The sequence below is a fragment of the Mytilus galloprovincialis genome, chromosome 14, assembly GCF_965363235.1.
Source record: "Mytilus galloprovincialis chromosome 14, xbMytGall1.hap1.1, whole genome shotgun sequence".
NCBI lineage: Eukaryota > Metazoa > Mollusca > Bivalvia > Mytilida > Mytilidae > Mytilus > Mytilus galloprovincialis.
In genome coordinates, this window is record NC_134851.1 from 58,358,092 (window position 1) to 58,430,180 (window position 72,089).

At 31.5% G+C, this 72,089-nt stretch overlaps 2 long non-coding RNA genes across 2 annotated transcripts; both read left to right on the forward strand.

Annotated features, from left to right (window-relative positions):
- Positions 1–4,019: 4,019 nt before the first annotated feature.
- Positions 4,020–48,576, forward strand: LOC143058902 (uncharacterized). The gene is made up of 5 exons (XR_012973281.1): positions 4,020–4,080; positions 7,013–7,150; positions 19,050–19,102; positions 23,010–23,183; positions 43,426–48,576. It is a non-coding gene; the product is annotated as an uncharacterized LOC143058902 (long non-coding RNA).
- Positions 48,577–61,755: 13,179 nt separating this feature from the next.
- Positions 61,756–68,136, forward strand: LOC143058551 (uncharacterized). Its single transcript, XR_012973111.1, has 2 exons — positions 61,756–61,817; positions 67,847–68,136. It is a non-coding gene; the product is annotated as an uncharacterized LOC143058551 (long non-coding RNA).
- Positions 68,137–72,089: the final 3,953 nt, after the last annotated feature.

Genomic DNA, 72,089 nt, shown 5'->3' on the forward strand with positions numbered 1-72,089 from the left:
AGTTTTGGTAATGCGTTCAAATAATTTTGTTGTACAAGTCAGCTGGAGGTATCAAAACTACTGAAATTTTGTTACGTATCAATATTTTGAATAAAATGAGGACATGCTGGTATCTTAAATTTATGCGAACCAAAATTTTTTGTTATTATATTGCAATTTTGCTGTCCATTGTCATTATTGTATTATACATTGAATCCTGACATAAAAAATATGGCTGATTTACTATGCGGGTATATAGATTTACAAATTAAAGTGCATATATGGTCAGTTTTGGTAATGCGGTCAAATAATTTTGTTGTACAAGTCAGCTGGAGGTATCAAAACTACTGAAATTTTGTTACGTATCAATATTTTGAATAAAATGAGGACATGCTGGTATCTTAAATTTATGCGAACCAAAATTTTTTGTGATTATATTGCAATATTGCTGTCCATTGTCATGATTGTATTATACATTGATTCTGGCATAAAAAAATGTGGCTGATTAACTATGCGAGTATATAGATTTACAAATTAAAGTGCACATATGGTCAGTTTTGGTGGATGCGGTCAAATAATTTTGTTGTACAAGTCAACTGGAGGTATCAAATCTACTGAAATTTTGTTACATATCAATATTTTGAATAAAATGAGGACATGCTGGTATCCTAAATTGATGTGAACAAAAATTTGTTGTTATTATATTGCAATATTGCTGTCCATTGTCATGATTGTATTATACATTGATTCTGGCATAAAAAATATGGCTGATTAACTATGCGAGTATATAGATTTACAAATTAAAGTGCACATATGGTCAGTTTTGGTGGATGCGGTCAAATAATTTTGTTGTACAAGTCAACTGGAGGTATCAAAACTACTGAAATTTTGTTACGTATCAATATTTTGAATAAAATGAGGACATGCTGGTATCTTAAACTTATGCGAACCAAAATTTTTTGTTATTATATTGCAATTTTGCTGTCCATTGTCATGATTGTATTATACATTGAATCCTGACATAAAAAATATGGCTGATTTACTTTGCGGGTATATAGATTTACAAATTAAAGTGCATATATGGTCAGTTTTGGTAATGCGGTCAAATAGTTTTGTTGTACAAGTCAGCTGGAGGTATCAAAACTACTGAAATTTTGTTACGTATCAATATTTTGAATAAAATGAGGACATGCTGGTATCTTAAATTTATGCGAACCAAAATTTTTTGTTATTATATTGCAATTTTGCTGTCCATTGTCATGATTGTATTATACATTGAATCCTGACATAAAAAATATGGCTGATTTACTTTGCGGGTATATAGATTTACAAATTAAAGTGCACATATGGTCAGTTTTGGTAATGCGGTCAAATAATTTTGTTGTACAAGTCAGCTGGAGGTATCAAAACTACTGAAATTTTGTTATGTATCAATATTTTGAATAAAATGAGGACATGCTGGTATCTTAAATTTATGCGAACCAAAATTTTTTGTTATTATATTGCAATTTTGCTGTCCATTGTCATGATTGTATTATACATTGAATCCTGACATAAAAAATATGGCTGATTTACTATGCGGGTATATAGATTTACAAATTAAAGTGCATATATGGTCAGTTTTGGTAATGCGTTCAAATAATTTTGTTGTACAAGTCAGCTGGAGGTATCAAAACCACTGAAATTTTGTTACGTATCAATATTTTGAATAAAATGAGGACATGCTGGTATCTTAAATTTATGCGAACCAAAATTTTTTGTTATTATAATTGCAATTTTGCTGTCCATTGTCATGATTGTATTATACATTGAATCCTGACATAAAAAATATGGCGGATTTACTATGCGGGTATATAGATTTACAAATTAAAGTGCATATATGGTCAGTTTTGGTAATGCGGTCAAATAATTTTGTTGTACAAGTCAGCTGGAGGTATCAAAACTACTGAAATTTTGTTACGTATCAATATTTTGAATAAAATGAGGACATGCTGGTATCTTAAATTTATGCGAACCAAAATGTTTTGTTATTATATTGCAATTTTGCTGTCCATTGTCATGATTGTATTATACATTGAATCCTTACATAAAAAATATGGCTGATTTACTATGCGGGTATATAGATTTACAAATTAAAGTGCATATATGGTCAGTTTTGGTGGATGCGGTCAAATAATTGTGTTATACAAGTCAACTGGAGGCATCAAAACTAGTGAAATTTTGTAACCTGTCAGTATTTTGAGTAAAAAGAAGACATGCTTGCACCCTTAATTTAGGCGAACAAAAATTTGTAGTCATTATTTAAATGAATTAAACTATTGCTGATTGTGGCTGCATAGTTCAAGGATGTATAACTAACAAGGACGTATACACCTAACATCAAATATACTTCTTTTCAAAAATATACATAATATGATTGAATTTGATCTCGGAATATATATATATATTCAGTGCCTGTTATCATTGTAACCGAGATCGTTTTTATAATAGATAGATTGTCAGATCACAGATAAATTTGTGTTACGTTCTGTGCGTACTAATTTTCAAAAAATTGTATTTAATCCTGTTCATAAAACGGAAGTATTAATTTTCAAATTACTTTATTTTCGATGTTTATACTACGAAACAAAGATATTAAAAATATTTTTTGTTAAATCAACGAAGAGCGGTCCTGGTTACAAGTTAACTTAGTGTTGAGCAGACCAGTCAAAAGTTAACTTGGGAACAGGTCTGGTTTTGATCGGATTTGTCCAAGCAGAAGTTAACTTTGTGGCAGGACCGGTTTACAAGTTAACTTATGTTAACTTTATGACAGGACTGGTTCCGAAGTTAACTTATGTTAACTTTATGACAGGACTGGTTCGAAGTTAACTTATATCAATAGCGGACCTGTTTCCAAGTTAACTTTTTGGCAGACAAAAAAACAGTCCTAGGACCAAGTCCGCTTTTCAAGTTAACTAGATTTTGGTCCTAGGACTGGTCAGAGCAGTCCTATATTCGGTCACAGGTTAACTTTGACCAGTCCAAATGACTGGTTATCAAGTTAACTTGCTGTACAGGTTAGGAGTGCACCCATCTGTATACAAAAGTACCTTTACGCGTCCTTACATATTTAATGTCTTACAAACAACAAACACACAATAAGAAAGAATAAACTATGTTTACCCATTTTACCGAATCAAACCTTTTGTTTATATAAGAATTATGTCTTTGTCGTTAGAAGTCATGGTTACAAGGTTACAATTGCAAGAACTTTAGATGTTACAGGTTAAGTTTCAGCTTGAGATAAAATTGATAAAAAAAGTAAGATCACAAAAATACTGAACTCAGAGGAAAATCAATTCGGAAAGTCCATAATCAAATGGCAAAATCAAATAACAAAACACATAAAAAACCAATGGACAAGAACTGTCATATTCCTGACTTGGTACAGGCATTTTCAAATGTAGAAAATGGTTTATTAAACCTGGTTTTATAGCACTTACCCTCTCACTTTGGTGACAGCCTAATCAAAATCCGTTATATTTACAATGAACAGATACAATAAATAAAATAGTCAAAATATGGGTACAGCAGTAATCATCGTGTAACAATTTTAAAAGGAACAATTTAACAGAACATAAAACATCTATCTACAAACACATTCATTGATTTGCGTGTCTGACGTCAAATTTTTTTATACGTCACATATATTTGTCGTTCAATGTAGCATACAGGGTTAAACAAATCAAGAACAAATGTACGTTTTGATCCCTTAAGGGACAACGAGATATCATTTAAAAAAATTAAATGTAAACACTTAGTTCATTAAAAAACGGGAAAATGGTTCAAAATATTAAAAAGATATTTGAATAAATCTTAAATACATTTTGTGTAATTCCTTATTTTTAAAAATCACATTTCGTTTGCTTGACATACTTATCGTATTGATAAATTAATTTAAGCACAATCACAATGGGACCTGATACGTCATAATCGATTTACTGTACCTTGTAACAGACACATTCAAATTAAGATAACAGATAACCTGTTGTGTAAATAGTAAACGGTTTGTATGTATGAGTCAGACATGATGTTTGCAGCAGACAAACATAATACAATGTAAGTATTATGTTTTTATAAGTAATCATGGTAATACAAGCAAAATATACACAATATTGTACAATAGTTGCATGTTACTATGAATTGTTTAAATTACCATGAATAAAATTGAGATATTGATTCAAACCTCTGAAATATAAGAATATAAGAATGAAAGGTGTGATCTTTAATAAGACAACTATTCATAGTGAAAGTATCTTAAACAGTGAAAGGTCGCAAGAGGCTATCAACAGTGCACAAAGTCCATTACAAAAGGTACTTCTGATTCACTCAGTTTTCCCATTTTCAGCATAGAAAAAATGCACAACTCTTTTGTCAAAACACTAAACATGTATCACTAAATTTAAACTCAAATTGAACTTGAAGTAACATATGCATTATACAAAGAAAAAAACATATGGCTTATAATAGCGACTGATTTTACACAATATAGTATTTGTCGAGCTTTTCCCCCGTTTCAGGCCGGATCCTTATATCGTTGATATTTCAAGTCAATGTACAATTATTGTTTTTATACTGCAATCTAAAAAAAGTATTTCAACACAATGAAATACATTACCTGATGAGACCAACAATCGATGGCGAACAGATTTGTTTGAGAATGAAATAAAATATAAACAATAAGCATAAAACATAATTATAAATAGTTTGCAAACCAAACACATTAACATGTGAAATATGTTTGTTTTCTAAAAATTGCAAAAGAAATACGTTTGAGTCGTTGTACACATTTGAAACAAAAACAGATTGAAGAGATCGTATGAATAATTAATTATATTTTTGACAATTTCTAATGTTCTATTAAAATATTCATAAAAAAATGTGATATCAGGACAGTGACTGACATATGACAGAGAAATATACGGTCAACGCATTTTGGTTGCTCAAATATAACGAGTGCAGTATAAAAATCAATAACATTACCTTGGAGCCTCTTTTTACTAAGAATGTTCAATATATTTAAACATATATAGTGGTCCAAACATATCGATAATTATAACTCTCTTGTCTCCACAGGTTGAAAAAGGAGCGTGTTTTGTTAAAAATATTTTTGTTCACATTTTGTTAAAATGGTTAAAAATTGCATTTGGTATGAAATAATTTCAAAATGTCTCTATACAAAAAAGTATGTTCACGCTTCCTTACATTTTTAATGTCTTACAAACATCACATACAATACAAGAGGAGTAAACTATGTTCACATGAATGAATTTTATAGACATATAAGTACCTACGTCTTTCGGCTCTGGAATGACGTCATCAAAGAGGGACGAAAGATAACAGACGGACATGCACACTCATAATTCAATAATAAACTGAAAATGCAATGGCTAAAAAGAAAAAGACAACCAGACAAAAAGTATTAAAAAAGACACAAAAGAGAAAATTTAAGACTTAGCAACACGTACTGCACCCTAAAATACTGGAATTATCTCATGTGTTCCTGATGGGTGAGCATATCGTGCTCCACATGTGGCACCAGTAATGTTGCTCAAGTAACACATCCGAATCCAGAAAAGACTCATACTTAAGACGTTAAATGTACTGAAAAATCCATCAGTCTGTAACGCAACACTCAAATGCCAGACAAAAATCAGAAAGTTCTTCAGAGAACAATATAGTTTACTCATTGCTATAATCAGTACAAATGGTATGATCGCCAATGAGAACACACTCCACATGAAACCAAATGGAATAAATTTAACAACTTAAGGCCACTATACGGGTAATCATTACTCATCACCTCAACCTCAACATTATTTAAGTTCTTTTCCATTTAGTTTAATATATGTTAAACCTGATGGCGCTATTTCATTGGGTATGCCCTATATAATGGATCATGTCTTTTGTTTTTTCTTTCTTTGTCATGGCGTTTTTATAAATGCTGAAGTGGAAAGTTTTGTATATTAAAATACATTATATCATCTTACTTCCTATACATGTCTTTGAATATGATTGTTTAAAGGCAACCGCGTAGAGACCGTGTTTATTCCATATTAGGTTAGTAGGCAGGGCTTATTTCAAAGAACGGTAAGTAGTTTTTAAAGTCCATTTAAATGAAACAAAACGATATTGATTGAAAGTCGTAAAGACGAAGAAATAAATGATGAAAGATTGAATATCATTCATAAAACACATTCAAAGCTACTTAGTTATTTATATTGGCATTTGTTTTTGTATGCCCAATGGAAGTAGTTTCTAAATGCTAACGGTATTGAGAACTTGCTCATTGTGAGATGTCACTAGTCTGAATACGACATGTAAAAATAGTCGGTAAGATAAATTCGTTACGTAGTGGTTAGTTACGTATTACGGTATATATCAGGTCAGTAAATTCCATATGGGGATTCGAGATTTGCTCTCACCTCATATGGAATTGACTGACCCCATACATCACAAGCACACTATGTAACTTATTAGATATCATTTGTAACGTTTTAGATGATATATTGCCACTGCTTTTATAACTTTCAAAGAAGAAATTTCAAGCAGTAATGTTGTCAAATGAGTGGTTTATAAACCCTTTAATCGTGTATAGAATACCATAAGCATACTTTAGTAACCTTTTACTTTTTGTCTGAATGAGACTCGCCAGGGGTGGTCGTATAAAATCATTTTGAACAATTTTTGAAGCTAAATCAAAAGTTTAAGTAGAGCATTGAAATTTTAAAGATACGTCAAATCTGTCATAGGCTATTAGTGAGAGAAGATAGTAAAATGAACGTTTTGATCCTTTAAGGGACAATGAGATATCATTTGAAAAAAATTAAATGTAAACACTTGAGAATAGTTTATTAAAAAAACGGGAAAATGGTTCCGAAATTTAAAACTTAAATAAATCGCAAATACCTTTTGTGTAATTCCTTATTTTGTAAAATCACATTTATTTTGCTTGACATAATGAGTTATTGTATTCATAAATTTATTTAAGCACAATCCCAATTGGACCTCATACGGCGATTTACTTAGCCTGGCGACAGACACATTCAAATTAAGATAACAGATAACCTGCGTAAACAGTAAACGCTTTTCATTATGAGTCAGACATGATGTTTGCGGAAGACAAAATGTAAGTATTATATGTTATAAGTAATACGAGCCAAATATACACAATATTATTGGTTTTATCTGTTTATTGTGTAATAGTTGCATGTTAAAATGAATTGTTTGAAATACTAAGGATATTCATTTGATAGTGAGTCTAACTTTTTAAATATAAAAATATATATATTTTTAATCGAACAACTATTTATAAATATAGTAAAATATCTTAAAGAATGAAAGTTCGCAATATACCATCGACAGTGCGCAAAGACCGTTACAAAAAGTAACTAAGAATGCTCATTTATGACAAATTTCGAAAAATTACAAAATAGGTTAGACAAAGGGATGCCAGTGTCTTTGCAGAAAGTTCCTGAACCGGGGATATGTCAAAGAACGTTTCGTCCTTTTTATAAAACAAAGTTTATCGGAAGGTGATGCCAGTGTCTGAGCAGAAGGTTGATAAATCAAGGGTATGTCAAAGAACGTCTCGTCTTTTTTATAAAATAAAAGTTCACGGAAGATGATGCCAGTGTCTAAGCAGAAAGTTGATGAACCAGGAGTATGTTAAAGAACGTATCGCCCTTTTTCTAAATTAAAGTTTATCGTAAAGGTACCAAGACTTGTTGATAAATATTCCGTACCAACTTCACAAATACAACACGATGGTGTTGAGGTATTAATTCTGCGTACTGACGTTGTTTATCATCTTAATAACGTGTTAAAGTGTTAATCTTTTAGTCTTTATTACTATAACGTTTACTGATTGGTCTGGTTTTTGTTCTGATATCCATTTGACGTGGCTCTGTATTTATTCATTTCTCGATTGAATTATTGTTCTATCATTTTTGTATTAACTTTCATTTTTGCTAATGTGCTTTGTTTGTGTTTCTTTGATATATATGACGTGTTTCTGTAAATACGTAATGTACATCCTTCCATTGTGTTATTGCTCTATGATAATTTTTGTATTCTTGTCTTTCATATTTGCTAATGCTTTGCATTTATGCCCTTTTGTCTTCTTTTGATACGTAACGACTTGACTTGTTTTAGAAGAAGGTCACAATAAGCATATAGACAAGCGGTAACAAGAACAGGGACATATTAATTATAGATTATGCAGAGGATAAGCCTAAAAGAACTATAGACTATATTCTGTTTATACTTTGAACGACACAATTATTCTATATTTCTACTTCGAAGTTGTTTAAATTGGTTGGGTTTTTTTGTGCTTCTTTGTAAATTTTTTGTTTATTTTTTATAGCGATTAAGATTATAACACAATGTTTACTGCTGTGCCCCCTTTTTTTTTTACTAATTTACCTATTTTGTTTTGTTTACGCATCGTTGTCAATATAATAAAATTTGATGCGACTGTCATGCAAGGGAGATGTTAAGCTACCTATAAAACTAGCTTCAATCAATTGTTTTCTACGAAAATATCTGTACCAAGTCAGGAATATGACAGTTATTATCCATTCGTTTCATGTGTTTGAACTTTTAATTTTGCCATTTGATTAAGAACTTTCCGTATTGAAATTTTCTCTGATTTTAGTATTTTTTTTGGATTCTACTATGTACTGTACTCTGTAGTATCAAATATGTCATGACTGCATGACTGCATGTTCAGGACGAATGTCCTAGGCTACATTAACATATAAATAATTTATGTCTAAAATAAAATTATAAGTTCAAATGGGAAATGGTTAGGGAACCTTCATTAAACTTCAAAAGGCAGGAGGGTGTATGTTTTTTTTCTTTTTTGTCAAAACAATATTCAATTCCCAAATCGATGGGGAAAAAATCTGTTCAAGCAGACTGTAGGGACCGCGCTGTGCGTCGCCAATGTCGCAATTTGCGATTTTTTATTTCATCTGGCGACAAAATACGGCTGCTGGCGATATTTCTGGCGCCAATATTTTCTTGTGTAAAAAATATCTTGACAATATCGATCTTCATTTTAATTGGTAAAAGTTAAAAAAAAAATGTACACAATTTTACCTGGCGACAAGTTTATGACTTCGTTTACGACCCCAATCTAATCCACAGTTACAACAGGTGTCATAATCTGTTGTTACAGGTAATCCATTTATAGGATGGGTCATTAAGGATCATCCACATTAATTAATTCAAATGGAAATGGTCAGTGGGCATTTTGTCTATTTCATTTGTTTAAATTGTTTTAATGATAACATTATAGCCTGACACAGCTTCCAAATATCCTTCTGTAAAAAATAAAAAGTAAACCTTTGGAAGTATATATTTTACCTTTTGAAATAGTATGTTTGACATCGTTAATGTATTGAAATATTTATATCATACGTAGTTGATAAGTTGTAACAGAGAACACACATCATTGGTTTGATTAGCAGAGTTCAAAAAATTAATGGTCACATTATAATTCAGATTGTCTGTTGTTTTGATGACAAAGATTATTTTATCTTTTTAAATTGATCTTTAAAACTAGTTTTATTCAGAAGAAAGTAAAAACATTGCTTGGCTGTACCTTAATTTAACTATCTATATCCAAATTAAATTAATGCAAGCTGTAATCGATGATCACAAATTGAATGTTTTGTTTACAAAGGTTGAAAGCCATGTGCTTTTTGGCGGAAAAATTCGAGAAACCCCCTTAACCATGTTAACAAGAAACAGTTACATTTCATAATTATTTATAGACAGTAAGAATTTCATTTTGATTGACTGCTAAGAATCATTCTTGAAAAATCATAATTTCTTGGAGTGAAACTGATAATACCCTAATATTCTACATCTAGGGGGGGGGGGGGGGGGGTGTTCTTTTTTTTATATAGTTTGGTTAAATGGATTTGAATTCTGAAACACTCAATGTGGTTAATAATTCCTTTATTATTTCCATCATAATCAGAAACAAGCTACATGTACAAGACTTAGGTATTATATATATAGAATTGCCTTTATAAAAACATTCTAGACTTTTTGTCAGTATGTACCTGTAGTAGAAAAAAATATGGTAGAGCCTAAAATATTTCTACTGGGCCTTGGGAAAAACTTTAAGGATATAGGCTGGCTTCTTATTTTTTTTTCTTCATTCAATTACCCATTTTTTCCTATTCTTTACATTTTAATTCAAAGACATTTTCTCTATTCTGTAGCATATACAGACCATAAGTTAATTTATATTCTTATACATATGAAATACTGACAAAAGAAAATAAAGTACACATGTTGTTTTGTTGTATGCATATAAACCCTATGCTATAACTTACTTAGTAGTACATGTTTAACAAAAAAGATGATGTAAAGTGCAGGCTGAGTGCATAAAAAAATAAAATTAAACATAGTTTAAATTATTTTTTTTGTAGAAAAAATTAAGACTCTAGCTGGTTCTAATGTTTGCTTAAAGTTTTCAAAACTGACGACAAAATATAGAAGCTGGCGATTTTTCTGGCTCCAACTTTTTGGGAGCCAGAGCAGCCCCTGCAGAGGACAAACAAAAATATGTTGAATCCAGATCTTCACCAAAAATTATTTTTATATTTCAGATAAGCAAAATAAATTTAACTTTTATATATCTAAAAACATTTAAAACTTCCAAAACCGCACAAGTAAGTCTGTACACAGTAGTTTTTAGGTGAAAATACAGCCGTATTTGCTAATTTGTTATGAGGAACCTTAATACTAGTGTTGAATTTTGACTAAATAATTTTAATTGATAGTGCTGAAGGGCTTCGCTGAAACAAATTTGACTCGTAAAAAAAACCCACTCGTATTCCTGATCATCGTCAGTTTGTGGGTTCTATATCAATTTCAGTTTTATGTCATTTCTTGCATATATTTTTTTGTAAGCTTACTTTTCACGTTTTATGTGACAATAACTTTAGTATAAGTAAAATTTAGAATGGAATTTAGTATAAGTGAATGGATCTCTATGAAATTGTACTAGAAGGTTCAATACACAAAATGAAGATTAGAATTAATTTTGGGGTTACGGTACAACATTTTATGGGGTGTTTTTTTACAAAATTTTGTGTTTTTCTTCAAAAATTTACCCTATTTACATTGATTATTACTCATCTAGTATATATAGCTGTAACAAATACTGATTTGGCAGGAGATGCACACATAATAGGATGTTTTAATTATTTTATCTGTAATTTGTACATTTTTCCTATGATGTGTACTCCTTGATAATGACGACGTCAGTATCATGATAAAGAAGATATATTAAGTAAGTATATTCATAATTGGCATGCGCCAGTGCGCCACAAAAGGATCTTCTTTCCCTTAAAGGCCTTTAATTCCCAAAATTGCACATGATTTTTTTTCTCTCACAAAAACACATGAGTTATCTAGTAAAAAGAACTGTAATAAAAATTTAGTTCAGCCTTGTTGACTGTTTCACTGATTGTGTGAAAATTTTAACAGAAAATGTACAAAACACTTGATAAAATTGCATTATCTGCAGAATTATTAAATTTCTCACTTTATATTCACAAGGACATATATATAACATATTGTCCATGCTATTCTGATCTGAGTTTTTATTCATACATATACTGGCATGGCTAGTGCTGTTCCAAGTTGTCTTCTTTTTCGGTTTCCTGAGAAGTATTTGTTTAACCTTTTCAGTCACAATAAAGTGTTACAATTCTTATTTAGACGCAACACATAAATAGTGACCAAAAAGGTACTGCGTTCACAATGGAGAAGCTGGAAAAAAAAATTAAATGTAAATATTTTCAATATTTTTGTAGAACTATATATCATGTAAAATTAAAAATATATGTAGTAAGAGATTGCTGCTGAATAGAAATATTTGGGTTCACCTGATACCTGTTTTAAAATTAGTCCATTTTGAAGTTTGAGGGTCCAAAATTAAAATATGTTTGATTCCAACTGACATAAAAAATTTGATGTTTTTTATATGCTAAATATACATTTGTGGTCGAATCAGGCTGTACGTGGTAAAGCATTTTATTGCGTTAAGTGAAAGAAGACATGTAAGATTTCAACAGCTTTCTGTTTTTTTGTTGAATAATTTTGTTACTGAGTGCAACTTTAGTACTGTGATGTTATATAACCATAAGTGTGTATTGCTGAATAGGTCGAAATGTGAACCTGATATAGTAATAAAGTACTTGGTAGAATGAAAATGTTTTGATCAGGTTTAAACTGACGCATTAAATATATAGGCGACTGCTGCTGCTTGAATTTTAAAGGATGTAACCCACATTCTTCCAAGTAACATGCCCTGTATATATTTATCAAAGTCATGGTATTATCATGGGTTATCATATCATAGGCAGATCCATATGGGGACTGGGGGGGGGACTGGTCCCCCCTTTCGTGGGAAAAAAAGGTTGATTATATAGGGAATCACTGAAGCATGACTAGAGCGGCCCCCCTTTTATTTCAGTCGGCGCAACCCCCCCCCCCCCCCCCCCCCAATCTAATAACCGTGATCTCATTCAACAGTATAACCAACGTCATTATCACTGTTTCTTGATATGGAGAAGTCTGTGGCAGATGAACATAAGTAGGAATGGTCAACCAGTGCACCGGCGTTTACCCCGCATGCTGCATGGCCATTATAAAAAAAATCTCGAAATGTATCGTATTGCTTGCTGTGTTCCCATGACTGGACAGAACTTTACGCTAAATATGTTATCATTAATTATGATTTTGTGACTTTAAATGAAGTACCTGTGATTATTTTTGACCTCACTGATAATAGAAAGATGTAGCAGACGAAACATGGCGTCAGATGCTGTTATCCAAACTTCAGTAATTTCCGGGGTACAATAAGATTTCAATAAACTACACAAGTTACTAAAATTTCTGAATTCTTGTTTTTGTAACAAATGAAAATTCATGTCGTACTAAACATCGAAATTATTTCAATCTGTCTCGTTTTTTCAAGTTCGCGTTGAAACGTTAAATTCGGCAGCCATTAAAAAAAAATAATCGTACGAGATTTAACGAGATGGGTCGTGTAGAGAGAGTTATCGTTCTTTATTCCAAAACGATGCTTCTACCATAGGTGCCAGCTAAAGCTGGCATATTATAACAAAGTCAAAGTAGGACTTTCTTTGAGATATTTATAAGACACCATTGATTCCCTCCTAGATGAAAAGTGCTATTTTAGAATACCCAGGGTTGAGCAAAGTGGTACACTGGTATATGGTCACTGTAGGAGAACTGATCCCGAAACAACACCTCTACTGCAGGTACATACTTCAAAAATTGCAAAATTTAACTACCAATCAAAAGAGCAAATACTTATAAAACTCGAAACCCTGACCAGATGAACACCTTCAAATGTGTACAAACAGTCAGCTTAGTTAAACCTTTTTAGCATTTAAATGCAAACTGTAAGATGAATTATCCGGAATAACTATATACCTGGCATGGGCCGAACGGCCGCACGGACGGGCAGGGGTAACACGACATGCCCCAACTTTCAGTTGCGGGGACAAAATGAATACAGCTAATTGTTCTCTGCAATATGAACAAAAACACATTTGGCATTCAACAACCCATGCCAAGCCCTCTATCACAACTGCCTGTCGTGGACACGAATGTTGTTTGGTTAAAACTGCTTAATTGTTATCGTAATCTGCGATAGCGATGTAGGAAAACAACAACAAAACATACGTTCCATCTTTATTAAAAGGCCATAATACCTAAAATATAGAGAAATAATATCAATAGAATGTCCTATTTTCATGGATCATTTTTTTCTTCTGATCAAAGTTACCAGATCCCAGTATAAAGCCATTCTGTATGTTGCGTAATAATGTGACAGTTGTAATGCAAAATTTGTTTCCGTATGTATTCAAACTTTAAAGCAACATGCTCGCTGAGGATCTTAACGTAACGTAACTGGTACAGAACATTTCATTTGGCTTGCACAATTAGTTTTATATATCAAGTGAATTTGAGATAAGGGATGCTGCAGCCAGCTGATGTTAAGCTCCATATTTTGATCTTTTCTTAGATATTGAAACATATGAAAGTTGACAAACTGGTTCCCGCGGGTATCACCAGCCCAGCAGTCAACACTTTGGTGTTGACATGAATATCAATAATGTCGTCATTTTTATAAATTTCCTGTTGAGAATTGAGAATTTTTCGAAAAACTAAGGATTTTCTTATCCCAGACATAGATTACCATAGCAATATTCAGCACAACTTTTTGGAAATTTGGATCATCAATGCTCTTCCACTTTCTATTTGTTTGGCTTTATAAATATTTTGATATAACCGTCACTGATGAGTCTAATGTAGACGAAACGCGCGTCTGGCGTATTAAATTATAATCCTGGTACCTTTGATAAATATTTACACTACTGGGTCGATGCCACTGCTGGTGGACGTTTCGTCCCCGGGGGTATCACCAGCCCAGTAGTCAACACTTCGGTATTGACATTAATATCAATAATGTCGTCATTTTTTATAAATTTCCTGTTTGCAAAATTTTGAATTTTTCGAAAAACTAAGAATTTTCTTATCCCAGGCATAGATTACCTTAGCCGTATTTGGCACAACTTTTTGAAATTTTGCATCCTCAATGCTCTTCAACTTTCTATTTGTTTGGCTTTATAAATATTTTGATATGAGCGTCACTGAGGAGTTTTATGTAGACGAAACGCGCGTCTGGCGTACTAAATTATAATCCAGGCCACCATTTCACAAAGCCTTCCTAACTTACGATCATCGTATCAGTTTACGATTTGTTTACGTGTGGTTCTACGTTCCCGCTACGTGTGTTTCATAAAGGCATCGTAAAGGACCACCAAGTTGATCGCACGTTACGTCGTGTGTATCATCGTAAGTGTATCGATAACCTAGAAGAGTGCTTTCTTTCACGTCCGCACTTTTATCGAGTATGGCATGCCAAATAAACATTTTTGAAAATAATTATTATGGATGGCGAATTATGGCGATATTTTTATTTCAACATTAATACAACTAACGAATTTTATTCCGTTTTCAATATTAATTCAAGATATATGACGCTTACAGTCATAGGACAAAAGTGAGTTCCCACTCAAAAAATGTCCTATCATTTCAACTAAAATCGGTAATTTTCAAAAAAATATTACCAAGTAAGTCTATGAGTGATTTTTATATAACAGATACTATAACATGCAGAAATGTCTGAAGTTTAATTGTTTATTTGGCCATATTTTTAGGGGGGTTCTTTTTCATTATTTAACGGGTTAAACAAATGCATTTTTTTACGATTTTAATTTGGTTAGAATACATAGCAAACTTTGCCGTGAGTCAAGCAATAATTTTCTTCGTGTTCACCTCGTCAGTAATTTAAAATACATATATTAACAACATGGACTTTGTACCAATATTCGTTTTGGAGACAACAGTCAAATATATTAAACGAAACTATCCGACCCAGTAAGGGTCTAGATTAGTGGCAACGAGGGGGGTTGCATTTCTTTGTTCTGTAATTCTTTTAGCCATTCTTATCTTTTAGCATTAAAAAATATGCTTATACTTTAAGTTATGTGCCCCTTTAGAATTTGCACTACACAAATGAACATATTTATCAATTTTGTTAAATGTCTAATTGAAACGAAACACAGAAAAATATAAATATTTTAACTTAGCTTATTTGTAATAATTTGGATATATGGGATAACAATTTAAGCAGTAGATAAGATGAAATTAGTTATATTTGATCTTATCTAGTTTGTGATACATGTATATGAGGAAATAGTACCGAGAAGCTATCGCTGTGCATAAAGTTTTATAACATATATACAGCATCATTAATAGTTATCCGACATTAAGAGTAATCTAGAATCTGACAGAGTAAAAATGTTATCACCAGAACAGGTTATATTATATTATTAATGGCCCATTATATAGGAAAAAATGCTTATCAATAAAGTCGTTTTGGAGGATTTTAAAATGTATTTAACTTTTATTCGTAGTGAACGAAACATAGGTTTTCCCCAACCCCCAAAAAATCAAAAACAATGTCATCCGTCTTCGAGCATTCGTCTTCCAGATCTATAAAATATATTGATTTTTTTTATGTTTTTTTTTTAATTGGAATGAATTATGGATCTCTCAAATATGAAACTGAAGGCGTAGGAATCATTCCCGCGAAAGAGACGTTTGGATTCTGCAACTCCCTTAAAATTTTCCATAAATTTTGAAATTATAAAGAAACTAAGGAAACTTCATCAGACAAAGTTGATCTTCGTCTGCATGATTTGGCTATTTATTAGGTTCTATTTGGTCTGATAGCTCTTCAAATGTTTCTGTTCTTTGTGCATGCTTCGTTCCAAAAATAGAGAATTATAGCTCTTTGATTGTATGACTAGTTGTTGTATGGTTTTTTTTTCAGCTGTACAGAGCTTTTTGTTGTCAATAGTTATTTTCGTCGGAACTCTTTCACGAAATTTCATTGTTGTGATAATTATTGACACAATGTAGGAGAAGGATGTAAGGTTAACTAAGTCTGCAATATTGGACAAAAATACAGATGCTTATTAATGAACATAATTTGCATGGCTAAAATCATTGAACCAGTTCTGATAAGGACCAGGTAAACATTTCATTCCAAATGATATACGTATATCAATATTTAATTTGGTATGCAGAAAACGCAGAGTTTAGTTATTTTGTTTATCAACTTTACTTTATATTCTCTCTTTTTTTTGGTGGGGGGGGGATGGGCATTATTCTTTATTCTGTAAACCTCATTCACAACCTCATATATCTTGGGTTATTTCAAATAAATATCTGAATATGCAAAGCATAAAAAAAAAAAAAAAACGTGAATATTAAATAATATATACCGATTTGATTGGCCAATAACTGTTTTAACACACGACGCCATCAATTTACGTGAATATTTTGTAAATCTACAGACGATACTCCGCATTCCACGGCTCCTAGGAAAGTTTCTTGTATTGTAACAAAAAGCGGGAAATATGAGTTTATGTAGTTAAAATTGGTAACTTTAAATTATTAACTTTTTTACATTTAGGCTTCTTCCTTTTTTTCCTAAATTGTTACATTATTTAGAAAATTGCGATTTAATGTTATTGTTTTGTATTGTTTCTATCAATTTTTTTGTTTTATTAAAACTAGAAATTGACCTGTTGTCTCACAAGGAAACAGCTGTTTTGACGTTTTTTCTAGAAAAGTTCCTAAATATTCAAAAACGTTTCACCCAAATTATGTCTTCAATTCAGTGAGCAATATTGAATTTCATGCTAAATACAGGAGCTGACCAGATTAAATTAACGCGACCTATTAAAAAGTCAAAACAATAAGTTTTTATTCCAATTACAATTGAACTTTTATATCTAGTCGAGATTTATGTCATGTTGATCTGTAATATGTTTATTTGTATTAAAACTTGACCAACTTCTTTAAATCTGGCAGACCGTACGCGAACAGTCCGACGTATACGTATTTTGAAAAGTACGCATACAGTGTGGTCCGTACGCGTACGGTACAAATACTATATGGTCTGGAACATACGCATCTATCTATATTGTTGAAAACTATTCTATACTATGTTATCGTCTGGATGTTCTTAGTTTGTCTTTGTCATTTGATTGCTGTCTTATTAACGTATAACCTACATTTACAACAGTTTTGTATAGCTAAAACGGCTATTGTGTATATAATAATTGTCGTTCTTTCCCTAAATAATATGCTTAAAAGAAGATGGACCGAATAGAGATGTGCACAGGCACTTGTTTCGATCTATCAATGGGAAGGTCGACTATCCATATATATTACAAATTGAAAGTCGACCTTCCCATTGATAGAAACAGGTGCATTTGGCGATGTCCCTAAATAAAAAAAATAAACTAAACAGAAAAAAATCCTTCACTTATCAACTGTAAATTTCCCCTCCTCCTTCCATTTCTTTTTTCTACTGTATTAATTTTTGAAGACATGTCGCATCTACACAAAGTCTTATTTATCTGCAGCTTACCCCTCCCCTATTAGTTTTGGTATATATGATCTACATTAAATTCGATCCAAAAATAGTCACTAGAAAGGCATATATATATATATATATATATCTAAATAGTTGCAATAAATTCCATAAACCAAGAAACTATTTACAGTCAGATATTTATTTCGATATTCTAATTAAGATACATATCTTTTTTGGCCGAAATTACAAAAAAAATAATTATTATTTGGTTTGACTGTGAAGCACGGATTTAAGATTTATAATGTACACATAACTTTAAAAATGGGAATAAAACATCCTTCTTTAAACGTTTTATGGATTACCACTGTGCCTGTAGTGATATAATTATAAATAGATTTCAGAACGCGGACGTGATAGAAAGCCTATTTATCAAATTGTTGTAAGACGAACGCCGGTAGGAAATAAGATGAGTAAACAATGATTAATACCTTAGATTTGCATTATGTAAGGTGCTTGCATATACAAATAAACAAACGAAGAAAGACTTTAAGTGTAGTTGTATAATATTGAAGATTCTTCTTCGTCTTCTAACATTTTAGGCATCTTGACTAAGAATAAAGAACGCTACAGCCATGTTAGATGAATTGATTCATTTTCGTAGAAAAACTACGATGGAGTTACACCTGGGTATAGCTGTAGTAAGTTACGCCAGGATTTATCCATTATTTACGATCATCTTAACTTACGACGGCTTTGTGAGACGGCTGTAAATCCTACGATTTATTTACGATGGACTTACGATGACACGTAGACTTACGAAGGCTTTATGGAACGGTACCCTGGTACCTTTGATAAAAAAAACCGTGTTATTTTATTTTTAAATTACAAATTGTCAAGTTTTCGTTTCTTTGCAGTAACTTTTTGTCTTCGTCGTGTTACATTGATTATGTTTATGTGACGCTCGTGCAAGATCATACGTGACAACAGTAGACAATATTTGTATATCTTTATATTTCAGAAAGATAGAGGGTCAGGACTCTTCACACCTTAGATATTAATACATGGACACAAGTAACGTAGAACCATATATATATGAAATAAAAGTTCCCCAAAAATAATTTGTTATCTAAAAATATAATTTTATATGGATATTATCTTCTTTTGAGAATATCATGCCTGATTCACATCAATAGATGTGTATCTTAAAGACCATAACTTATAATCACAAATAGGAGAAAACTCACTAGTGTTACCACTTTTCAATTTCAAATTTGCTATAACTTATACAGTGACGAAATTAATGTCATTGGTCCAACATTACTCTTAAATTAGAAAATATGGCAATTAGTTAGGATGAAAAATGCTGGTATGACATATTGCGAGATAAAATGGGTAATCTATGTGTCAGTCTTGTACAGCATTGTTAAATGTAGAGTTAATATATATATTTTATAATTATGCTATCGTTCCGATATGCATTTTGTATGCGTCTGTCACATATTCATTGATATTAAAGTATAACAAAAAATATATATCATAGTAGATTTCAAGTTGTTTTAAAACTACTTCAGATTATCTAAAATTAGTTAAAGTGTTTTGAATGGAAATAAATAATTCATTACATGTAATACAAATACATTCTTTATTTAAAGAAGGTAACTCATTTAACATACAATTGTTAATCTCACACAAGGCCTTCACACATTTAAATGAATAATTCATATAGAACAATAATCAATAGATATGTACACAATTACAAATATATATATATATATATATACAAAAGCATGAAAAACAGACTGTAGAACTAGCATGGCAAGAATGTCCTAAAAAAGTTTGTCTACTCATTTTGTTTTATAATAAAGATATTAGCACATTTCATCTTAAAGCTTTCTATATGTCTTAAATCCTTTAAATTATTTGGCAAATTATTCCAAATGATTAGACCAGAATATTGAAAAGTCTTTTTGAAGTATTCAGACTTTGGCCTTGGTATATGAAGATGTCCAGATGTTGTTGACCTAAGAGAATAACTATATAGATCACTGCACGCAGTAAATTTACTTGTAGGATAAACTGGCGCTAGTCTATTCATACATTAAAACATTAAAATGGCTTGAAAATATTTTATCCGAGTATAAATGGTCATCTAATTACGTTCTTTAAACTTTGATATTGATTGATAATCAAAAAGTTTATTTAAAATTAATCTTGCTGTGCGCTTTTGTAGTTTATGAATCCGCTCAATGTTGCAATTTGCGGTAAAACCCCATATGGTGCAACAATAATCAATTATTGGTAATATATAACTATTATAAAAAAGGACAAGACCTTTGCGAGGTAAGTATCGTTTTAATCTTTTTAGCAGGTATAATCTACTTGAAAATATTTCACATACTTTATATATGTGTACTGACCATGATAGATGTTTATCAATATAGATACCAAGAAGTTTTTGCGATAATACACACAAGACATCGTTACAATTCTCAAGTTTTCTCTCAGATACAATAAGCATACATTTGGACTTCTTGTTATTTATTATCATATTGTTTTAGCACACCATTAAATTACGTTTTCAAAGTCTTTATTTAAATAAGAGATTAAGTTTGAAATATATTTGGACGATATATGCAAGGTTGTGTCATCTGCATATAATTCAGACTCTGTGTGTTCTAATTTAAACGGGAGATCATTTATATAGATTAAGAATAATTAAGGTCCTAATATGGAACCTTGTGGGACCCCAAATGTTACATTATTGTATCCTGATTCAGTTGTTCCAATTCTAACCTTTTGCAATCTATTTGAGAGATAGGATGAAAACCATTTAACAGAGTGATCATCACATTTATATAAATTAAGTTTCGATAATAAGATGTTATGATTAACAGTGCCAAATGCTTTTTTAAAAAATAAATAAAACAGCAGTAAAATTGCCTTTGTCAAATTCTTCTATCCATTTGTCATTTATTTGATAAGTGCTGTGTGGCAGGAATGTTTTTCTCTAAATCCAGATTGTTGTTGTACTAATAGTTTGTATTTAGTTTAAAATGAATACAAATGTTTAAACACAGTCCTCTCAAAAATTTTGGACACTGTAGGTAAAATCGAAATAGGACGCTAATTGTTAGGATCATCCTTATTACCGGCTTTGGAAATTGGAGTTACTTTTGCATACTTTAAAATATCAGGAAATATACCTGTACATAAACTAAGGTTTATGATATGAGTGAGAGAATCTACTATTATTGATTTTGATACTTTTAATATTCTTGGGCCAACTCCATCGGTCCCGGTGGATTTATTAATATCTAGATTTGAGAGATATTTAAAGACATCATCATTTGTGACAGTGTATAGTGAAAACAATGTGTTATCATTAATTTTGGATTTAGCATAATTGTTTATTTTCTCTGATTCAAAATTAGAATGGGGATGTGGAATAAGTTTTTCTCCCACTGAACTATAATGATCATTTAAGCAGTTTACAATGACAATGTTATCCGTAAGATTATTATCTTCGTATGTTATCATATCAATATCATGACCCGTTGTAGAGTTAAGATCTTTTAAATGTCTCCATAGAGTTTTACAGTTTTTATCATTATTAATGGCTTCCATGAAATACTTAGATTTTGAAGAACGAATCAGTTTATTTGTTAGGTTCCGGTACTTCTTATAATTATCCGTATCTTTGTTTTTATGATAATAATCTCTCTAGTGAGCTGATTTACAGATTTCATCTGTATACCACTCTGATTGATATTTATTTTTTTATCCGTTTAGTTACAACAGGGGCATGTTTATCTAAAACATTAATAATAAGATAATACCACATATTAATTGCTTCATTTGGGTCACTTATTTCATGTATAACATTAAATGGTTGTTCAGACAAATCATTTTTAGAATAATTCATTCTTCATTAAATGTTTTGAAGTTTCTGTATTGAATCTCTAAATGTGAACCAGATTTATCCTTGATAAGCTCAGAAAATATGTTTAAGGTGCAGCTAATGGGATAGTGATCACTTAGGGCATTAGATGGCACTGTGACATCGATAATATTTGAGGGATTAGTGCTGAAAATATGGTCAGTTAATGTGACACTAGTTGAAGTAACTCGAGTAGGGTCAATAACCATTTGATGAAGACCATTTGTTGAAATAAAATTTGATCATCTAATAGGAAGTGTCTTCATATAATCAATATTAAAAACCACCCATCAATAAAATATTATCGTTTAGAGGGAGGGCATTAATGAATTCTTTTTCTATATTATAGTACTAGGAAGTTTGACTGTTTGGTGGTCTGTACACAAAGCATAATAAAAAAAAACACTCATTATGTTTTGGGAAAATTTTAAACCACATAGTTTCAATGTTTTCACTTTCTAATGAAGTTAGTCTTTGATATTTAATATTATTATCAAAGTAAACTATCCAGCCTCCACTTTTTCCGTTTTCTCTATCTTTTCTTGCATTAGTAGAGCTGTAGCCGGGAATATTGATCTCATTTGAATCCTGCTTGCATTTTTTTTATTTGAAAACGTTTCGCACATACCGATGATATCTTGTCTCTGTGATTTATTAAGATTTTCAAAGTTAGCTCTTATTTCATCAATTTTAGGTAAAATATGTTGTATATTATGGCATGTTAATTTAAAACCTTTTTGGGAGTGGCCATAAGTATTGGTAAAATCTTGATTAGTTTTATTTTGCCTAATTGTTGAATTTGATAAAGATTCAGGGTTAAGATTAATTCTTTTATTTTTACAAGAGTTATTAATACTATTTATATTTAGCTGGTGGTTCTTAGTAAGGTTACTTTCATTAATCATGTTTATAAAGGACACATGTTTTACAACAATCAAAACAATCATTTTGACACAATTGTATGAAGGATTTCAAAAGTATTTTTTATACATATGTTATCTGATTGATCTGATTGACATTCTTTGCTAATTTTTCTTGCAGAGTGGTTGTACCAACAGTTAATCTCTTGATGTCCAAGACGAAAACAAAAGTTACATTTGATCCATAGATGATGTTTGCAGTTTGACAGATTGTGATAATTTGATCCACAGTTGTAACAGTAGGAGTCCCATGTATTTATGTAAGGCTGCACTGACGAATTGACATTTCTTATAGGTATTACTTCGTTAATGTTATCAATTAGTTTCGTGGTTCCCGAATTTGTTAGATGAACACCATCTGTGGATATCAAGCCTGGCACTATTTTCCCATTACGCAAAACAAAGCTATCTAAATGGTTGATAAATGTGACATTTCCTCTATATTTATTTTCGAAAGGGCTTGATTAATATGTTCGAGGTTTGTTTTTGATCTGGGTAAACATCCACCAATAATGATAGTTTTAATTCCATTGTTTTTTGCACTTTGGATAGCATTTTTGTATTTCCGTTTGAAAGTTTGAATAGATGATTTTGCATCATTTCCACCAAACTGCAGAACTATTGTTGCAAACGGTGATAAATCAATTTCTTCAATCTTTCTTTCAAAATCCGAGACTAAAACACCCCGATTGGTACTAACATATACATTATCATTTAGATCAGTTGTTTTGATTCCTTTTGTGATTGAACTTCCATAAGTTAAAATATTGTCAGAAATTCTGTCTATTCGGTTGTTCCGAATTTTCAGTTTGAGTTTTTTCCTAGTGGTAGATTTATTTATTTCATTTTTTGATGTAGTTACAGCACTGCTTGCTAGAGTTGAAGATATAAGAATTCCACTGTTGAAACTAGCATTAGCTTTGCTTAGTTTACGCTTTGGTTTTGGAGTATGTGACACACGATTTGTGTTTCCCATTTTACCGGCTATTTGCTTACTTAATGTACTTATATCATCTTCTAGACCCGTAATTGTTTGATTTGCCAATTTTAAGTCACTAGAAAGTCTTAACACTTATGCTTGGAGTTTTTGTTCACTTCCTCTGCATTCCTCACGTTCATTTCAGAGTTTTGTATTTTCATTTTTTTTTTATGAATAATCTTTATGAATTCTGCATTTTGAACTGTCAATGTAGAGATATTTGAATTAAGGTTTTTCAGCAAGTTTACAATTTTGTCAGAAAAACAGGATGACATTTGCTTTGGCATGACAATGGAAGCAGGTGGTAGAGTGCTTGTGTTTTGCTGAATTACTGTGGATGATAATGATACTTTTTCAAGATTGATATTATTGTCATTTTCACAGTTCGTTGAAAGCTCGTTAGGGATGGTAAGACTGGCATTTCTAAATTCTGCTTTAACTGTTGTTTTGCTGTTTTCAATTGAAACCTCTGTGTGGGCAAGATTATCAAAGTCATAATTGAAAGAAGCTTCGCTTACCTCACGTTCTTTGATGTTGACTAAGTCCCTAATTTTACTAAAATATTTGTCCCTCCAAGTAATACAGGTGTGTTTTCCTAGCACTAATATAGTTCCGTTAGTGTAAAAAGTAATACTGACAAATTTTCCTTCCGATTTCGTTGAGGATTGAATTTGAAGTCCATTTCTGGTTACGTGTTCAGTTACTGTAAATTTCCCTAACATCACTTCTTTACACGCCTCGATTCATAAATGTTTTCTGGTTAAAGTTGTTCCAAATTTTATATCACAGGGTACACGTACTGCATTCCCGTCGTCGTCAAAACGGTCGCATTGAAAGTCCGTACTTACCTCCTCGTTTGGAAGTGTTTTCTTGTTTTTTCCGACATTTCTTTTGATTACAGTGCTTGATTTATTTACTGATAGTTCAGAATCCGAAAAAGAAAAGTAACACAACGTACTATTAAAGTCTGAATTTACACTTGTTGATACTTGGTTGTATGATCCATGATTAGTAGTGGGAGCTCAGGGAAAACACGTCTGCATCCTTCAAGGTCTTATCTATGAGACATATAATACAAGAGATTCGCAACCCTAGTAGAATCCAAGTAACGATAAATGAAATCACGTGAGACCGGACGTAATTGGGATTATGATGTGACCTGGCCATGGGATCAAGATGAGAAAATTCCGCCATTGTTGTTAAGAGAGACGATACGCTTTAAGATTTGTTTTCTCGTTTGTGTCGATTGTTTTCACAGCTAAAGCATGTAAGTATATTCAAAAGATACATCTAACTAGTTCTACCAGTTTGTTTATACTATAATGTGCTGAGATGATGATAATAATAAAATGCAGACCAAATTTTATTCGGTCCATTCAGCTTACCCTACTTATTGGTGTAGAAACGGTGTGGCCCACCATTGTTTTTCATAAAACTTAGAAATTTACGATCATATATACAATTTAATAGTGTTATTCTACTCCCGGTTGTTATCCCGTTAAAATGATACTATTTTCGTATATTTTGATCAAATAGTGTTTACATAAAATACCATCACAGTTGATTTATTTTTTTCACATTGATATCCAAATCAAGCTATGCGAGAACTACCTTTTTTTCAGAAAACTTAGAAATAAATGAATAAATATGCAATTTTATAGCGTTATTCTACTCTCGATTGTTATCCCGTTAAAATGATACTATTTTCGTATACTTTGAAAAAAAATTGTTTTCATGAACTACCTTCAAAGGTGATTTATTTTTTTCACATTGATACCCAAATCCAGCAATGCGAGAACTACCTTTCATCATAAAACTTAGAAATTATCGAATAAATATGCAATTTAATGAGTCTGTATTAATTCCAAATGTTATCTTGTTAAAATAAGATCAGCGCGGCATATATTTGTATACCATGGACATGTACACTTTCCCAATATATTCCTCTTTTCTTTATAAATTTTGCCCATTATTCTCTATTCTTTATTTATTTAAGCATCCCATCATTCTCTAATCTTGATATTTTGATAATTTTTTTCTTCTTGTCTTTACTTGTCTGATTTCAATTCATGCAGTTATTCCAATACTCTTATTGCATGAATGAAAGACAGTGTCAGAAAGTCACATGATAAAAAGTCGCAATTCATTTTTTCTGATTATTTTCTTTGAACAAAAAACGCTTATTTCCATTCTTGAACTATTGTATATAATAAAATTGAGAATGGAAATGGGGAATGTGTCAGAGAGACAACAACCCGACCAAATAAAAAACAAACCAACTTTGTAAACAAAAATTAGCAAACACATATCAAAAATGATCAAATAATTGTTAAAAAAAAACAAAATTTCAAACTGGTTTGACACTCAAAGGGCTTCATGGTGCCAAGAAATCTATCTTTTGCATGATTAAAATTAAATAAATCTTCATTTTTCAAATAAAATGACACATTTATTAAACTTTAATATGAATATATGTATTAAAAAGTAAATATTTATCTTATATATAGAAACAATTGTCAACAGATTATTTGTGATTTTTTTTGTCCTACCAAATTTGTGACTGTATGTCTTGTGACTTTCTGTCCGTTAACTTTTTGTAAACACCTTCCCATTGGCGGATCCAGTCCCTTTTTTTTTGGCCGATCAATGAATTTGAATGGGGACATGTGGTTGGAACCCCCTTTCTAAAATGGCTGATCCACCCGCTTCCAGATCCTCATTGTAAACCCCTTCCAGACCCTCATGAGATAGAAACAGAGTCTGAGACTAAATAAAGTTGATGTCAGCAACTTACATTGTATGTTCACTGTACGACCTTTAACAATTGACAAACATATCAAATAAGTGTACCTCATAGCAAGCTTGAAAGGACTATACATGACAAAATGAAATTTAAAATAGATTTAGCATAATAAAAACCTGCAGAATGTTGTATGAAATATATGTAGGAAGTACAGTTTAAAAGTAAGACTAATAGATATTGTATAATATGCTCTACAAATTCAAATTTCTTTTCAACTCTAAAATATATCTATTTTTTTTAATTTAGAATGCCAAAAGAGAAAAAGATGTAGTAAGTTAACAAAAGGAGTTACAAAAAAAGGTAATCTATGACCATGAACAGCTGTTGGAACCATTATGGAGGAGATATCTGTTCCCGTTTCAATCCACAAAGAAGATGAAAAGGATCATCTAACTATGACACATCTCTCTGGTCGAGTGTGTACGTTCTGAGGAAAATTCTTTTACATCAGAAGAAGTCAAAGAAGAACTCTTGTTAGATGAACCTCAGACCACACTTATGCAGCAAAAAAACAGCCATTTGAGAATGAAAAATATGTACACTTGAATTTGATTGTCATGCTGATTTTTTCTTGCACCACTGGAAGGCACGGAGCAACTGATTACACAAGAAATTGATATTTGCAGTGAATGAGACACACAATAAACATGATGAACCTTGCCTGTACAAAAAAAAATGTCATACACTCGCACATTAATATATTAAAAACTATGAAATATTTTCCACTGGACGTAAGGCAACCATCAATTAAATCAGCCTGATCGACAACTAAGATAGACACATTTTCGTGCAGTTTGTATAAAGAAAAAGGTTTTAACTTACAAATCAAGTCAAATAGTTGTAAAACTATTTACACATGTGCATGTCTGTTTCAATTCTAAAAGGAGATTTTAACTAGTCCAAAAGTTAAAAAAAAAAAGAAAGAAGGGAAACGTGTACATTTCAAAACATTTAGATATCAATATGGCATTAAAACTGGTGTATGCTTTGAAGTCAACTTGTCAAGTTAACAGAAGTATAACATAGTAAAATTTCACAAAAACTGTTACATGAAAAGTCAGCAATACCTGCTGCTGTGAGTTTTTATTGTATAATTAGCAGTTCCTTACACTTAAAATATGGATTAATCTCTTTATATTCGAGGTCAAAAGTGAGACTAATATTGCCATTTTCTATTAAAGGATCATTAAATGTAAGTCCTAAATACACAATCCGTGAAAAGGAGAAACCATAAATTTACCGACAATCATAAAAAAAACTCAATGCAAGCTCATAATGTAAATTTTGAAAAAAACACACTTAGAAAACAATTTACTGTCAATCATAAAAAAAAAATTTAATGATCTATACAAATTATGAATATAGGACGAAGTCGATCAAGATTATCGATAAAAAATCAAACACATTAATTATTTTTTCTACACTTTAATCAATTTTATATTTTGTAAAGTGTAAATAGTATTTTCGAAAAGAGTGGACACCTGTGATGTAACAACTTCTTGTGTACCAGGTGTCAAATAAAACTCGTTTTAACAGGTTGTGATTAACTTGACCATCGAATAATTCAAGCCTAATATATACATGTCACACTGTGAAATTATGTCTCCGAAACAGGTGTATATTTAATAGAAACCTATTATGAAACTATCAAATAAAATGAACTCTGATACAATTTATTAAATGTTAATTATTTAATATCGTTTTTTTTTAATTCAATATCAAACTATATCTCTTTTTCAATAATACAAATAATAAAAAAATTAAAATGACATTGAAATAAATAATTATGTATTATATGTCTCTGATTTAACACTGAAACAGTTAATTTATGCTTAAACATTCACCCTTACTTCGAGTACTTGTAATACTTTGATAATGACTCTATTATCCAAAAAGATCTCGCGAGGTAAATAATTACATATACTAGTACTTGTTTGAGGTGGCGAATCTGTTTTTCTAAAGGTTTTTAAGTTCTTTCTCTTTTCCGATTAATTAAGATCAACTATCTATATGTGACGTCATCAGACATGGCCGCCTTTTTTTATGACGTCACAATAGGAATGTTAGAGCAAATCAAGAAAATTTGACGTCATAATCGAAATTTACCCATTGAAGAACCGAATTTGAACGAACCATACGTTTATCAAATGAAAAACATCAATAAAAGGACTGAATTGGTTAAGAATGAGAGAACGTACCTCAACGTACTATGTTCCCTATGAATATAGTGAAGCCCAGGTGATCGAGTGGTCTAGCGCGTCGGATACAGTGCAGGCGATTTGGAGTCACGATATCTCAGTAGCATGAGTTCGAATCCCGGCGAGTGAAGAACAAAACAAATTGCGAAAGCAAATCAACATATCTATAAAATACTGTGAAAGTACTTTTATTCGTGGGGTACCAATTTTCGTGGTTTTCGTGGATGACTTAATCCACGAATTTAAGTGTCCAACGAAATAAAACAACCATTGTCGAAATCAAGGCATGGAAAGATACCAATGTAGGTTTGACTACTGATATGATCTAGAGAATATATTGAATAACCTCGAATCTGAGAATACTTTAATAGCAGCCACAACACTACAAATGCATGCATGATTATACCCATTTAATCTTTGATAACCTAAACTGTACAACTTTTGATCTTTTAATTTTCATAAAAAAAGTTTTTTTCAATGAAAGTCAGATTTCCGGTATTGATATGCAAGTATGATAAAGTGTTCATTTTATTATCTCGTAGTTCTCGTACATATGGGAAATAATAATTTCATGCTCGGCTTGATTTTGATAAGAATTATTTGACAATTATAGTAACGCTTACAGCATTTGTTTATAATACTGATTTCTTTAGGTGACATTTGTATGGCCTAATTAACACCTTTGATGGTCCTTAATCTGTTGATCACTTTATTTTGGGTTAATTAGTGTTGTCACTATGATTTACAGGATCAATGTTTACTTTGCAATTTCCTTCAATTCAGACTATTTGTAACTTTCGTTTCTAAAGGATTTTTATTTTTATTTTTTTTTAGAAAACTAAAATCAACGAATTTAAAAACCCACGAACATGTAAATATTGCTCAAACCACGAAAATTGATACCCACGAATTAAAGTACTTTCACAGTAGAAGATGTGGTATGATTGCCAATGAGACAACTATCCACAAAAGACCAAAATGACACAACATTAACAATTATAGGTCACCGTACGGCCTTCAACAATGAGCAAAGCCCATACCGCTGATAGTCAGCTATAAAAGGCCCCGATAAGACAATGTAAAACAAGTCAAGGGAGAAACTAACGGCCTTATTTATGTTAAAAAAATGAACGAAAATCAAATATGTAACACATAAACAAACAACAACCACTGAATTATAGGTTCCTGACTCGGGACAGGCACATACATAAATAATGTGGCGGGGTTAAACATGTTAGCGGGATCCCAACCCTCCCCCTAACCTGGGACAATGGTATAACAGTACAACATAAGAACGAACTAAAAAAATCAGTGGAAAAAGACTGAACTCATCAGATAGACAAAAAATAAAAGTGGACGTGGCCGGGTACTTATACATCCCGACACAAAAAGACACAATGAACAGATCTGAGAGTACTCGCAGTTATCTGACAGCTAGTTCAAAGCCATTAACCACTAATAAAAAAATCATGTCCTTAAGACAAAGCAATCAATCTGTACACATCCAACATACAATGGATTTAGTATAAGACGTCATAAACAGCCAGAGAAAAACATGACCTTGTGCAATGCCAATTTACAGGTATCGACAGATTGTAGATCTATGAAAATGTATATGTATACAGCTACTGAACTACTCAAGTTTCCCGTTTTTCCGTTTTCGCTCCGTTTTTCCTTCGTTCCGTTTGCGTGTTTAGTTCATTCCGTTTACGTGTCATTCATTCCATTCATTTCGTTCATTCCATTCCGTGTTCCATTCCGTGTTCCATTCCGTTTATACACGACATAGCATTATAACAAGCGTGTTGTTCGGTAAATTGTGAAGCTAATCATTTCGTTTTAGAACGTTTACAGCGTGTGTGAACGATTATATATCATTCTAAAACGAAAGGTAATTGGGTTCGTTTCACAGATAAATTTCGTAATTTTTAATCACATCATCACATGTATTTTTCTTTATTAAAATAAAATACGACAATCACCACATGATGGTCACTGGCTCAGGTCTGAATAGACCGTCTTTTTTAATTAAATGATGTAAAATTTTGTTAAAACTTTTTTGTTCTCAGTATAGTCATTAAAAACTTGTTGAGACATGGAAATATTATATTTTACTTTCATGCTGAGATTAAATGTATTCACAGGTTCATTATTTATTTTTTTGTAAAAAGGATGTTTAAAAATATCCCTATATTAAAGTGTACTCTGCACATGGCTTACTGGATATACCGAGTTGCAAATATCTACATGTAATTAATTTACAATAAAACGAATGTAGAAAATTGTAGTACGGTAGTTTGTAAATAGTCTTCTTTCTATTTTAAATGATTAAAAGTAAATGCTGAATAAAATGTATCTACGATTGCTTAAAACATAGGGACAATATTTCAGTAAGTCTGTGTTTCATTTAATTTGATTTAACAAGCTAGATTTATATTTTTTTAATACAGCTACTGTAATCTTAAGTATTATAGGAAAATATTTTTTTTTATTTGCATATCATAAATACAATGAAATATCATGCATATGAAACATGAACTTGCAGCCTTGTGTTTAAGTTTAGTGGACTATTGACAATGACATATTTCTGTAAAGCTAAAAAGACATTTTATTGCAACAGATGTGTATTAATTAAAGTGGTGACAACGTTTTCGAGGATTTCATACATTTTTTAATCAATCCAAATAACCAGCGGGCGTACTCTGCAGGACATCTTTTGAAAACTTGCGAGACATTTCACACCTAGCTTAGTTGTTTAACAGATAATTATTCTACTGCCAATCATTGAATGGAACTTTTATTTTTGTTATTTTGAGCAAATGAGACTAATACTAGTAAAGATATTTATATATTTACATTGATCTTGATTTTTTTTGGTGTTTAAAATTTGTTCAGAAATATAATTCAGTATTTTTATTTCCTTTATTTGAAATGTTTACGCTTTCAGCTAATCTGACAATAACAGTGTAGTTATAACGTGATACCTATTAAGAGAATGATAAACGAAAAAAAAAGTCACAGGAAAAAAGTCCCGGGAAAAAGGTCACAAAGTCCCTAGAAAATAAAGTCACCGGAAAAAAAGCCACAAGAATATAAATTGCAAGAAAATAATCACAGGGAGCTGACAATGCGGTATGGGCTTTTCTCACAGTCGAAGGCCGTACGGTGACCTTTATATATAAATTTGTTAAAATTTCTGTGTCATTTGATCTCTTGTGGAGAGTTATCGCATTGTAATCATACCACATCTTCTTTTTTTTTATATATGTGTTGTGCAAAAAAAAAACCAAAACCATTACAAGTTGTCGATTTATTCATTGACAGTTGCTTTTTCAGTTAGTGAAACCGTTAATAAAAACAGTCACGTACTTTGACGTTTAAAATTAATTTGAATAAGCATATTAAGCATACTTATAGATGCATGTATGTAAGTTTGACACTAGTAATTTTGAGGCCCTTTATAGCTTGTTGTTCGGTGTGAACCAAGGCTCCGTGTTGAAGGCCGTCCTTTGACCTATAATGGTTTACTTTTTTTAAATTGTTATTTGGATGGAGAGTTGTCTCATTGGAACTCACACCACATCTTCCTATATTATATCTAAGGGCTGTATAGCCAGTCACAATCTTTGAAAACTTCCATCATCATCATCATCATCATCAATGGCTTTTTTTTTTGGGGGGGGGGGGTAAATTATAGATAATGATGATATTTCTAAAAACTTGTGATCTTTTTACAAATTTCCATAAACTAGAAATTAATATTCAGCCCTAAACGTTGCCGTTTAGAAAACCATAAATAATATAGTGTAGATATTTCAGCGTTGTCTTAAAATTTGCAATAAAAAAGTACCTTCAAATATTGAATCAAATTTTTCCAGATATATACATGTTGTATAAAGAATATTTTTTTCCGTGTTCTATTCCATTTATGCACGACATAGAATTTTCCTTTCCTTATCAATTGTACTCATGACTTAAAGTAATGTAAAATTTTACAACAAATCATCTACAAAATTGTACTTTATTGTCAGTAAGGACAAAAAGTCATATTTAGTGTAAAGTGCAAAGTCCCAAAAATGTAGTTAAAGTTAATTCATATGTATCAAATTTTATAAGAAATATTAACATTAAACCGGGGTAAAAAAAAATCTCAATTATACTAAGAAAAGAATATTCAATGAATATTATACAATATGCTTCGTCGCAAATTTGTGTAAAACCTTAGACTAATAGTACAGTTGCATTTTATCGACTGGTCAGTGTTCGGAACTTATGATAACAAATAGTTATAGCTTATCAAGGACGAGAAAACGAATAAAAAGCTATGTTTCACAAGAAATAAATATCCACCACAGACAAAATGACTTATAGATGTTAAACTGGTCCGCCGTTCCATCTATACATGTAGCTTTGCACTTCGAGGTGAACACAACAGGGGTCCAGTTTGTATAGATGTGAATTATTAAAGGTCACCGTCTCAAAATCATATGCACGTTTGAGTTTCAATCCCGCGATAATTACAGGGGTACATCAAAGTGACATATAATTAATATTCGTTAATTTTATATACCCAGAATGAATAGCTTGATTGTTTATACAGAGAATAACATAAATTTAAAATAAAAAAATAGTTGGTATGATTGCAAACTAGACAACTATTAACCAGAGTAGATGACAGATGAAAGCAACCATAAGTAACCTATAGAAAATCCATACCAATAGTACGCTCTAAGAAGGTTCCGAAATAAAACAATTCAAACCAGGAAATAAGTAATCCTGTTGCTGTAAAGACTTTATAACAGTTGTGTTTATGAATGAAATGGTTAAAGAAAGCATCAATCTGTCGATTGCTTTCTTTTGCTTACTGCACTACATCGATGAGTGTCAATTTCATTTTTTGCGAAAACAGAAATATTTTGTTAAAAAGAAAAAACTACCTAAACACCAGAGATACATTTAACTTCAGTTCTGTTCCTGTATCAATTCGCAGTTTTTCTTAAATATTTTTTTCTTATATGCGAAGGGATACCGTGCCTTCAGTTAGGTTTAGTATCATATAACCGAACTTTTAATTATAATATAATATACTAGTAGGAACTAATAAATTATTCGGTCCAAGGCCTGATTGATGAAAGGGAATTATCGACAACACAAAATGCAGGAAATAGTTGTGTACAAGAATTGAAACACGCTGAAGTACATCCATTATTCATAGTTCATTATCTATTAACTAATCAAATGGTCGCCTAGTTACAGTAACTGTAAGTAGAAAAGGGTATAAATTTGCATCTGCATGGATAGTAAGATTGTACAAGTAAAAAGTAAAACGCTGAGTATTCCACATGCCTTAGGTGTTAATTGACTTCTTAATTTATGACTTAATAGTATTATATTATGTAAACGAATTGAGAATCTGATTTATTCTTCCCGTAAAGTGGACAACATAAGCGTGAATACAAGTACTTCTTCGGGACAATTACAGATAATTTCTTTATTCATGCAGGGTAAGACTTTGGTAAGTTTGATTGCTTTGTTTGTATATTGACAATTGGAATTGGGATAACTGTCAATCAAATTTTAATATAACATATACTTGTTTTAATAATGCATGCCTGTCTATATTGTTTGCAGAAGTCGATCTTTATAATAGTGCTTAAACTAACGTTAATACAAACAAAGCAAGCAAGCCAACTGAAGTTTTACTCTACAAACATTAGGAAATTAGCTGTAATGGTACAATTAAAGCCAGGAGCATTTGAGATCGTAAATAAGTTACTGCAACCTAAAACACAGCCGTAGTCCGTTTTAAAATCGTTTAATGTGTCATTGTAAATAACGTTGTCTTGTCAATATAATTTTATTTCTTTTATTTAAATGATTATCATATTGCTTGTTCATGAAAACTTAAACACTTAATCTGGAGAGTGTGTGTCCATGTCTGCATGGTCACTGCTTATCAATCGTAATCCTCAACAATTAAGTGAACTTTCGGGAATTATCGCGTGATTTAATAGCTCGGATTTTTATATTAGATATGCGCCGTTAAATGTGAAAATGATCTTACTAGGATCATTTTTAGAATAAAAGTGCCTTAACCTTTGTTAAGTTATTGCATGCACGTGAGGAACTTACTTAAACAGTACATGATTTAGGCGCTCAAATGTCCTATACTTTGGCGCTCAAACGTCCTTTTTTTTTTCGCTCAAATGTCCTGTCAATGCGCTCAAATGTCCATTGCCGTACTAAACATACAGCTTTTTAGTAATCACTATACTGTATATAAGATATATACATGTACCCTCCCCCCCCCCCCGAAAAAAGAACAAACAAAAAACAACAACCAACCAGTACATCATTAGAACCCCAATTTATTCATCGTGGAAATATTGCGCTTAAAAAGAGGGGCAAAAGATGGCAGATATCAGAGGGACATTCAAACTCACAAATCGAAAATAAACTGACATCGCCATGGATAAAAAAGAAATAGATAGACAGACAAAAAATAGTTCACTGAACACAACATAGGAAACAAGGACTGAGCAACACAAACCCCACCAAAATCTTGGGTGATCTCAAGTGTTCCGGAAGGGAAAGCAAATCCTGTTCCACATGTGGCACCCGTTGTGTTCTTATATTACCCATAATACCAATTTGATTTGATAGCTTTGTTTTAATTTCTGTTTCAGACGCGAATTATTCAGTTTTTGGTTAAAATGCACACCATTGATTTTTTTTTACAAAAATGTTTTTGAGGAGAATAAAATTATTAACCCGTATGCATAAATTCTTAAAACATAGGAAACATATAGACAATAACTGTTTAGTGTCTTTAAATATCAGCTGTATGTGTACGAGGCTAAGACACCGGTGTAATAACACGGCCGACACTCGGCTAACCGAGAGTTTGGTCGGTTAATCTATATTGAGTATGCGGCTATATCGGCGGTTGGTCTGTTAATCGGGTTGGCTAAAGTCTGTTAATCAGGTGTTATCGAGAAAATCATTGAAAGTTCAGCATGTTTCACTGTATAACTTTTTAAATATATGTTTATCATAAAAAATATTCATGTCTAACAAAACAATTCAATGTACTGAATCCAGTGGTGTAATTATTATTTTTCTAGCTTCAATGTACGATCTATAAAATGAAAAGGCGGGTTACTCATCAATAAATTTATACACATTTTACACACACAAACTGTACACAAAATGACACGTTGGTTGAATTTACGTGCATGCAATATTTTAAACATCGAAAAAAGACAGGCATTATGTTTGTTAACCATACTGAAATCATTGTGTGAAAAATCTTCACGAAAATCTGTATTTTGGTGACATAAATCAATTTTTAATTAAAACCTGGTCTGTTAATGGGTCGGATGTATAAAACCCGGTCTGTTAATTGGTCTGTTAAGAGTTATGAATGGCAATAAAAGTATAATTTTATTGCTATATGGGGTGTTATCGTATCAAATGGGTAGGCTCAAGACGAGCGGCTAAAATATACGGAAACAACACACGAGCAATGAAACATAAAATATACGGAAACAACACATGAGCAATGAAACATAAAATATACGGAAACAACACATGAACCAGTGGCGGATCCAAGGGGGGGGGGGGTCCGGGGGTTGTAACCCTCCTTTTTTTTTGCCGATCAATGCATTTGAATGGGAGCATATAGTTGGAACCCCCCTTTTTACTCTGGGTTGGGAACCCCCCCCCCCCTTTTAAAATGGCTGGATCTGCCACTGTGAACAATGAACAATTTAAACAATGGAAATAGAAAATTGATAAAAACGGTTTCAAAAAGTGTAATATTAAAGTAATGTTAATTTCATCCAAGAATGGTCGCATATGTCATGTGGATTCTGTTTAATTGTCATGCATGACACCAACTTGTCATCTACATTGGTAACCAGTATATAAATCAGAGATAAACGTCGTAATGTAACTTAACATCAGTAAGTAAAATATATTGGGATGCTAAAAAATACCTGTACCAAATCAGGAATATGACAGTTCTTGTCCATTCGTTTTTGATACGTTTTGTTATTTGATTTTGCCATGTGATTATGGACTTTCCGAATTGATTCTAAGTTCAGTATTTTTGTGATTTTACTTTTTTTTGTAAACAACATACGATTAAGTAATAGAAATAAAGAACCAATTGGAGGATGCTTACGAATTAGGGTTTTTCGTCCAGTGACAAATATCATGTGCATATGAGAATGACAACACGTTATATGCACTGGACAGATGTACAGTTTATATTTATTTTACCGGTACCCTGTGTTGTATTAGAAAGACACTTTCAGTCGGATTTGAGAACGTACTACTTTGAACAGACACAAAAATTGAGGCTGATTGAAAACATTAATAATAAATTCATGCATATTCCAGCGGCCAATTTATATCACGCTATATTGAAGTGACACCCTTCAATAAAATGCAAAGAAAGTCAAAATAAAAATGCTCTTACTAGTAAATCACAACCGAAATGAATGACAGACGGACATTTTTTTACAAAACTTAATGAACAATTGCATTCAAGATATTTGAGGTTTGCGTTATAACGCAAATATAGGAAGAAAAATAACAAAAAAAAAATGTGTGGCGCTAATTCGCTTCCGTAGGATACTGTTGCACCGTATTATCATTTTTTTTTTATTACTTAGGAACATCTCATTCTTAACTTTTTCTATGGGAAAATATAAAGGTAGCAAAAATAACTGTGGCTAAATAAATCTTAACTGACATAATTTCAATTGTCCAACCCATTAACAGACTTTATTCCCATAATTTTCATTAAAACGTGGTAATATTCACGTTATATTACAATTATGAAATATTCACCCATGCAAATTTATTTTTTAGACCCAAAGTACTATTTTGTGTCCTTTAAATGATATCTAAAATTGTTTGTTTCGACTTTTATTAAAAAATTCCTATGCGTATAAGCATAAATACTACATACTTGCGCGACGCCTTTTAATTTTACTGAAAACTGCGTAGACTATGAAATGTTTTTACAAATGGAAAATGTTCTATGATAGATATCATTTTGTCAGACACTTTTCTTTTTTTGATTTGGTTCTTATAATATGCCAAAAATCTGTATATTTGATACAGTTTAACATTAAATTGTGCGTTTTACTCTTAACAGACGTATAACCAACCCGATTAACAGACCAATCTCCCATATAGCCGCATACTCAATATAGATTAACCGACCAATCTCTCGGTTAGCCGAGTGTCGGCCGTGAATAAGAGCTTTATCGAGCTAATACTCCTGTTTCAAGCCGAGTACAAATACAGCTTAACATTTAATGACACTAAACAGTTATTGTCTTTATCCTGCGTTTAATTCTGTATTTTGTTCGTGTTTTGAAAGACACAAAACTTCACATTTTTTTGCATTTATTTTCGATTTGGAATCCCTTGCGTCCCGCATAGTAATATTAAAATCACAAATTCAGCTGAAGACGGGTTGAAAAAAAAAGAATCTCGAATGGTCAACAATAATACATGATCGCTTAAGGTAAATTATTGTTTATTTTAACATAACAACTAATTTCAGATCTAGATCTAGGTGAGGGCGTGCAAATATTATAATTTCACCGAGGGGAGCTAAACGAAACACACTGCAATATTTGTTTATGCCAAAAAAAAAAAAAAAAAAAAAAAAAACACGATACCTCCTGCTTTTAATTTAATCCTTTAAAAGTTACAACATTGTATAGTAATGCAAGAATATAAGGATGCAGGAGTGTACCATCTTTCAATGTATTTTGTCCTTCTGTATATACTACGTTACAGTAAAGGATTTTTTTTTTTATCGTAGGCGAATATTATTCTCTCAAAATGTATGCTCTCAAAATATTTCTTTATTGTTCCGTAGCTGTCAAAATTCTTATTCTATTTTGATGAACACATTTTAGTATTGTATTTTTTCGTTATAACTATTTTTTCGTCCGGAATATAAGTGAAATACTTGCCACTGTACGTTCAGAAAACGTAACAAAATAAGCTAAAAATCAATTCACAAAGCTATCATACATTATAAAATAAAAAGAATATATGCTAATTTGTTGCTATTATAAGTATTTTTTCGAAGTTTTATGTTTTAATATCAATTTTGAATAAGTACCGGTGTGTCGTAAGTATAACGGTGTCGTTCAATTTTTATTTAGTAGGGGTTACGGGGTTAGGACCAACTTTTTTTTTAACGATCAATGCCTTTGAATGTGGTAATATGATTGGAATTTCAATTTATCCTGAGTTGGAACCCACTTTTAAAAAAATGCTGGATCCGCCTATGAATATTTTCTAATTTCATCATAGATACTTGTATTTAATAAGACCATCCTTGAATTGTCCTGGATTTCCAACTTAACATAACGTAAAATTGAGAATGGAAATGAGGAATGTGTCAAAGAGACAACAACCCGACTAAAGAGTCGAAAACAGCCGAAAGCCACCAATGGGTCTTCAGCACATAGAGAAAATCCCTCACCCGGAGACGTTCTTAAGTTTGCCTCTAAACAAAAATATGTACTAGTTCATTGACCTTGGACATCAAGCTTAATCCGAAAATTATAAATAAACATATTAAAATTTAGGCAATTAATAAGTTTGCTATAACAATTTTGCCAACGATTAAATCTATCTGAAACAAGTGTACAAAAAATTAGCAATTTTCTGATTTATTACTAAACAAAATCGTAAATCATCGATGATAAACGTGATTAAACTGTTACATTATCACGATTTTATTTTGACTGTTCAAACAACAGAAAAGTTCCCGTTTGTGAAATAGATAACGACTTGTTATTTTTCAACCCAGATGTGAAACTTCAAAGAGTGAAGGTGTGATAGACGGATGCTAAAAATCAACATGTAAATTATATGGACGAGTAATAAAAAGGTGTTACATGTATGAAGTTATTCTGGAAACTGTTATCAATTAGCGAGATTCCGATCAAAGCTTTGTATTTGCAATCTTCGAAGAACGCAAAAAAAAGGGGCAAAAATAAAGATTGATATTATAAATGTAAAAGTTCAAAAACTTACTCACATTTAACATAAAAACAAATATGTTTTAAATATTTCTTAACAATATATTGTTTTTAATATTTGGTCTTTATTCTACTTTTCAAGACATTTCCAATATTTGCATATATAATTATATATATATATATTTAGATATTCAAGGCAGTTCTATTTCTTTTTCAATAACTTTTAGAATGATTCCCTTCTCTTATTTCTAGTTAATTTTCTGTATTTTATAAACGTCTTTTTTTATGTGCGTTAGATATATTTTCTAATTAAATCAACCGTTTAATTGTTTTGAGTCATTTAGGTAAACAGAAAACACAATATAATAAATGATTATTTTCTTCACTGAATATTCTTGCTACATTATGTAAGTATATTTGAGAGCGTAATTCGTCCTGAACATTCATGATATATGTGCCACTGGACTTCAAGAAACGAACAAACAATCATTACTAGCTAGTGTTTGCACTTGAATAAAAAATAAAAACAAATACACTGTACATGCATATGATAGCGGACTATGCGTTCACTTACAGATAAATTGACTGACTTTGGAAGTACTAGGTTATTTTGAAAAAGGTTAAATATACGGATCATACGCTAATGTAAAAGACGGGAACGATTACACTAAAGTCATCAAAAAAAAATGTTTTCCCTCCGTGAAACGAAATAAGAATATTTTTTATCTATTTTTAGGAAAAACTTAATGGGCGTTAGTTTTAAAATAATTTACAAACACGAATAGGGTCGTTCATTTCTTTAATAAAGAAAACTATGCAAATAGTTTGACGTGGATAACGAAAAAGATTGACACACACACATGTTTTGAAAGCATAATATAATATATTCTATTTATTTTAACCAGGGATAGCGACTGCCACTAAATTATGTTTCTGAGATACATGTACTCCTTAAATTTGCACGTCTTTTACGATGTACATCTCACTAACTTATATGAAAATAAGTAGAAAAAATGACAACTTTAATAATAAATATGAATAATAAAATAAAGAATGTTTCCATCCTATTTTTTTAAGAAGAGAAGGTATTTTGATATTTAAATTGATCTTGTTTGCCTTTCATAGTTTAAATATTTTTTTTATTTTACTATTTATCTACTCATTTCAGAGCTATCATTTTTATTTTAAATGCAATATCGAAGTAATGTAATGAATTCTATTCATAAATAAACAATGAGTAGTACGTACACTATACCGATTAACTTTGGTATAATTATTCGTTTCATTTGGAAATTTGAAAACTACCATAATCGCCAAACAACCAATCAGGTGAAATATTACCGTTTCTGAACGAAACAATGTTTGTTTACACGGAATATATTGATCGTTTCGTTCGTTTCGTTCACACACGACTTTGAGCGGAAAAACACTAGTTGACTTTAATAAACGAAATGAGTGGAGATACACGATTCTGACTGATTTAACTCGTTCGTTCTCATTTCATTCCATTCGCGTGTTCGTTCCGTGTTCGTTCCGTGTAAGAGGGAACGTTGAATGGTTTAGTAGCTGTACAACATACTAGTTATATTTAGTTAGCTTTTAATCTTCTTATAACAAAGTCAATATTTATACCAATAAAAACAATATTCAATGATCTTATCACAGTGTTGAATAGGTAACCTTTAAGAATAAGTTTTTTTAAAGGATCAACAAGTTTACATGGATCATTTCTAAATTTCCGGGCACGGTTAACAACATTTCCGTAAAAATGAGGATGTGCTATCCCATTTGAAATAAGTTTTATTCAGGGACAACCAAACTTTAAAACCAAATCTTTATATCTATGGAAAAATTTAGTAAAGGTTTTAAGTAATTTATGGTAACGATATCCCTGGTTAAATAATTTACCAGTAATACATAGGTTGCGTTCGTTAAAATCAAAAATGTCACAACAGACACGGGCATAGCGAACAAGTTGTGAAATATAAACACCGTAAGATGGTGCCAAAGGAACATCACCATCTAAAAATGGAAAATTAACAATAGGGGACGAAAAATCGTCTCTTTTGTCGTACATTTTAGTGTGTAGTTTCCCGTTTAAAACCGAAATATCTAAATCCAGGAAAGGACAGTCATTACCGAATACATTTGATTTATTTAAAGTAAGTTCCTTGGGGTAAATTTCAGCAGTATATTGAGAAAATTCTTGATTATTTAACGAAAAAATATCATCAAGATAACGGTAAGTGTTGTTGAATTTATCAATTAAATGCAATTTCGACGGGTCTTTACTGAGTTTAGTCATAAACTGTGATTCGTAACAGTACAAAAGCAAGACTGCTATTAAAGGAGCACAATTAGTGCCCATGGGGATACCTACAACCTGTCGATAAACTTTGTTGCCGAAACGTATGTAAATATTATCAAGGAGAAAATTATCAGCCTCTATCATCTCATCACACCTCCAGTAAGTATATCTAGCATATTTACCTTTCTCATTAGAGAAGAAGGCTTTAAATGAGTTGCAGCAAATATATCTACATTCAGCTTTACCAAACGATCATGTAATTAAATAGGAAAACTTTTGTTTAATAAGATAGTGTGGAAGTGTAATGTAAAGAGTAGAAAAATCAAAACTATTAACAGAATCATAAGGACCATCAAAAGCCCGCAATTTATCTAAAACATCCAAAGAATGTTTTACACTCCAAAAATGGTTTATACCACTATGTTCATATATTTTATTACAATAATTTATGATAAGCTCTTTAATAGTAAGTAATTAACTAGTTAAGAGCACTGACAGATTAGTTGTAGAACACTTACTAGAGGCCGAGATGAAACGATATTTAAATGTTTTTTTTGCGTAGTTTAGGTAGCCAATACATAGTAGGGACCTTCAAATGTTCAGAAGAAGCCTTAAGCTTTGATGTGGTTGTGATATGCTTGTTTACTATATGACTCTCTGTGAAGCTGATGGACTTAAATGTAGATGAATTTAAAATTTCATTCTTAAGAACGTCCGTGTAGTATTTACGTCATACCTCAACCACATTGTTGGCTGCTTTGTCGGCCGGTGCAAACAAAAACCGCTTTGAAAGTATTTAAAGTTTATTTCTTATTCTGGAAATAGGAGTTTTATGTACTGTATTTTTTACTTCTAAATTATTTTCAAAATGTGATATTCTCTTATCTACCACATTCCATGAACTAACATTGTTGGTCTGATGTGTTGACGAATTATATATATTCCTCCATGACTCTAACTGTTGTTTTCTTTCAACTTTTGGCGTTAAGTTAAATTTCAAAATGATATTAAGTGTAACCAATGTTTTGTTTTTTTATCAAAATATAAAATAAAAACAAACATAAAAAAAAACGAAAAAAAAACTTGTTTACTGAAAACAAAATATCTAACCAGTTTTTAGCTTTTTTATATGCATGCATACATGGTATAGGGTGTATAACTTTTACTGTGAACACTTTAACCTACAATCTAAAAGGTATTCCTAAATATAATAGTTTATGTTTTTTTTCAGCATGCAGTTTTAAGATAACAGCTTTTATCTAGTAATGGATAACCATAATGACCTTCCATTCTTGTCTGTAAAATTATATCATTACCTTTCTGATGTTGTTGTTGGATCTGAAAAAGTGGTCAAATATAGAAGATACTTTTATAAATGCTTTGATGACATCTTGGACGAGGGAAACGATAGAATAATCAGTAGCGGTAGCAAAGCAGAGGGTCTTGATCTTCCAGGTAGTGACCTAGATTTGATGTTGCGATCGTGTGTTTATATGGTTGACGACAAGCTTGGAAATACAAAAGAAAAGCATCTGATTCTAGACACGGATAATGCTTTGCCAGGTTTTGCCATAGTTAAAGTTTCTGATGATAGTGATCTTATAAACGACATTAACGTCACGCAGACAGTTCATGGAAAACTTTTGAAAAATGATTTTTTTAAACAAACGAGTTTTCAAGCGATTAAAGAAGATTTCTCATTACCTTTTATTAATGAAAAACTGAAAATTGATGTTAAAACACCGTTTAAAATTCAGGGCCCAGCAATATCTACTGCACTCAAAGGAATGACGGATCTTGATTATGTCCGATGCCTTCCTTGTCGTGAATGGCCTTATATTGCAAAATGTTGGTTACACAGAAATAGATTCGACAAATGGCCTCCGTCAAATTTGATATCAGAGGCAATACACGAAGGAGTGTTATTAGTACCTGTAGGAAGTAAATCTCCTTCTACGGAAGAAAACAACTCTGAATGGAGGTTTTCATTTTCTCTAACTGAAAAAATGTTAGTTCACTCATTCAACCACAGTCAGCTGCTGTGCTATGCCTTGTTAAAGATTGTTCTAAAAGAGATCATAAACGAAGTAAATATCTTTAACAAACTTTTATGTTCATATTACATGAAAACGGTTCTTTTCTGGGTCTTAGAAGAAGACGACCACTCATATTGGGCACCTGAAAACTTATTGCGTTGTTTTTGGTCATGCCTACAGCGACTTCATTATTTTATTGCATGTAATTATATTCCAAATTATTTCATTCCTGAACATAATATGATTGAAGGAAGATTTTCAAAAAAAGTTGGAAAACAACTTGAAATTTTTATAGAAAAATCTCTAATAGAAAATACGTGGAAAGTACTGTTGTCATTGGATTTATTTTCTGAATTACGGAATTCCACGTTTTATATTTCAAAACCTTTACATCTCATTTCAGAATTCGATAAAACCATGATTACTATGAATATACCGGACTATTCAGAATGGATGGCAGACAGAGCATTTAGATCATTAAGTTTCTTTGTTTACAGAATTCGAAATGCGTATTGTCCAACTTTTTTGAAAAACATCTATGCAATTGCATTACTAGACTTGTGTAAAAATATAGCAACTTCTATAGATATTCGTTCAGTTGATTCTCAAAAAAGCAGTAATAAGCATTATTACTCTCAATATAAACAATGTTTATCCCATCTACTGTTGAATTTAAACAGCGACGCCGTGTCAGGTTGGTTGCTACTTGCAGCATTTTTTTACACTTGTCAGGAATACCAAAAGATGAATGCTATACTTCAAATTTCAGAAGAAATTTTATCTAGTGATTTATATACAGTGTCTCACTGGGCGGATTTATCTGCAATAAAGCAAATTACATTTGAAAAATTGTTAGTTCCAAGTAGACAATTCCTCAAAAGGTTAAGACATTCATTGGTCAGATCTTTTGTTGTTGAAAGAGATGGTCAAAATTACGACAGTTTTATATTTCACGAAGATCTGTCTCTTTCCGGAGATGACTTTGGTATAGGAACTCCAACAGTATTTGTACGCTACCTCACATTCTTATATTTTCACCAACTAAACAATACAAAAGAAATGAACTGTGCGTTGCTGTTGTTACAAGAAGCTGTTGAAAGATCCGCGCGGTTAGATGGAATTTCCATTTTTTTGAATTATCATTTTTTGTCACATGCGCAGTCATTAATTGGTGTTTATGAAATTGAAACAATCAAGAGAATGTTTTCCGTTATTAAGCCTTTTGATGTTACAGGTATATTATCAGCCTTTGAAAAAGAGTTGAAGCTTGATGTGGATTAGTAAACAGTAAAGCAACATTTGATATATATATATTATGAATTTACCTTTAACAGGCAACACATCGGAACTGAAAGTGTAAAAGACAAGTATTCAAGACTTTTAAGACGTTTAAGCTTACAGTGTCATTGGAATTGTGTGTTGCTAACACTAGGTAGAGGTACAAAATGTATTTAAATGGTTTGCCGATTGAAAGATCGATTAGGAAATTTTAGTCAATGCCCTTGACCATAAATCCGTGATTTTTCTCTTTTTTTAGTACCAAAGAAACACTTCGTACAGATCGAAGATGATTCCTTTACATATAAAAAAGAAGATGTGGTATGATTGCCAATGAGACAACTATCCACAAAAGACCAAAATGACACAAACATTGCATGCCTTTTTATGGACAATTTGCAATTGTACCTTGCCTAGTTGTAAGCACACTTTTACAGATAGTGCAAGAAGAGATTGGTCTCGTGGCCATTTTTATCGGTCGTCTGTAGTCTTTCCATATATATATATTTTGAATATCGAGACAAAACTCTGAGTCCTAAGTACACTTGGAAATCAAATATTTCCATAAATTGTTCTTGATGACATTTATATTTATATGTTATCGTGTTCGCCGCTAATTTAATGAAGATTGAACGACAAAAGTCTAGCCTACGCACGGGCCCTTTACCTTGTTTTACCTTCAATTGTTTTATAGCAAAATGACACTTTAAGTCTACGTGAATATCGGAGATGATATGTTTTCTAGACAATCTTTTGAAAGATTTGTAGCATCGTCTTGATACAGTGCTCTCCGATAGTCTTTCAAAACATAATTTTGATAGCAGGATAATTGGGAATCTCAACTTTAGCTTCCCATAGTAACATTAATTTACTAAAATGATATTGTCAATTGTAACTGACCGTTTATGTGTGTTTTCAATATAAGTTTTATAATGTATTTAACAGACAAGTTGTCCTATTTCATTGCTCAATAGGTATAAACTATACATATTTAAAGAGGTCATTACAAAAAGAATCCTCGTTTCTTTTTCCAATATAACTGTTTTATCTATGGCTTACTTTTTTATGTCCTTGGATATTAGAACTTTTATTAATTTTGTATTAAAACAAAATATTAATTAAGAGCATACTGTTATCAGCTAGATTGATATTTTATATCGAATGATAGTATATGATCAGATTCCTCTATGTTACACGTCTTCTAATGAGATGTAGATTTTGTAGATATTCTCATCTTTGATAACTGAATGTTGCGGACAAACACTCTGCATGACTGTATTCTTTATAAAATGTACAGCTGTAATGCATGTCAATTTGTAAAATTGGGACAAAATAATTTTACTGGTGCTAAACTGTATTAAAATATGAAAACAAACCTAAAAAATGTACAATTTTAAAAATATTTCAGTTTTGTTATATAAATTAAGCGTACTTATATTAGTAATTTAAACAAATTTATTCATTTGAATTTTCCCTATTCAGAAAATAGACTACGTTCTTTCCTTTTTCTTCCTCTTTTTTCTATATATTTTATGTATTTATACCAACTGGATATGTTTTGAATAATCTAGTCTTTCTGACTGCAACCATACTATCATGAAGAAATTTCACTTGAGTCTAAAATATATATATCTCATAATTATTTTACATTTTTTCTTTTGACATGGAAAGACAATTAACCTAACGAAAAATTAATTATAGTGCATTCCCTAAGCATGCTACGCAATATATTCCGAATATGATTTTTGGTTTTAAGGTAGATCACAAGTATGTATTTTTTGAGACAGATTTTTTTTATAATTTGGCAAAATGAAGATTTTACTATGCTCTTTTCAAAAATTTAATAAAAAGTATTGGTCACCGTGCTATTTTTCAAGCTATGAGTCGTTGAATATTGCCGAAATTTGGTTAGTTTGTTCATGAAAAAACACATAAGTGTGCATAAAAAAATTCTATGAGATAGAATTTTGAAATAAATTGTGAGAAGAAAGGTTTCATAATATGTTTTAAAGAAAACATGGTGTCACCGAACTTGTTTTCTTGCTACAAGTAAAAATAAAAAAAATTGCCTATTAGCCCAGTATAAATTTTGTACTAAGAGAGTTATCTGCCCTTAAATGGCTAATTTGAAGAAAAAAAAATGACTTTAAAACCAAAAAAAAAATGATATTTGTTAAAATATTTTGTATAATACAATTAAATAACAAGTTTTCTTTAAATTCAAAAAGCATTCTAACAATTGAATTACAAATGTATCTCCAAATTTGCAGATTTAGGCAAGTAACTAGACCGATTTTGTACTGTGATTGTACAATCCAAGATGACGGTATACCATGAATCTACCTTAATTAAGAATGTCTTTGATATATATTTTTATATAAATATATATATATCAGTCTAACGATTTGCACAACGGTACTGATATAAGGTGTTAGTAAACGAAAAGGTTGTTATTAAATCGTGTTGAAAAATATTTCGGCTCAACAAATGGCCTTCTTCTTGTATCACAAATTTTAACAATACTGATACATAATGTATAAGGTGTGGAAATAAATTGGTAATAATACAGGTAATTTTTGGTCGATTGATTTTAATCCAAAATCCTGAATATAAAAATATAAACAAAACACTGTAGTTCAATATACATGACTGTGTATATCTGTGTACAAACCATATTTGTCATTATTTTATTATGTATAAATTTATTACAAACTATTTTATACCCGAACATCATATAATTGAAGGGAGATATCCAACCTAAATTTTGCAACAACTTGAAGTTTTTCTTGCAAAACTAAACGGTGATATCTACGAAACCATTTCAAAGACTACTCCATTAGCGTCGTTGTTACACACTCCGTTCGATGTAACAAAGCAAATTCCTGAATTTGATCAACAATTCTGACAATGAGTATTCCAGAGTACACGCCATTCCAACCCTAAGTAAATCGTTCATTACAATTCTTTGTCCAAAGGAAACTGAAAGAGAACTTTCCAAAATATATTAAAGAAGTTTACACTATTACATTATTAGACACCAATAGATCAATAGCCAATTCTGTTAAGATACAATCGAAATCACAAGAGAACAGAAACAAAAGGTACTACTTAAAGTAAAGACAATGTTTGGTGCTGAATGTGAACATAGATGCTGTCTCAGGCTGGCTTTTACTAGCATCATTTTTCTAAACAAACAAACATCAGCTTTCCAGAAGATATGCTAGATGAGAATTCAATGGTGTAAACTGAACCTTGTTCCTTTGTATATTCAATGTCTATTGTATCTCTTTCTGCATTGTATGAAACGACATTTCCTGAATACCAACCGACATTCCATCCATCTTTACCAACTGTTGTTCCAAGTTCATGTCTCTCCCAGAAAACCTTCACCCTAGATCCGCTTTCTTTACATTGTTCAAAACAGTTTATTTCACTCTTATGGTCATTTGAAAAGGAAACATCTCTTTTGGAATCAATTTCCTGCTGAACTGCAGAGAAGTTGTCTAACCATACACTGATTGGGTCAAATATTTTGTGCAAATTTTCCTCATTACATCCATCCGGAACTTCTATAACATTCTTTGTCACACTGGGCACAGATGAAAATTTTCTTTTTCTACGTATATGGAATCTTTCGTTATAATAACGGCGCTGATTGACAATTAAGGCAGTTGCAACTTCTATAGATTTCCTGATTTCTTGCTGTGCATAGTCTTTAATAACATTTCTTTAAAGTCGTATCATATACATGGCACACTTATAACACTCAGGCCTTGTTATGCCATGTTCACATTGCCCTATATTCAGTCGTGTGTAAGTGTAATTTGCACGTAAACTAAACACAATTAAGTTCACATTGATAATACTGAATGTTTTACGTAATTTAAATCATGTTTTGTCTACATGCAGTCGATAATAAATGTAGGCCTTATGTGGGTTAAGTATATATTCAAAGAAGAAACGTTTTTTGAATAAAGTTGATATTTATAACAATTATTTATATAGTTCTAAACAGAATTATTTGTCTAAATTAGACATATTGCTTTGTTATGAAAAATACTTTAGGTAGATTTATAAACCCCTTTTCAAGAACAAAAACTTATCATTGCCAAACACTACATATGAAAACATTTTCCTGAATCGACTTAGCGTACACATCAATATTTTCCACTGGTCTTTTCTTAATAAACGGTTAAGTCATTAATTTTCTTTTCTTAATGAACGAATAATGCATTACTAAAAACCAAGTGTGCGGTAAACTGTATTGTTTAGCTAGTAAATCAGATATAGTAACATGCATTATTTAGTCATATCAAGACTAGAAGCATTATCAGCATTCACAGATTCCATTATTTTATTATGTATAAATACATTCCAAATATGTTTTGCCATGTGATTATGGACTTTCCGAATTGATTTTCCTCTAAGTTCAGTATTTTTGTGATTTTACTTTTTATTTCATACCCGAACATAATATGATTGAAGGGAGATATCCAACCGAAATTTTGCATCAACATGAAGTTTTTCTTGCAAAACTAAACGGTAATACCTACGAAACCCTTTTAAAGACTACTTCGTTAGCATCGTTTTTACAAACTTCGTTCGATGTAACAAAGCCAAATTCTGAATTTGATCAAACATTTCTGACAATGAGTATTCCAGAGTACAAGCCATTCCAACCCTTAGTAAAGCGATCATTACAATTCTTTGATCACAGGATACTGAAAGAGAACTTTTCAAAACATATTAAAGAAATTTACACTATTACATTGTTAGACACCAATAGATTAATAGCCAATTCTGTTAAGATACATTCACCTGAGAACAGAAACAAAAGGTACTACTTAAGGTATATACAATGTTTGTGCCACCTGGTGCTGAATGTGAACATTGACGCTGTCTCAGGCTGGCTTTTACTAGCATCATTTTTCTACTCTTGTCACGAATATCAAAAGATGATTGCAGAGAAGTTGTTTTTGTCTATTGATGTACATTTAAAATCTGACTGGTGGAACAATACTACACTTAAGGAGGTTAAACGTATGGAAAACACAATTCGAAGTACAAGTAGGTCATTCTTAAAAAGATTAAGAAGTTCAATGATTAAATCGGTCGATTATAGAAAGAACAAGGAAAATAAGGGTAGCTTTATATTCAATAAAGATCTTGCTCCTGCAAGAACGGCTTTCCACATGGGAACTCCTATCGTGTTTTTGCACTATCTTAATTTTCTAGTGTTTTACAGACAAACGAAAACACACGAAATGGTCCATACATTTCAATTGTTAAGAAAAGCTGTTGAAAGCTCATTTGATTTAGACATATGGACCTCATCGGCGAATGGTTTATTTCCATTAACAGCAGCGATGTTGAAAGGCGACAAATATGTGCTTTCAAATGTGCCAAAATATTTTACAGCCATCAGATCATCAGATGTGACAGGTACTTTTTCACAAATAGAGAGAGACTGCCTAAAGGCATTAGAAAGATAGCTTAGTATGCAGGAATACTAGTGTATGAAGGAAGCTATACACAATTCCAAGCGCAAGGGTTCTTTGTGCTGTCTTTTCGTGAACATTGAATGATAGCCGGACACTTGGAATCTCACATTGGCTTGCAATTTTTTTTTATTTCTTTAAGTATCAAAAAACATACTTATATAAACATGATAAACGAAACACTTATTGTGTGTCTAGTGTTTAAAAGAAATCTCAACTGTAATATCAAATCCTAAAATGACTGTAGTTGCATTTGGTCGAACATGCGAACATTCATTTTCTAGATTACTTTCTGAAAAGATTGAAACATAATAGTGCCAATGGAGTAGTATATACATTGTACAAACAAAAGCAGATCAACTCATCATATGTATTTGCTTTTGTTTATTTGTTTATTTGTTTGTTTGTTGTTGTTTTTCTTGGGGGCGGTGCTTTTCTTTTGTTAATAATTTTCATTTAAGGCGTATCATAAAAGACAAACAGTTCATTCAAAACATATTCAGTCCTTTTGTAAGATTTCGTATAGCGGGTTTATTTCACGGGTGTTATATATCGCGATTTTCATTAAATAAATTATACGAAATATTTTGGCAGTTATTTTTAATGCAGATTAAAAACTTTTATCTATACCTTTGCATGTTCAATTTTGGTGGAATTCATTTTGGCGATTTTATTCTATCCGCGAAAATAACCAAACATTTACAATACGCGAAAATAACCTGATATATGAAATATGATATAATGTCTACTCATGATTTAATTACAAATTTATCGTTTTAGCTTGTCCTTAATGTAAACACATATTATTTTCAGTCGTTGACAGACCTATTGATTATGTTCTGTATGTCATTACATGCATTTATTTGTTTATCTTTTTCCATTTATATTATTGCGCTGTATTCTAGTTCTCAAAAGTAGTATTCATATATTTTGCTTTGTATATAAACAATGATTGTGCTTATGAAAACCACCCTGTTCAAAATAATTATTTCATTGTAAGAATTATCCCAAATACCATGTTATACTCAAAATAAAAAGATATCGACAAATTTGGTTCAAGATACTTTGTAACATCCCCGAAATGTAACGTCTGATTGGAATTGAAGTGATCCACTCACATATGATTGGATAAATTAACATTTTTACAACTAAATATGCCGTAATATCTTTTTAATTTATAAAATTTAAGCTATATAGACATCGGTTTAATATATATTTTTAGTACACAAGTCATAACTTTAAAAATAAGATCAAGGTAAACGATCACAGTCATGTTTTAGACAAAGAATGTCACCACATATCTGCTTTTTAATAAATAAAGATAACGATATAAACAAATAATCAAATGTTAGTCGCGAAATGTCATGACTGGAATATTTTTGAAAAAAAATTGTTACGTGTCATGTTTGTACAAACTTCTGGAGAGGGAATTCTGTCTTTTAAAAAATCTGTTGCAATTCATTACTTTTTTTTCTGTAAATATTCAAAACAGGTTTTGTTGAATCACTTAAAACAACAGTTTTTGTGTGGGGGTATCAATAAACAAAAACGTATTTTCAGTCATAAGACATCAGTTTACGTGTGTATTAATCAATAAACTATATTCTCGCTGGCACCATAAAAACTCATGCAGCCAAATAACGTCTACACTTCGATTCAGATATCATTTATGTGTATCCTGTGCGTCTCTTCAACCTTGTTTATATGAGAACGAAGCCACGTTTGGTAAGACATATAATCGAATTCCTCACAAACTAGTTCATGCAGATTCTGCTCCTCACATGACACCCATCGTAATGCTCATGTAAGTACATACCCGGTAGCAAGTCTATACCGCTGTGTGTAAGGACACATTTGCATGTTGATATGGTAGCTTTTGCAATGATGGAAGATCTAGTTATTAATCTCTTGTTGAAATTCCAAAGAAATAAAGAACAGTTCTAAATGTCTGATTATGCTGGATTTTCGCTTTAGTAGGTGTCTAAATAACATTAACGGTATCAATTGCCCTGCACCAGATGCGCATTTCGACAGTACATGTCGTGATTGTATATGTTAAGATTCCGAGTGAATTATCAATACCTAATTCATTTATTCCGAAGTGTATAATGTTATGTAATTTACACACAAAAACGTTATGCACGAGAACAACAACATATATTTTCAAGCAGTTAGGAAGAGTGTTTTGCACCATAAAGGTCTTTAAAGATTGTTTTTAACGTTCATATCATAACTGTTTCTCTTGGACACAGTTACCCCTTTTCTCTCTTTTCTCCGATTATTTTTTTCTCTGATTAAGCATTTCTATTTTCTCCTTGAAAAAGATGTATTACTTTTTTCATGCTCATTATTATCAACGTTTGTTAAAATGGTCTTTTAAAACAACAACCTGCATTTGAATTGAGATCACTTTCTACCGCATTTATGTTTACACGCCTATCATCATTGGAATTCGTCTGACATAATAGATAATGTCACCATTTTTATCAGCAAACAGACAGATAAATTACAAACAAAAGGTTAGAAGATTAAACGTATGTGAAGATACTCAACTGCTTAAATATATGAGTCAGCCATAATATATAACCAGGACATACCATGATTACCAAGTTTAAAAAGAAATTTATACTAAAACTAATTTTGTAGTTGTGTTTATTTTCTAAATATATGAACACAACTATTTTTGGCGCAACATCAATACCATCCTGGATCTTTTTCTCTACCATCAGGGGTCCATTAAGGGATAAAAATACGTTTAGCATTTGTGTTAATATTTAAAACGCTATCAATGTATTAATGTAAGTTAAAAAAAAGTATAAAAAACAATATCAGGTCAATGTCATAAGACTATTTAAATTTGTTTAGTATACAGCACGAAACTGTGGATGTGCTCGGTTCAACCGCGGCCTTTCCCAGTTTCTCAGTCTCATACAAAACAGTTTATATTGACTTAATATTGTATATACATACGATACATGAAGCTATATAACGTATGTTGTTTGTTATTAAATGATTTATATTTCAACCCTTTTCACTTCTAAAGTTCAATCCGACAATCAGCATGTTGGGGAAACCTTCTATTATCTGATATATCTATCATGTTGTTTTTCTCTTAGTTCTAGATATTCAAACTTTGATTTGTTTGATTCAGTAATTTTGGGTTTCCTGTAAAACAAAATATTGAACTAGTTGAAATATGTGCCAATTGGAAACTCCTGAACACTAACAAGAACCGGCTATATATACAGTTGGGTGCAGACCAAGCATTACATAAAGTAAACGCAAGTTAACGCCGCGTGCACATATTTCGTTAGTTAACTTCAAATCTCCCGTTTACTAGTAAACGCACGTTTACTATAATTACGTTAACGTGGCTGAAATGGAAATTTCTAATGTCTACCTTAGTAAACGGGCGTTTACTATGTGTCCGTTTAGTCAGTAGTAAACGGGCGTTTACTTCAGAATTCTTCAAATTTATTTTTACGTGCACTTACAAGTAAATGGGCGTTTAGTACAGATTTTACAAGTATATTTTTACGTGCACTTGAAAGTAAACGCACGTTTACTTTTCGCGTTAACTGATTGGGTAAATTTAGAAATAAACTTCAAGTTCATTTGCACATTTATTTTATAAAAACGACCTTTAGTCTTAATATTTTACGTATATGTGTTTCAAACCAGAACAATTCAAAAACTCTTTTAATTCGAAATATTAAATTACACAAAATCACTTTCATTAAGTCCATTAACTTTACTGATAGGCAGATTTTCTATATTTTTCTTCCAAAAGTTACATGTTCAAATATCGATACGAAAAGAAAGGTTATCCGAGACATCGGGAGAATATTTCAATATGATGGGATATAAACATCATGGTTTTTATTGTTTCGTTCCCCATTCATAATTGTCTCTTCGAATTCCTACTATAACTCGGGGTATTTAAAACCATTATTTTTAATCGAAATTCACCTTGTTTGCCTTGGATTTACATGATAAGATTCTGTTTTGACAAATGATAAAAAAAAAGACGTAAATTGTACAGTGTATTGAAAGGGATATCGATAAAGGGTAATATAAGTATGTACATTTGTACCGGTCATCTCGTCAATTTAAATGTTCAAATATTGTTATCTTTACATGGATATAATAAACTAATTTACTATGCAGCTATATATAGTGCTAATATGGTCTGTTTTGGTTAAAATTCGAGTCAGTCTGAGGTTAGAAAACTACTAAAATTTCAATATTTTGAATAAAAAGTACATGCTGGCACTCTAAATTGATACAAACAAAATTTTTTAGTCATAATATTCAAATATTGCTACCTTTTTCATTATACAATCAATCCTTACATGAAAATATAACTCATGTACTATGCAGCTATATAGATTTACATAATAGAATGCTTATATGGTCAGTTTTGGTTGTTGCGAACAAATAATCTTATTATATGAGTCAGTCTGAGGTATGAAAACTACTGAATTTTTTTATGATTCAATATTTTGAATAAAAAAGTACATGCTGGCACTCTAAATTGATGCGAACAAAATTTTTTAGTCATAATATTCAAAAATTGCTACCTATTTTCTTATACAATCAATCCTTACATAAAAATATAACTCATTTACTATGCGGCTATATAGATTTACATAATTAAATGCTTATATGGTCAGTTTTTGTTGTTGCGGACAAATAATTTTATTATATGAGTCAGTCTGAGGTATGAAAACTACTGAATTTGGTTTATGATTCAATATTTTGAATAAAATAAGGACATGCTGGCCCTCTAAATTGATGCGAACAAAATTTTTTAGTCATAATATTCAAATATTGCTACGTATTTTCTGATACAATCAATCCTTACATGAAAATATAACTCATTTACTATGCAGCTATATAGATTTACATAATAGAATGCTTATATGGTCAGTTTGGTTGTTGCGGACAAAAAAATTTATTATATGAGTCAGTCTGAGGTATGAAAACTACTGAAGTTTGTTTATGATTCAATATTTTGAATAAAAAAAGGACATGCTGGCCCTTTAAATTGATGCGAACAAATTTTTTTCATTCATAATATTCAAATATTGCTACCTATTTTATTATACAATCAATCATTACATGAAAATATAACTCATTTACTATGCGGCTATATAGATTTACATAATTAAATGCTCATATAGTCAGTTTTGGTTGTTGCGGACAAATAATTTTATTATATGAGTCAGTCTGAGGTATGAAAACTACTGAATTTTGTTTACGATTCAATATTTTGAATAAAAAAAGGACATGCTGGCCCTCTAAATTGATGCGAACAAAATTTTTTATTCATAATATTCAAATATTGCTGGCCCTCTAAATTGATGCGAACAAAATTTTTTAGTCATAATATTCAAATATTGCTACCTATTTTATTATATAATCAATCCATACATGAAAATATAACTCATTTACTATGCGGCTATATAGATTTAAATACTAGAATGCTTATATGGTCAGTTTTGGTTGTTGCGGACAAATAATTTTATTATATGAGTCAGTCTGAGGTATGAAAACTACTGAATTTTGTTTACGATTCAATATTTTGAATAAAAAAAGGACATGCTGGCCCTCTAAATTGATGCGAACAAAATTTTTTATTCATAATATTCAAATATTGCTACCTATTTTTTTATACAATCAATCATTACATGAAAATATAACTCATGTACTATGCGGCTATATAGATTTAAATACTAGAATGCTTATATGGTCAGTTTTTGTTGTTGCAGACAAATAATTTTATTATATCAGTCAGTCTGAGGTATGAAAACTACTGAATTTGGTTAACGATTCAATATTTTGAATAAAAAAGGGACATGCTGGCAACCTAAATTGATGCGAACAAAATTTTTTAGTCATAATATTTAAATATTGCTACCTATTTTATTATACAATCAATCATTACATGAAAATATAACTCATTTACTATGCGGCTATATAGATTTAAATACTAGAATGCTTATATGGTCAGTTTTGGTTGTTGCAGACAAATAATTTTATTATATGAGTCAGTCTGAGGTATGAAAACTACTGAATTTGGTTTACGATTCAATATTTTGAATAAAAAAGGGACATGCTGGCAACCTAAATTGATGCGAACAAAATTTTTTAGTCATAATATTCAAATATTGCTACCTATTTTATTATACAATCAATCCTTATATGAAAATATAACTCATGTACTATGCAGCTTTATAGATTTACATACAAGAATGCTTATATGGTCAGTTTTGGTTGTTGCGAACAAATAATTTTATTATATGAGTCAGTCTGAGGTATGAAAACTACTGAACTTTTTTATGATTCAATATTTTGAATAAAAAAGTACATGCTGGCACTCTAAATTGATGCGAACAAAATTTTTTAGTCATAATATTCAAATATTGCTACCTATTTTCTTATACAATCAATCCTTACATAAAAATATAACTCATTTACTATGCGGCTATATAGATTTACATAATTAAATGCTTATATGGTCAGTTTGTGTTGTTGCCGACAAATAATTTTATTATATGAGTCAGTCTGAGGTATGAAAACTACTGAATTTTGTTTATGATTCAATATTTTGAATAAAAAAAGGACATGCTGGCCCTCTAAATTGATGCGAACAAAATGTTTTAGTCATAATATTCAAATATTGCTACCTATTTTATTATACAATCAATCCATACATGAAAATATAACTCATTTACTATGCGGCTATATAGATTTAAATACTAGAATGCTTATATGGTCAGTTTTGGTTGTTGCGGACAAATAATTTTATTATATGAGTCAGTCTGAGGTATGAAAACTACTGAATTTTGTTTACGATTCAATATTTTGAAAAAAAAAAGACATGCTAACACTCTAAATGGATGCGAGTAAATTTTTTTAGTCATAATACTCAAATACTGCTATCTCTTTCATTATACAATCAATTCTTACATGAAAATATAACTCATTTACTATGCCGCTATATAGATTTAAATACTAGAATGCTTATATGGTCAGTTTTGGTTGTTGCGGACAAATAATTTTATTATATGAGTCAGTCTGAGGTATGAAAACTACTGAATTTTGTTTACGATTCAATATTTTGAATAAAAAAGTACATGCTGGCACTCTATATTGATGCGAACCAAATTTTTTAGTCATAATATTCAAATATTGCTACCTATTTTCTTATACAATCAATTCTTACATGAAAATATATCTCATTTACTGTGCGGCTATATAGATTTACATAATGAAATGCTTATTTGGTCAGTTTTGAGTGTTGCGGACAAATAATTTTATTATACGAGTCAGTCTAAGGTAAGAAAACGATTGAATTTTGTTTGAGATTCAATATTTTGAATGAAAAAGGACATGCTGTCACTCTAAATTGATGCAAAAAAATAAATTATGTCATTATATTTAAATATTGCTTCCTTTTTTATCATACAATCAATCTTTATATCAAAATATAACTCATTTACTATGCCGGCTATATAGATTTACATAATAAATTGCTTATATGGTCAGTTTTGGTGTTGCAAACAAATAATCATATATTACGAGTTAGTCTGATGTATGAAAACTACTGAATTTTGTTTACTATTCAATATTTTAAATAAAAAGAGGTCATGTCCGTCAGGCTGGTACAAAAATTGCTGTCAATTGTTACGTACAATGTATTATATGGTCAATTATGGCATGAAAATATAACTGAATTACTTCTATATAGAATAAGATAACTTGTTAAGAGGTAAATATTGTCAGTTTTGGTTAATGATATCAATTTTGTTTTACGAGTCAGTCTGTCTAAGATAACCAAGAAATTTACTATAATTATTGTTCAATTAAATACAAATGTGTGACATTTTTAAATAACTTTTATCGTCAATATGTCAAGCAGAAATGACCGGTTGGTCAATTAATTTTGATGTTCCTTATCATTTCATATTTTAGGTCAGTGTATCCAGGTTACGATGACAATCTGCGTTAACGGCCGTTTACTACAAACAGTAAACGCGCGTTTATACTTTTTAGGAAAATAGAAGACGCGCATTTTTTCACGTTAACGCGGAGGTAAACGGGAAAGTAAACGCCCGTTTACTCTTTACAAAATTAGAAGACGCGCCGTTTTTGCGTTAACGCGGAGGTAAACGCGAAAGTAAACGCCCGTTTACTTTTAATGTCTACTGCAATTTCGGAGTTAACGCACAGTTAACGCGGCGTTTACATGAAGTGCACGCGAGTAAACGCCGCGTTAACTTTTTCGGCCCGTCTACATGTAATGCTTGGTCTGCACCCAACTGTAAGTTATATATCAAAAACTTTAAAATTGTGCAAAAAACATAAAAGAATGCTAGTAAAAAATAGTATATCTTGGGAGTTTCAAGGTACACTTTTTTTTTGGTGTTTCAACAGAAAAAGTTTGAATTTTGAGATTACATGAATTAAATAGTTTTCCAAGGTACCAGGATTATAATTCAGTACGTCAGACGCGCGTTTCGTCTAGAGAAGAGTCATCAGTGACACTCATATCAAAATATTTACAAAGTCAAACAAGTACAAAATATAAGAGCATTGATGATCAAAATTATAAAAAGTCGTGCCAAATATGGCTACCTTAATCTATGCTTGGGATAAGAAAATCCTTAGAACCAGGCTTATAATTTAGTACGCCAGACGCGCGTTTTGTCTACATAAGACTCATCAGTGACGCTCATATCAAATTTTATTAAGCCAAACAAGTACATAGTTGAAGAAGCATTGACGTTCAAAATTCCAAAAAGGTTGTGCCAGATAATGCTTTGGTAACTTATGCCTGGGATAAGATTTTTTCGAAAAATTCAGAAAATTGTAAACAGGAAATTTATAAAAAAAAAAAGGACCACATTATTGATATTCATGTCAACACCGAAGTGTTAACTACTGGGTTGGTGATGCCCTCAGGGACGAAACGTCCACCAGCAGTGGCATCGACCCAGTGGTTTAAATAGTTATCAAAGGTACAAGGATTATAATTTAGTACGCCAGATGCGAGTTTCATCTACATAAGATTCATCAGTGACGCTCATATCTAAATATTCATGAGGACAAACAAGTACAAAATCGAAGAGATTGATGAATCAAAATTCTAAAAAGATGTGCCAAATAAGCTCAGGTAATTTATGTCTTGGATAAGACAATCCTTAGTTTTTCGAAAAATGAAAGTTTTGTAAACAGGAAATTAAAAAAAAAATGACCACATTATTGATATATGTCAACACCGACGTGTTAACTACTGGGCTGGTGATACACTCTGGAACGAAACGTCCGACAGCAGTGATATCAACCCAGTGGTTTAAATAGTTATCAAAGGTACCAGGATTATAATTAAGTACGCCAGACGCGCGTTTCGTGTACATAAGACTCACCAGAGCTCCTATCAAAATATGTATTAAGCCAAACAAGTACAAAGTTGTAGAACATTGATGCTCCATAATTTAAAAAAAATGTGCCAAATACAGCTAAGGTTATCAATGCATGGGATAAGAAAATCCTTTCTTTTTCGAAAGTTCAAAGTTTTGTAAACAGGAATTTTATAAAAAAAAATGACCAAATTATTGATATTCATGTCAACATCGAAGTGTTGACTACTGGGCTGATGATACCATCGGGGACGAAACGGAAACTACTAACATTTTAAAATTCTTCATACAAAATGAAAGGGATTGTTCACTAGCTATTCATGTTCATTATTTCGGTTTTATGAAGGAATGTTGTACATTTTAGTAGCTATTTATAAAAATGGAAAATTCGAGAGGGAATTAAGACCAACGGTTGTCAATCTTTCTAAATTGAATTTGTTTAGGTCTTACTGTGAAACTATAGTATATACCACATGTGTATCTTCGTGTTTTGGAATAGTCAATGCTAACGAAAAATGTGTCACAGATATTGCTCTGGTTGGACCGAGAATCAAACTGAATAGATTTATTGCAATGTGTGTTTTGTTCCCTGGTACATTGATGTACGAGGTTCATGTTATAGTCTCATGAAGTCTCGGAAGGTGTGACATCACGATCTTGATAGATTGCATTTAGTCTTTGTTAAATATGGGTTATGTACAGTTTATCAGATATTGTATATACATGTAGTTTATTTAAGTTATATGCGACTGAATAACTTTTATAGATATATTCTAGTTTTATAGCGCTCACCCTCTCACTTTGGTGACAGCTTCATCAAAATCCGTTATATTTACAATGAACAAAATATGAATACAGCAGTCATCATCGTGTATCAATTTTAAAAGGAACAATGTAACTGAACATAAAACATCTATCTACAAACACATTCATTGATTTGCGTGTCTGACGTCAAAAAAATTGTATACGTCACATATATTTGTCGTTCAACGTAGCATACAGAGTTAACAAATCAAGAACAAATTTACGTTTTGATCACTTAAGGGACAACGAGATATCATTAGAAAAAAAATCAATGTAAGCACTTGAGAATAGTTTATAAAAAACAGAAAAATCGTTCCGAATATTATAAAGATAATTGAATAAATCACGTATACCTTTTGTATAATTACTTATTTAATAAAAACACATTTATTTTGTTTTAAATAATGAAGTATCGTGTTGATAACACTATTTGAGAACCAACCCAAATATACCTCATTTGACATAATCTTCGATTTACTGTAACTAGTAACATACATATTCAAATTTAGATAAGAGATAACTTGTGTAAATAGGGAGCGGTGTTTATGTATGAGAAGACATGATCTTTGCAATAGACACAATGTAAGTATTAAGGTATTATGTTGTTATAAGTAATACAAGCAAAATATACACAATATTTTTCGTGCAATAGTTGCATGTTACTATAAATTGTTGAAAATACCAACAATTTTCATTTGATATTAATTCAAACCTTTGATATATAAAATTATAAGAATGAAAGGAGTGATATTTAGGGCATGAAAATACGGATTGTTTGTGTTATTAAAATTTGCTGTTACAAAATATTAGAAAAATATTTTAAATTAAGGAATGTATCTCCCTCGTGCAAAGCTCTGATTCCTTTCACTGATTTGGCTATACTTTTTGGACCTTTTGGATTATAGCTCTTCATTTTTTATATCAGCTTTGGATTTCAAAAAATTTGGCCACGAGCATCACTGAAGAGACATGTATTGTCAAAAAGCGCATCTGGTGCAAAAAATCGGTACCGTTAATTTTGTTACTACCACTGGGTCGATGCCTCTGCTGGTGGACTATTAGTCCCCGAGGGTATCACCAGCCCAGTAGCCAGTACTTCGGTACTGGCGTGCAAATACGGATTGTTTGTGTTATTAAAATTTGCTGTTACGAAATATTAGAAATTATTTTTAATTAAGGAATGTATCTCCCTCATGCAAAGCTCTGATTCCTTTCACTGATTTGGCTATACTTTTTGGACCTTTTGGATTATAGCTCTTCATCTTTTATATAAGCTTTGGATTTCAAATATTTTGGCCACGAGCATCACTGAAGAGACATGTATTGTCGAAATGCGCATCTGGTGCAACAAATTGGTACCGTTAATTTTATTACTACCACTGGGTCGATGCCTCTGCTGGTGGACTATTAGTCAACAACAACTTAAATGTGGACATATGTCACACAAAGAAATCAGCATTACGAAAATATCAATGTCAAAATCAATGTATGCCACGATCAGTATCAATTCCGAAGCTTGATAAATGATTTATAACGTTGATCGAAATATAATATATGACTGTTATGTCGGCGTACCGGTAATAAGTATAACATTACTGCAATAAATAAGTGGTTGTCTCTTTCGCAGCTAAAAACAATGCACAATTGCAGAAAAAGACAGTTACAAAACAAATGTAGCTGTACTTTGTTTCAATTCATTATATTTCTTAGCCTCGTACACATCTAGCTGATATTCAAAGATACTGAACAGTTATTGTCTGTATATCTAGATATGGTCGAGGTGGCGAATTTGTTTCTCGTTTGGGTTTTAGCTTAATTCTTTTTTTTTATTGATCAGCAGACATGTGCGTTCTTTATATGTGACGTTATTAGACATTACCGCATTTTTCGTGACGTCACAATTTCATTTAATTGGTCATGTTGTAAGTCTATACCATAGACCTTCTAAAAATAATCGAATTTTGGGACTAACTCATTTATTCTGCTGCCTAGCAACCAATATAATGGTGGAGTTAAACTCGTCAAACATGATTATTATACAGATTTAATTTATCTATATTTGATATTAAACCTGTTTAGCATGTAGTGAACTTTACACTTGTACACTATTTTTATATCACATAATTAAATGCACATTTTTGCCAAATTCACTGTTGTTTCTCCCTAGCAACACATCTGTTCCCATGGCAACCGAAATTAGTTTTCTACTTTACCCAAATTAATTCTAAATATGTTGCAACAGCAAGGCAATTTGAGTTGCAAATTGTAAAAAGTAACAGACTTCAAAGTAATTGTTGAGGGGAAAAGCAATATTGAAACATCAACAAACAAAATAAAACACCGGTTATTGCTGATATATACAGATTGTGCATATAGTGCTGGGTGTGGTCTCACATATCAGCGACAAGAAGAATAATACAAAGACAAGAACACATATGTAGCGCTAAGAAATCTTAATATTTATGATCTAAAATAAATAGATACAGACACATGCATTAGAGGGTGTTTTAAATGTCGGTGTATTTCCATTATATTCAGTAGTGATGTTTCAGGTAGGGGCTCGGGTTGGAGGGGGCACTTCTATTAACAAGGTGACGTGCCTCTGAAATAGTTCACCTTTTTAAGCTTAAAATAAGTGAAAAGTTAAGAAAACTATCAGATAAAAAAGATAAGGACAATAAAATTGCCATAACTTTATTGACTGTCAACTTGTTTGGTGTTCCCGCTGTGTCTTTATCAACCAATTTTCCTCTTTTGACAATTAAGTATTCCTCTTTTACATAAAACCACATGAAACCAAATCAATATGGCAAAAGGTAACTTTTTTCCTACGCAATATATGACAATATATTTGTTTAAAATGTAAAACCGGGCGAGGAAACAAAACAGTGACACCCCTATCAATTAAGTATTGAAGTAACCCCCCACCCCCACCCACAATAAACAAATAACATATGTAGATGATTGTTAGGTTTGACTTTTCGAAATTCATCTTATTTTTATTATATATTTCAGATGTCCAGATTTATAACCATATCATTCTATAGCATTGCAAAACTGGTACATGCTACTATCTAAAAAAAATTGTATTCTTAAAATTTTTCTATATTCATTATATATATATTATTTCTTTTATTGTAGTTCTTGTCACTGTGACTAGCCTGTGTCATTTTGGTCACTTGTGGACAGTCGTTTCATTAGCAATCATACCACATCTTCTTTTTATAGTTTATTATATTTCTCCTTCACTAACCTTAGTGTCGTATGACCTTGGTCTTTGATTATCATGACAATATTCATTATACATATAACATCAAAAAAGTTGAAAACAAGAATATATCGTAAGCACATGGATGCCCAAATTGCAAGACTAACACAGGCCAGCGAATCCTGAATTAGGACAGGCGCAAAAATCGGCGGGCTTAAAAATGTTATTTTGAGATCTCAAACCCCCTCTCCCTTTAACTCTAGCCAAAGTAGAAGAAAATAAAACACACAACAATAGGCACAATAAAACTTAGTTCAAAAGAAGTCTGAGTCTAATGTCAGATTAAACTACCTTGACCATAACACAAGGACGTCAGATGAACAGACAAACATACACACAGAGCAGAAAGATAATGCCCACAAATGGGGCGTAATTTTTTTTTTTAAATTACTTTATTTATACACATGATTATAAATCTATTCAAAACATAACCTTTAAAGGTAACAAACACGTAGGATGCTTACAGACTTCAGGCACTTATTTCTATGCATGGGAAGGTCAACTATCCTTAAATATATATATCATACATGTATATACGAGTCTAAATAGAAAACTACGTTCAAATATGATTGCGTTGGATAAAAACCACAATTTTTATACGTGTGAATGTCAAACAAATTTCGTTGTAGAAGGGTCTCAAAACAGCACAAACAACATTTTCCAAAAGACCAAAAAAGTGAAAAAGTATATTTAAACAAAATGCATTTGACTAACAGGTCGAACAACTGATGTGTTTTAACCCTGCTGACTGCCATTTGCGATTGCCAAATACAATTGATCACAAGATGTAACAAAATGGATCTTAATATAAATTTAATATTAAACAAAAAAGATTTTTTTTATACATGTATATATACGGATATATAAATAGTCTACCTTATGCTGTTTCCGTTCTCTTACCATCAAATATTAAAGAACTTGTTCTCTATACTCATTATCAACAAAGACACATCCAATTGGAATATAGGTACATTGTAGTTTCATTTTCAAAATAAATTTCGGGTTTCTCGCCAATAATCTAAATTTAAGGAAAAAAATCTTTTAAATCCCCCCTTTTATAACATAAATCATGGGTCTGACCCTAATACAAGAGATTGAGAAGACTGACCCATACAAACACCAAATTTTGAATTGATAATTAGCAGAAACATAAGAAACGTACAGATTATATCATATTGAAGGTCTATAGAAAATTTCATAATTAAAAAAAAAATGTCCTAAAAGTTGTTCGTGACTCCCTCATGTCCCTTACAATATGTAGTTGATTTGTTTTGTATTTTTTTGCAAAGAAATTTAACTAGATATACTTATGGAAATAATATTAGGAATACACGTTACATTCATAAACCAAAAAATAAAGTTCCTATAGGCATACGAATTTATGAACTAAACTTTGTCAGATGAATAGGTCCAATTTGGAGTCTTTTTGGACGTCAAATTTCAGCTTTTTATTGCTCCGCTTGGCAATGAAAAATATAAAATAAACTATCGCACCAACCTTGCACCAAAAAGATTTTTAATTCGAAGTTTGAAATGTACAAACTTGTCAAAATGCCAAAATTTCTTGTTGGTGCAAGCATGGTGCGGTGGTCAAAATTTAGAAAAAACATCCAAATTTCTGTATTTTTGCTTATTTTCTCATTTATGACGTCATTTGCACCCACCATTGTGACGTCATTGAACCTTTTTATGTTAGATGAAAACACTTTTTTCAAATCATTGACTCATATTCTAATAATTTATGGAGAAAATTCGCTCTGTTAGAATTTTTATTATCTTGTAAATCTGGGGCCATTTTAGGCCATTATAGCCCCTACTCCTTTAGCATGTTTAGGGAACAACAAGAGCATAAGACGTCATAATCGAAGATAAATAAATAAAAAACTTATTATTTTAAACAAACTACCTGCTGATAAAAAATAACAGATATGAGTTGCGCAAAAGAAGAGAAGTTTCCTTATTACACAACTGCTCTATAATTGTCATATATGTTACAAAACTTTGAATTTCCCGAAAAACTACGAATTTTCTTATCCCAGGAATAACAATGAAAAGATAACCTAAGCCGTATTTGGCAAAACTTTTAGGAATTTGGTCCTCAATGCTCTTCAATTTTGTACTTGATTGGCTTTATAACCATTTTCATTTGAGCGTCACTGATGAGTCTTATGTAGACGAAACGCGCGTCTGGCGTACTAAATTATAATCCTGGTACCTTTGATAATTATTAACAACAAATGGGTCGATGCCATTGCTGGTAGACGTTTCGTTCCCGAGGATATCACCAACTAATTGCAAGTAGCCAGCACTTTTGTGTTGTTATGAATATCAATTGTATGGCGTTTTATATAAATTTCCTATTACAAAACTTTCAATTTCTCGAAAAAAAATAGAATTTTCTTATCCCAAGAATAGATTACCTAAGCCGTATTTTGCACAACATTTTTGGAATTTTGGGTCTTCAATACTCCTCAACTGTGTACTTGTTTGGCTTTATGACTTTTCTGAGCGTCACTGATGAGTCTTATGTAGTCGAAACGCGCGTTTGGCGTACCAAATCTTTATTTGGGTACCTTTAATAACTATTACCTGAGTTTTTTAATTTTTGGTATTAAGTTTAATTTCAAATTGGTATTGCGTGTAATCGAGGTAGTTTGTTTAATAGAATATAAAAATACAAACGAATAATAAAAAAATATAAAACATAAAGCATTTACAGTGTTCAGCTTTTGTATATACAGTGTAACCTTACTAATCCGACACCTGAGTATTCCAACATCCTACTTCAACCGAAACATTTTCATGGTTTCAAAATATACCTGTGTGATGTTAAACTATTGTTTCAGATAAAGGGGAAGATTTGGTACAATTCAAACGTTTATTCCCGCTGCAGATGTGTGCACCTATCCTAAGTCAGGAATCTGATTTACAGTATACGTTGTTTGTTTATGTAGTTCATAAGTGTTTCTCGTTTCTCTTTTTTTTTTTATAGATTAGACCGTTGGTTTTCCAGTTTGAATGGCTGAACATTACTAATTGTTTGGGTCCTTTATAGGTTGCTGTTCTGTGTGAACCAATGCTCCGTGTTGAAGGCCGTACCTTGGCCTATATATATGTATGGTTTACTTTTATGAATTGTTTTTTGGATGGAGATATCTATTCTCCCAGAAAACACCTGAGTATTAAGGCACCCAGCTTAATCCAATATTTTGTTCTGGTCTTCTATTGTGTCAGACTACGTAGGTTACACTGTACTTGTACCGTGTGTGTACCTTTTACTAGTAAAGTCCAATCTATGAACTAAATTTAATTCTATATATAATAGTTTATCTTTATTTTTCAGCTTGCAGTTTTGAAATTGAAACTTTTTTTTAAGAAATGGATAATCAAAACGATCTTCAATTCTTATCTGTCAAATTATATAATTACCTTTCCGAGGTTGTTGTTGGATCCGAAAAAGTGGTAAAATATAGAAGATACTTTTATAAATGCTTCGATGACACCTTGCTCTTGAGAGACTACAGAATAATCAGCAGCGGGAGTAAAGCCGAGGGTCTTGATCTTCCTGGTAGTGACCTAGATGTGATGTTGCAAACTCATGGTTATATGGTTGATGAAAAACTTGGGAGCACATTGGAAAAGCATTTGATTCTAGACACAGATAATGCTTTGCCTGGTTTTGCTTTAATAAAAGTTCCTGATCAGAGTGATTTTGTAGACGAGATTGATGTCACACAGACAGAGGATGGATTAGTCTTGAAAAACGATGTTTTAAAACAATCGCGTGTTGAAGTTCTAAATAAAGCATCTTCAATGATTGCCCTTGCTAAAGTACTGAAAATGGACGTTCAAACACTATGTAAGGTTCAGGGTCCAGCTACGAATTCTGCAGTCGAAGGAGTGGCGGATGTGGATGTGGTTCACTGCCTTCCTTGTCGTGAATGGCCTTCGATTGCAAAAAGTTGGTTACAAAGAAATAGATGCTTCAAATGGCCCTCGTCAGATGTGATGGCAGAGGCAATACATGAAGGCGTGTTATTAGTACCCGTAGGAAGTAAGTCTCCTACCTCTGACGAAAACAACTCTGAATGGAGGTTTTCGTTTTCTCTAACTGAAAAACTGTTAGTTCACTCATTCAACCACAGCCAGCTGTTATGCTATGCCTTGCTAAAGATTGTTTTAAAAGAGATATTTAACAAAGTACATATTTTTCACAAACTTTTATGTTCATATTACTTAAAAACGGTTCTATTTTGGGTCTTAGAAGAAATCGATGACTCATATTGGGTACCAGAAAACATATTGCGTTGCTTTTCTTTGTGCCTACAGCGATTGCATTATTTCATTTCATGTAACTATATTCCAAATTACTTTATACCTGAACATAATATGATTGAAGGAAGATTTACAAAAAATATTGGAAAACAACTTGGAATGTTTGCAGAAAAACTTCTTATCGGAAATATATGGAAAGTGCTGTTGTCAATTGATTTACTTTCCGATTTACGTCGTAATTTGTGCTATGTCTCGAAACCCTTCAAAGTTATTTCAGAATTTGACAAAACCATAGTTGCTATGAAAATTCCAGACTGGACTCAATGGATTGTAGATATATTATGCAGATCATTGAGTTTCTTTGTTCACAGAATTCGAAATGAGTACTGTCCAACATTTTTCAAAAACATCTATGCCATTGGCTTATTAGACCTGTGTAAAAGAAAAGCAATTTCTATAAAAATGCGTTCAACTAGTTCACAGCACATCAGTAATAAGCATTATTATTCTAAATATAAACAATGCTTATTCCATTTACTGCTGAATTCAAGCGGCGACGCCGTGTCAGGTTGGTTACTACTTGCATCCTTTTTCTACACTTGTCAGGAATATCATAAGATGAATGCTATACTTTCACTTACAAAGGAGATTTTATCTCGGGATTTGTATACAGTGTCTAATTTTATGGACCTTTCTACGGTCAAGCAAACTACATTTGAAAAACAGTTAGTTCAAAGTAAGCAATTCCTCAAAAGGTTGAGACATTCATTAATCAGATCTTTTACTTTTCACAGGAATGAACAAAATGCTGATAGTTTTATATTTCACGAAGACCTGTCCATTGACGGAGAGGATTTTTCTATAGGAACGCCAATAGTGTGTATACGCTATCTTACATTCTTGCAATGTTTCAAACAAAGCAATACAGAAGGAATGAACCGTGCTTTTGTGATGTTACAGGAAGCTGTTGAAAAATCACCGCATTTAGATTCTATTTCCATTTCCATAAACTTCAGTTATTTATTACATGCACAGTTATTAATTGGTAATGATGGAATTGAAACACTCAGAAAAATGTTTTCCGTTTGTAAACCTTTCGATGTTACAGGGAAATTATCAAGTTACCAGGCAGACTTTGAAAAAATGGTAAAGTTTTATTTGAATGAATAGATAGTAAAAATAGATATGGCACATAGTTTACTTCCTTCTGTTTTATTAGGAGGTTAACTTTATACAGAAACGTCTAAGGAAAACAGTCTTAGGAAAACAGATAAGAAGTTAGAAATAGCCTTTAACTTTACATTTCGACATAAAGATGATGTTCTCTCTCTAAAAGATTCAGGGAGACAAATTTAAAGAAATAGGAAGATGTGGTGTGAGTGCCAATGAGAAAACTTTCCATCCAAATCCAAATAACAGTTTTGAAAAAAGTAAACCATTATAGGTCAATGTACGGCCTTCAGCTCTGAGCCTTGGCTCACACCGAACAACAAGCTATACCGGGTCGTACAATTACTAGTGAAAAAAACAGTCAAACCGGAAAACCAACGGTCTAATCTATATAAAAAAAACGAGAAACGAGAAACACGTATAAATTACATAAACAAACGACAACTACTGTAGAAAGCTTGTTTCCAAATCCGTCCCGTAGTATGTATGTATCACGGTATTCATATGTATATTTCATGCACATGTTTTTTTATAACAAAAATATGTAAGAATGTCAAAAATTTCTAGAATTCAACTTTTTTTCTTAACCTAATTTTTATGTTTAAATGACCCCCAAACAAATATTTGGTGAGGAAAAAATCATATGGTGGTTCACTTTTTTTTTCATAGACACCGGACAATAAATCTATTTTCGATATAGTTTTTGAAGATTATAGAAAATATGTCGTGTGATTGTCACCAGGAACATTATTCACAAGACACGAAAATGACACAGTAAATACCATCTATAAGTCATCATATGACCTTCAACAATGAGCATTGTCCATACCGGATAGTCAGATATATAAGACACCAAAACGTCAAATGTGAAACATTTCAAACGAGAAAACTAGTTTTTTTCGTATGAATAGTTCTTTTATTTTTTCCCGTTTTTGATTTCCCGTCAAAATAAAGCAGCACAAAACAAAGCATGCAGAACAACATACACACAAAAAAAAAAACGCGCGGGGGCATAGGATATCTGATGTAGATCACTTTTGTAACATGTGTAAGATCAAAGACGTTTGGATGTAAATATGCAGTGTCAAGTCTTCCCGTCAAAATTAATGTAGGCATTGTTTTTGCGTGGAACTTTTAGAATAGGAAGCCACGATTCAAACTCCTACACTTGAACGACTTGATACAAAATCATTGTTAATTCAGCATATTTAAACCTTGCTTATTGGATACCTATTAGATATTCTTGGAGTTGTACAGGTCTGTGAAATATGTTTTTAATCAAACATGTTTTAATTAGTGCCAAAAAAAAAAAAGTTACCATTCTGTGTGGTCATGATAAGATAGCCGTATCGAAAGTTTTATTCATTATTTAAAGTGGGTTTATCTGTTGACTCTCCATCAAAGTATATTGTTGAATATCGAATGCTTTATTCGCTGTATTCTGAACATCCCGAACTGTTTTATGATAGCTTCCGTTAATGACAGTCACCTAAGATATGTTTAGTCTATGTCCAGACGGTTCAGTAGATGCTATTTACTAAATATAAAAAAAAAGCATACTGAATTTACGGAAGATTGGATTAATACATTGTAACAATAGGGAAAACATTTGAATAGCACTGAATTTACGAAAGGAAAATCTCTTCTTAATAGTCTAACGAGGCTCTAGTCTTTTTCAGTTATGAATGATTGTTAATACTAGTTTCTTGTGTATATTTCGGAGTTTAGTATGACATTCATCATCACTGCACTAGTATACATTTTTTGTTTAGGGGACAGCCTGAGCACTTCTCTGGGTGTAAGAAATTTCTCGCTGCATTGAAGATTCATTGTTGGCTATCGGCTAATGTCTGCTCTTCAGTCGGTTGGTGTGACACGTGATCGTACCTCATTTCCATTCTAAATCTTATTTACTTTGAGAATTTGGAATATTTAGTCGATGTCAAATTCAAAATGTTGAGTTATTAGAATGAATTTCAATAGATAATACTTATGTAGTGTTGAATTAAGTGATTTTGATTTTTACTGCTTTTATACGTTTAGCAGTAGCACGGGGACGCCAACATTCGTCTTTACCATTACCATAGTTATAACCAAGCGGACCAATGATATGCGATTAATTATAATACATATACGACAAA